This window comes from Balaenoptera physalus (genome assembly GCF_965194825.1).
Source record: "Balaenoptera physalus genome assembly, chromosome: 7".
NCBI lineage: Eukaryota > Metazoa > Chordata > Mammalia > Artiodactyla > Balaenopteridae > Balaenoptera > Balaenoptera physalus.
In genome coordinates, this window is record NC_138886.1 from 6,795,069 (window position 1) to 6,861,514 (window position 66,446).

At 53.3% G+C, this 66,446-nt stretch overlaps 4 long non-coding RNA genes across 15 annotated transcripts; 3 read left to right on the forward strand and 1 right to left on the reverse strand.

The window, feature by feature from the left end:
* Positions 1-3,122: 3,122 nt before the first annotated feature.
* On the reverse strand, positions 3,123-15,301 carry LOC309663779. Of its 3 annotated transcripts, XR_014265450.1 has the most exons (4): positions 14,160-15,301; positions 10,969-11,165; positions 5,307-5,673; positions 3,123-3,372 (listed from the first exon to the last, which is right to left on the reverse strand). It is a non-coding gene; the product is annotated as an uncharacterized lncRNA (long non-coding RNA). The 3 variants fall into 3 exon arrangements; XR_014265451.1 differs by lacking the exon at positions 14,160-15,301 and having other exon boundaries at positions 3,123-4,995; positions 5,567-5,673; positions 10,969-11,448; XR_014265452.1 differs by lacking the exon at positions 14,160-15,301 and having other exon boundaries at positions 10,969-11,448.
* Positions 15,302-21,268: 5,967 nt separating this feature from the next.
* LOC309663787 lies at positions 21,269-23,393 on the forward strand. The gene is made up of 3 exons (XR_014265467.1): positions 21,269-21,395; positions 21,842-22,234; positions 22,848-23,393. It is a non-coding gene; the product is annotated as an uncharacterized lncRNA (long non-coding RNA).
* A 9,050-nt stretch (positions 23,394-32,443) lies between these two features.
* Positions 32,444-46,031, forward strand: LOC309663781. 6 transcript variants are annotated; one of them, XR_014265456.1, is made up of 4 exons: positions 32,444-36,683; positions 37,663-37,810; positions 39,297-43,292; positions 45,420-46,031. It is a non-coding gene; the product is annotated as an uncharacterized lncRNA (long non-coding RNA). The 6 variants fall into 6 exon arrangements; XR_014265457.1 differs by having other exon boundaries at positions 39,297-39,352; positions 39,665-46,031; XR_014265459.1 differs by having other exon boundaries at positions 32,444-35,376; positions 36,428-36,683; positions 39,297-46,031.
* Positions 46,032-46,666: 635 nt separating this feature from the next.
* LOC309664611 lies at positions 46,667-58,981 on the forward strand. Of its 5 annotated transcripts, XR_014265960.1 has the most exons (6): positions 46,667-50,865; positions 52,530-52,635; positions 54,288-54,439; positions 55,318-55,586; positions 56,506-56,924; positions 57,653-58,981. It is a non-coding gene; the product is annotated as an uncharacterized lncRNA (long non-coding RNA). The 5 variants fall into 5 exon arrangements; XR_014265958.1 differs by having other exon boundaries at positions 54,288-55,586; XR_014265959.1 differs by having other exon boundaries at positions 54,288-55,586; positions 56,506-56,918.
* Positions 58,982-66,446: the final 7,465 nt, after the last annotated feature.

Consider the following 66,446-nt stretch of genomic DNA (forward strand, 5'->3'; position numbering starts at 1 on the left):
GAAAGGGGGCAAAGGCTTCTGGGATGACCATGCTTTGAAGGGCAGGAGGACGGGCTGGGGCAGAAAAGGAGAGAATATGACCTTTACTAATGAAAAATTGCAAGCCGGACACCAGTGCTTTAGATGGGTTCCCTTGCTTTTTCCTTGTTACGACCTTTTGGATAAATAGTTTTGCCCCCAGTCTTCAGATAACAGGTGGCCAAAGAGACCTGAAGCCACTTGCCCAGGATCACACAGCTACATGCGGCAAATCCAAATTCAAAGCCGGTGCGACTGGTTCCAGGGGCCATGTCCTTGCTCCACCTAGCGTGCCAGGGATAACTGTCCATCCATCGTGCCTGCGTCTGGGGACGGGTAACCTGCGTGAGCAAACGCCGGGTGGCTAGATGGAATCGTGGGGGCAGCAGTTACCTAAGAAGGCTATGAGCACCAACTCCCCCACCCCAGAGGTCCGCAGTGAAAGCCAGAGGGAAGGTGGGTCAGTCACCTGTCCCCTCTGTGCCTCAGTTTTCTTGTCTGTAAAATGGGGACATAACGGCACCTGCTTCATAATGAGGATAGATGTCTCTAAAGTGCTCAGAACAGTGCCTGGCGCAGACAAAGCATCATGTAAGTGGTTTTAGATAAATAAATAGGGAATGTGGTAGGTCTGGGCCCAGGCAGAGGGGCAGAGGGGCAGAGGAGCCCCCGGGACGTCTCTGGACCGGGAGGGTCCACGGACCCTGGGGCAGCAGGAGGCGGGGATGCTGTGCTAGGGCTGGGGTGAGCGGTCATGGCTTTACTTTCCCCAGCCAGAGGCCAAGGCAGATCCTTGGAGAGCCCTGGGAGGGCTCAGTGAGGCCACGAGATCTGAGGTCCATGGGCAGCCCCCTCCCCTGGACCTTGGAGGCTGAGCGGCAGGAAGGCTGCCCAGCACATCACCCTTCTGGATCCAGGCCAGGAGAGGGAATAAGCGTTCTTCTCTCCTTCACCCAAATGGGCACATGAGCACACAGGCTCCTGGGTCACACCCCAAGGAACTGAGAGGTGAGACAGTCCCCTGAAGATGAGTTATCTGGTCAGGGAGCAGGGCACGTCCCCCATCATCATACATCACAATTAAAATATAAAATCATAAAGACATGCCGAGGCACAGGGATGGCGACAGTTCACAGGCTTTTGCTTTTCAGTTCTGCAAAACTGTCTGTGAGGCTTCGGTAAAATACTGCACCTCTCTGAGCCTCCGTCTCCACATTTTGAAAAGGGGGTATCTTGTCATAGCCAGGGCACTACATAGCTCAGGGAAACTCGGTGATTCTACCAGATCAAAGAAAAGGAATTTATCCTTTAAGAAAGCCCTACTGGGCTTACCCTGGTGGCACAGTGGCTAAGAATCCGCCTGCCAATGCAGGGGACAGGAGTTCGAGCCCTGGTCCGAGAAGATCCCACATGCCGCAGAGCAACTAAGCCCATGCGCCACAACTACTGAAGCCTGCGTGCCTAGAGCCCGTGCTCTGCAACAAGAGAAGCCACTGCAATGAGAAGCCCCCGCACCCCAACGAAGAGTAGCCCCCGCTCACCGCAAACAGAGAAAGCCCGTGCAGCAATGAAGACCCAACGCAGCCAAAAATAAAAATTAATTAATTAATTAATTTAAAAAATAAAAAAGAAAGCCCTACTGATTTACTCTGTTAATTCCTCAGATGGGGAGGGAGCATTGCTAAGGCCAGGAGGATCAGTGACCTATACCCACTAGACCAAGGTCAGAGGCAGAATTTGAGGCTGTCAGATCCCTGAGAGGCCTGTGGCCAAGCCACCTGGCCCTCTGTGTGTCCCCGGGCCCAGAGCCCTCCCCTCCCCCTGTCTCCAGACTTTGCTCCCAGTCTGGCAGGCCTGTCACCTCTGTCCTTCTCACCTCCCTGACCCTCACGACAGGCCCTCTCATTCCTTGAAAGGAGGAATTGCAGCCAGGAAGGCTAAGTTCCGTGGTACCTGAAAGTCCCCTCTTGGACTGTGGGTGTCATTCTTGCTTGATCACCGAACCCCCTTACACACACACATACCACCAACCCCAAATATGGAGCCTTCACAAAGCCCCTTATTAAGAAATCGGTCAATTTCCTGCTAATGAAAACAAATACTATGCCACATTAAAGGCCAATTAATTTTCAGAGCTGCCAGGGAAACATCGCCTGGAAAATGTGCACCCCCGCCCCCTCAGCAAAGGGCAGCTGCGCAGTGCCAGCAGCAAGGCGAGGAGGCCCAGCATCACGGGCCTCCAGCGAGGGTGGGAAGGAAGGGATGGCCAGCTGTGGACCAGGCAGCAGGAGGGGCTGCCAGGTGGGGCTTCCCTTTCCTGGAGGGACCCCGCTCACCTAGCCCAGGAGCTTCGGACACCATCCCTCCCCAGGAAACATAAACCCTAAGACCAAGTCTCCCAAGCCCACAACCAAAGGCAAGCACTTTCTCCATAACAGGTATCCCTAGTTTGTGAAAAATATGGGATCTGGAAGGCTTGTGATCACCAAGCCCTAAGTTATCTCACTGAGCCCCACAGCAGTCCTCGGAGGGAGGTGCCATTGTCCCCATTTTGAAGATGAGCAAGTTGAGGTCCAGAGTCAGCAAGTCCCTCTCCTGAGGTCACAGCTTCTAGAGGCACAGCAGGATATCTGTCAGGTCTGCCATGACTATACCCAGACAAACCTGCAGTGGTTCCTTTTACAACATTGAGGATTTTCCCATAACATAAAAAAGGGCAGGGGAATGACCACGTCTAATAAAAACAAATTTCGTCGGCTGCATTTGTTCAAGGTGAGGCTTACCTGCTCCTGAATCATAAGAAAGCACCGGGGCTTCCCTGGTGGCGCAGTGGTTAAGAATCTGCCTGCCAATGCAGGGGACACGGGTTCGAGCCCTGGTCTGGGAAGATCCCACATGCCGCGGAGCAACTAAGCCCGTGAGCCACAACTACTGAGCCTGCGCATCTGGAGGCTGCGACAGTGAGAGGCCCGCACACCGCGATGAAGAGTGGCCCCCACTTGCCGCAACTGGAGAAAGCCCTCGCACAGAAACGAAGACCCAACACAGCCAAAAATAAATAAATAAATAAATAAAATTAAAAAAAAAAAACTTATTTAAAAAAAAAAAAAAGAAAGCACCGGTTTACTGAGAGATTAGTCCATGCCAGGAGGCCTTTTAGGCCCTGTACAGTTGTCAGCTCACTGAATCCTCACTAGCACATGAGGTTCAGAGAGGTTAGGTAACGTGCCCAAGGTCACACAGCCTGCCCATGTCTTAGCCATGGAAATCTGTCTTTAAGGTCCAAGTTTTTCCATTTCCTCAAGGTCAAAGCCAAGGTCTGTAGGTCTTCTCCTCTCCTGGCAGGGCAGTGAGCTACAGAAAAAAAAACACTGGGTTCACCCTGTCACCTCAGACACACCCCTTTCCCTCCCTGGGCCTCAGCTCTCTCATCTGCCAAATGGACTTCGTTCAGTTTGAGCATCCTGCAGAGGCCCTCGGTCTGGGGCAGGTGGCTGGGAGTAGAGCATCCAGCCAGACGGTAGAAACAGCCGTCCCTCTGCCAGGATAGGGAGACCTGGCTGCCTTGCAGTGAGTGGCAGAAAGAGGCCTAGTGACCAGACAGGGACACAGTGAGAACAGTGGGGACAAGAGCCCAGCCAGGGCTGGCCACAGAGCACCCCCCGCCCGGCTGCCCCCGCACTGCAGACAGCTCACGGGGCAGTGAGGGGGCGTCCTCTCTGACCCCAGCAGCTCCAGTAGGACCTGGGTGCGTATCTGTTGCCCATCTACCCCCTGTTCTCCATTCCCCACTCAATCCCGGAGATCAGTCGCTCTGCCCAGGCCAGGAGTAGAAGGCAGTGGAGATAAGCAGGGGAGGGGCTAGGAGAGGTGCAGGGGCTGGGGTGGGAGGGCGGGTGGGGGGGGGCCCTCTGACCCTCCCCCTCGTGCTGAGCTCTAACTTGGAGGCCCCAGCATTTCATAGAAACTTCTCCCATGGGAATCATCAGAGAGGCGCTCAGGCATCCTGCTTCTCTTTGATAAGGGAGAAGAGGCGCAGGAGCGGGGAGGGGTCTGCGTCTGCTGTAAGTGCTCACAGCTCGGGGACGGGCTGCAGCAGGAGAGTCAGGTGGGAGGGAAACACGGACGCCACATGGGCAATGGCCACGGGGCCGCGTGTGCACAAAACTCTGAATGCATAGAGGATGCCGAGCAACTCGCCGGGAGGGTGGTTCCCAGAGCAACTGACAATTGACTGGGGTCTGAGAGCAGCGTGGAGAGGAAAGGGCGCTCCTGGCAGAGGGCACAGCACGAGCAAAGGCCCAGCGGCCTGACATGAAAGAACATGGCGTGCTGGGAGGACAGAGCAGCTCGTTGCAGTCGGAGTGGAGTCCAGTGGCTGGAGCTGATGAGACAGGAGAGGCAGACCTGGCTTCATGCGGTCGAGGCCTTCTGTGTCATGCTCTGCCAAGTCTTCGAGTCAATAATGACAACAATGCCATCTGCTATCGAACAGTTATAATGTGTCCAGCACCACACTAAGCCCATCGCAAGCACTGAGGCTCACTGACTCCTCCAACAATCCCATTACGTGAATACTATTATCATCCCCATGGACAGATGAGGTAACTGAGACCCAGAGAGGTTAGGTAAGTGGCTGGTGGTCACACATCTGACAGTGGCTGGTCTGGGACTTGGATCCAGGCTCCCACTTCTCACCCAGCAGCATGTGCTACCTCTAAGGAGTTCGGACTTCACCTTAACGCAGCTGGGAACCACGAGGGATTTTAAAGGGGACTGGGTGGGTCATACAGTCTTGATGCTCCAAAACCCCGAGTCAGGCTTGTGGAGACTCGGCAGGTCTGTTTTCGAGGTCCACTGATGGCTCCAGGCCTTCCAGGGATCTGCCCCTGTCTTTCTTCTGCTCTTTGCTGAACACCGGGGTTTGGCCTGAGTCTTCTGCCCCAGCTCGCTCTCCCTGGGGCCGGGGGGCCATCACTGCCAGGGACACAGGCTCCCACCAGTCAGGGCTCTCAGCCCCTCCAACCCTTCCTGGGTCCCCGCATTGCCCACTCTCTTCCCTCTTTCCTTCCTCGCTCAGGGATGGCATCTACGGGGTACACCTGGGAAGTGACCCACAGTGGAGCTGAACAACCCTCAGAACGAACCCAGCAGAGGTGGCCTCCCCTCGGGTGCTGTAGCAGCCCCACGCCCCTCCCCCACTTCCTTCCCAGCCTCCAGCTGCCCTCGGAGGGGTAGGGTCTCGGACACTGCCAAGAGTACTGGAGAGTTCCTTTCCACCATCTTGCCTCCAGAGGTTCTCTTTCATTCTCTCCCTCACCCCCACCCCCGCCAAGGGCCTCAGCATTACAGACATCAGACGACAGCAGATTTGGGAAACTCTTCAGGATCTCCCCTGTCTGTCCTCCTTATTGTGCACGTGGAGAAGCTGAGTTCCAGACAAGGACGGTCAGCGGAGCAGCTGGGGACCGGCTTTGCTGGGCTCCTGGTCTCCCACCCCGCCACGCATTTACTGACAGCCCTGTGTTTTCACATAGGGGAATCTCACATTTGATCCTCACGTCCACCCAGAGCAGGAGGAGTTCAAACAGGAAGGCTGGGCTGTCCTGCTCTAGCTCCTTCTGTCTCTAAAACTGCAGAGTCTCCTATCAGCATCTGTAAAAAGAGGCAGGCAGTAGGTCAATGACTTGCCCAAGTTTGTGTACCAGGCTAGTCACAGTCAAAAGGGTCTCCTGTCTGAGGTTCTTCCTGTTCTTCAGTGTTAAGACTGGCAAATACACTGGTCTTGCTTCCCTTTCTGTGCTCATGGCAGACATGATTAATTGATCACAGCACTCTTTCCCTATAAGCCTCACAATCCTTCTCAACACAGGCTTCTCAACACAGGCTTTACCAAGTGTGGAGTTGGCAACCAAGGCGACACCTGTTCACCACTCTTCCTAGATTTTAGGTCTAGTCTGATCTTGTATCTGTCCCAGCACCTGGCCTGGGGCCCAGTACACGGCACAGGTCACAGTGATAAACATTTGTTGAGTGAGTGAGTGAATAAATGGTGACTGTTGAATGAATAACACCTCCCAAAGCCAGTCCCCCAAGACCAGCTCCCTTCATTGTAACAACATGACCATAACAATAATAGCAATGACCCCAACATCTGAGGTTCCCTGAGTCCTCTAAGGCTCTTCAACCGAGGTGAGGGACCACCTGGAAAGTCATCTCCCTTGGCCACACGTCACCTGGTCTCCTGCCTCCTGGTCCAGCACTCTGCCCCAGCCCCCCAGCCCCCCAGCCCCAGCTTGTCTTTCATTCTCTGGGTCAGTTAAAGTAGACCCGGGCCTCTATCTGGGGACTTGAAGGGTGTTGAGGGCAGGTCCTGGGGACTAGGGTGGGAACAAGTTAATTAGGAGTTTCCTCATCCTGCTTGGAATTTTAGAATTGCAGAATAGGGGAGAGATCACAGGGCCCTTATTTGTACAGGTTGGGAGAGAGTGGCCCTCTGCGGGGGGGGGGGGGTGACCTGCCCAAGGTCACCCAGAGAGTTTGGCTGAGGTGGGTCTGCAGAGCCCAGTGTCAGATTCCCCACGATGCCCTCTCATCTCCTGGCATCCTGTGCGTGCACAGTTAGTTGTTTATGTCTTTTTTCGAATTTGAGGCCCTCGGAGGGAGGGACCCTTAGGCACCTAATGTAAGGTTTGCCTTAAGATGGGTACTCAATAAACAATGGATGAACGTAAGGAAGGAGGAAAGGAGGGAAGGAAGGAACGAACGAAGGAAGGAACGAACGAAGAGTGGGAGGCAGAGTGGGGGGGAGGAAGGGAGTGAGTGAATGAGTAGGTGGATGGATGGGTTGGTGGAAGGATGGAGAGAAGGATGGGAGGGAGGAAGGATATGTGGATGGATGGATGGATGGATGGAAGGGCGGGTGGATGGGTGGGTGGGTGACCGGATGGATAAAAGGAAGAAAGAAAGGGTGGAATGAGTGATGGGTGACTGTCCCCTACATGGGAGGCATCCAGTGACTCAGGGTGAGAGGACTGACTTTGACACAAGAGCAGGCAGTTCGCCCACGGCCCCTCCCCCTCCCCAGCATTTTCATTAGGACCCGTCTACTGCACCTGGCTCCTTGGTCCCTGCCCCGGGAAGATTGGTCCCTGCCCCGGGAAGATACAGATGTCTCTTCTGGCTTCATTAAGGACCTATTAACCCAGTGTCTCTCATGCCTGGGTTATAGAAGCAGCTCTGAGCAGGGCTAAGGATGTTGTCACTGCAGACCTTGGTGGAGAGCCCCACAGGGGCTCCAGTGGGGAGGGCCAGGAACCTGGGGTTACATCAAGGGCTTTAGAGCCGCACAGACCTGCCTGGTTTAATCCCAGTTCCCCTGCTAATTGGCTATGTGGCCTTAGGCAACTCACTTCCCTTCTCATGCATCGCAGCTTTCTCACCTGTAAAATGGGGTAATAATGTGCTTGTTTGACAATTCATTGAGCTAATGCATGACATCACCCAGCACGGAGTAAGCGCTCGCTACAACCAGTGACATCCTGAGGACCCTCTGGGAGCTGGGCAGGGAGGAGCGCTCATTACACATCGGCCATCTGGTGGGACAGGCAGGTGCTGTGACCATCCTGAATTTATGGAAGAGGAAACTGAGGGTACCGGGATGATTAAGTGCTTGGCCAAAGCCTCGCTGCCTGGAAGGGACAGGGCCAGGATTCACATGGAGGCAGTGGACGCCACAACTGGGCCATTTCCTGCCTGGCTCCAGAGTGGGAACAAAGCCTGGGGCGGGTGGGCGGGGCTGGTGGGGTGCCTCTCCCACCAGTGCCTTGAAGTGACAGCACAGCAGAGGGGAGGAGGAGCTGGGACAATGACGGAGATTTATGGCTTCCAGCTCGATTAACTGCACTATCTGGATGCCACACGTCCACCTGGAAGTATAAGGGACCCCAACACTTCCGTATAAATATAGCAGGGAGGGACACAAACAGTGGGAGAACTGGTGTGAGCTGCCAGGCTGACCGCAGGGCCTGTGTGGGGCCCACCTGGCTCTCCTAAAGCAGATGTACCCCTGAGGGTATCTCCCACCGAAAGGGCTGGGTCCCTACCCGTCTCAGGAGAGCCAGAATGGCTGAAGCCCAGGGTGCAGATGCAGAAGGAGGGCTGTGGTCCGAGCCACAGAAAAGGTCAGAGGATGAGCAGGAAGGTGGGGAGAACGGTAGTAATACAAACAACCCAAAGCTTGATCTCGGGGTGCAGGACAATCTGACCAACTTTGCGTTCCGGACCACCTTCTAGCTGGGTAATCCCCAGCAAGTGATTTCACCTCTCTAAGGCTCTGTCCACTCACCTGTGAAACTGGGATCACCATGGTACTAACCTCTCAGGGTTGTTTGAAGGCTAAATTAGATAAAGAAATGCACAGACCTTGGGGTAGTGCCTGGCCCAGAGTAAGTTCCCCATCAGTGGTTGTTGTGATTATTATCTTCCCATTTGCCAGATGGGAAGACTGAGGCCTCAAGAAGGTAAGTGACTTGCCTCAGACTGTATACTTGGTTGGTGGCAGAGCTTGGGCCAAAGATGGACCGCAGGGCCCAAGGTGGCAATCCTGAGTCATACCAGGGAGAGTGGTAAACCTCTTCCAGCTCCAATAAGAGCTGCCATGTTCTGAGCACCTACTCTGTGCCTGGCGCCGTGCTAAGAGCTTTTATGCATAACTTAATGGAACCGTCACAACTTTCGAGGTAGGCACTGCATTGTCCTTATTGTCCAGAGCTACAAGCTTTGGGGGGGCCAAGGCAGTTCACCACCAGGACTGTTTCTGAAGCCCTGGTTCTCAGCACATGCTACTGCCCTCTGAACAGAGGCGGCAGCTTGTCTTTGTTGTACCAACTGCTCCTAGCTCCCTTCCGTGTATTTCTTTCCTCCTCCAAGAAGACGAGGGATAAATATGATGGTAAGTCGGCCATGGTGGACCTGAAGTGTTCTGATCTCAGTCAAGCCTCCCCTTCAGGGCTGGAGCCCCTCTCCCGCATATCAAAAGAGGGAGGGAAGAGGGGGCAAGGAACATCACTCCAGCCCCTCCCACTCTCCTTAGCTCTGCCCACGCTGAGTGGCCAGAAACCCATCAGCCTGCACAAGGCCACACCGGGGAAGGAGGCTGGATGGTGGTGGGGTGGGGAGGAGATTTGAAGCAGCAAGTCCCCCTCTGCGTGCACACGCGCTCCCTACATTCCCATCTGGTCAGCCTGGATGCTGAAAATCTAAGTCAGCCCCATACAAAAAACAAAAGCTTCTCATTTCCATTATAGAAAACCTCAGAGACCTGGGCTGCTCTGCTTGCCTTCTCTTTTGGCCAATGTGGCCAGGGCAGGGGCTGGAGAAATGACAGAGGTCCTGGCCAGGGGAGACAGGTTCGAGTCCTTGGCCTGGGCCCTCGCTGGGGCCATACCCTGGGGAGCAGCCCAGAGAGCCTGGCACCCACTGACACCCCCCTGCCTGCCAGGAGCTGTGCCAGATGGGGAGGCTCTGGCTTCTGGCCTCCAACCCAGCACACAGGCCCCCTGACTTGTCCTCCTGGGACCTCCTGGCCTGTCCATCCGAGATGACCCTTCCTCCTTCCCCACAGAAGCCCAGACCTCTGACCCTTATTAAAAACAAACAAAATCTGGAGAGAAAAAAATCCTGCACAAACAGCCTCAGAGATGTTCATGTCCCCTCCCTCCCCCCAACACACACACACACTGCCTCAGACGTGCAAGGCTGCAGCCAGGCTTCCACATAAACAAGTTGTTGCCGAGTCGCTTTTGTTTATGAAACATTTAGGCTTCCCTCAACTTTTTTTTTTTTTTGGTGGGGTGAGGGGCAGGGGGTGGACTGTTCATAGTTTTCTGGTGAACAGAGAGTGGAGAGGGAGCCTGGGGCTTGGCAGGATTTTATTTCTCCCTCTGTGATCTCTGCGGGTTAGAATCTGGGGAAGGTGATATGAGGGGAAAGGGAGCAGGCAACACAGAGGTGGGGGGACCTCTGGGCAACACCTGGAAGAAGTCCCCCCTCTCTCGATGGGGAGGTCAGGCTCAGAGAGGGCTTCAGGCAGCCAAGGTCAGCCCCGGGGCCTAGTTAGACCATCCCAGGCCGGGCCTCCGGGAAGGCAGGGCCGGTGTACCGCGTCCCCTCGGCGTCCCGCACGCGACCCAGCGCCTAGCGCTCAGAAAACATTTGGGACCGCTGGCTGACGTGTCCCTCCCCCTGGGCACCCCGCCTTCAACGCCTGGAAACCAGCGAATCCGCCAGGAACAAAGGCGGGGCTGCTTTACAAAGGCAAACAGCAAACACTTCTGCTTTTTTTTTTTTTTTTCCACCCAAGCCGGCGGTCAGGCAGGTTTGGGGTCCGGGCGGCGCCGGGGCTGGTTGCTCCCGCGGCCGTTGCGCGGGGTTGGCCCGGGGCGCATGCGCGGGCCGGGGCGCAGGAGGCCGCCGCCGCCCGCGCAGCCTCGCTCCGGCCGGTCTCCGTGGCAACGGGCTCGCGGGGGGAGGGGCCGGGCGCGCTGGCCGCGGCGGCTGCTATTTCTGCCGCTTCCTGTTCCTCGCGGCCACGTCGCCATGGCAACGGTGTTACCGCGGCCGCTTCCCGGCTCGGCTGGCGCGCGTGACCCCGGTCGCCCGCGCCCCCTCGTCTCTCACTTGCTGTGCTCCCGCTCTCCCCCCGGCGTTCTCCCCCTCCGGCACGGGGCCCCCTCCCGCGCGCCCCGGTTTCCCCTCCTCCCAGCCCCGCCCCGCCCTGCCGGTGCCCGCGGCCGGGGAGCTAGAGAGGGAGGGAGATTGATGGGGGACGCCTATTAAGAAACATTGTAACCGTTTCCGTTTTTATTACGTTGACAAGGGAGCGTTATTTACTGTTATTGTTTGCCGAGCTGGCCGCGCCGGAGCGCGGGCAGCCTACCGGGAGCTCACCTTTCGGGCGGTCCCGGGGAAGTCGCGGGTAGGAACGGGAGGCGGGCGCTGGGCAAAGATCTGGGGCGGCGAGGGGGCGCCCCGGGCAGCCCCGGCCTGTGGGGTTCTCTCCTCGCTCCTTCCCCCAGCCAGCCCGGCTGACCCCCTCGCGGGCCGTGTTTTCGCGGGGAGAGACTGCAGAGGCCGGGTGACTCGTGCTGAAGGAGAAAAGGCAACAAAAAATAAAAAAGGAACAGATGACTTCATTCTCGGGAAGGCTCCGTCCTACGTGGACCAATTTCCTGGGGACTGTGGTGGAACGGCCCCGCTGCCGCTGGAAGCACTCAAAACTAAACCAGATAAAGACCAGAAAATTCTCAGCCTTGTCTGAACCCAGCAAGGGCAGGCTGGCGGCGCTTGAGCCCTGGGTGTGCCCGGGAGGAGGGCCGAATTCCTCCACCGGCCTGGGGCTTGGCTTCCAACAAACCGCCCCACTTAGACTCCTGTACCCTGAGAGGGTGAGCAACTGGCCCAGGGTCACACAGCCAGTTTTCATTCTGCTCAAACACCTGCGGGGACAAAACCAGCAGAGGCAGGGGAGCAGAGCCAGTGCTTGGACTCAGGGCCTTGGAAGAGGGTGAGGCTCAGCTGGAGGCCCGGCGAGGGGAGATTAACTCGGCGGGTGTAAACCCTGGCTGGTCTGACTCCGGCTTACCCCACCGGGAGCCCTCAACTTGCGGGGGTTTGTCTGGGGTGTGTCCAAGGGGATCAGATGGGCCTGAAGGATGCCCCACCCCCGAAGTCCCTGCTGGGATGTTAATCTCACCTAATTAAAGTTTGCAATTCTGTCCCTAACTTAACTCCCCACTCTTGAATAATTATTAGCTGAAATGCACAGTTGTGCTCTGGACAGAGAAGCAGAGGAAAAAGCCAGAGGAAAAAGGCCTGAGTTCACACTATAAAAAGGACTTTTAAAAAATGTTTATACTTATAAACAAACGACCCCTAATGAACAGACCAGGTTTGGAAACTGAACTTTCAGAGACTCTCCTCAGGCTGTTTTGTGTTTTTTTTTCCCCTTCCAAGGGCAGGAGGCTTGGGGTTTGGTCACTGCAGCCTCTCCCAGTCTCTTGGCCTTAGATGATCAACAAGGGCTTTTTTGGCCCCAGGATGGTTTCTGCATACTCTGGAGTCTAGCATGAGGGCCAGTTCTCCACTAAGGCCTCTGGGCCTGGGGTGTGGCAGCAAAATCAAGTTATCTTCAGCTCTGTTCCCAGCATCCACGCAGAGCTCTCAGCTTCGGAGCCCTCCCTGAACGTATGAATCAAAAGTCTTGAGCTGCAAGAGAAGACTGTACCCGCACCCCCTAGTCCTTCCTCAGCAGCTTGCTGCCAGCCTGGTGGTGTGGAAAGGCAGAGGGAAAGGTGGGAAAACAGCACCGCCCTTCCCATCTCTATCACCAGCACTTGCCGCCAGCCAAGCAAACCCATCTCTGGCAGTAGGTAGCAGGTTTAGAGAGTTGAGCTGGTGTGAGAGTTGTACCCATGGGCAGCGTTTGACTAGAACTGAGTTGTCAGATGACACCCAGCATCACAGAACTTCAGAGCTGGGGGGATCTTGGAGATTATCCACACCAACTGCTTTCCTGTTTTACAGATGGGCAAACTGAGGCCCAGCGAGGGGAAGAGACCTGACTACTACTAACTAGTGGCAGAACCTAGACCAGAACCCAGGGGCCTTGCCTCCCATTCGGGTGCTCATTGCCCCACTCTGATTCTTCCATGGAATTATCTGTACGATCAGAAGTTCAGGAACAGGGTGGGGGTGGGGCAGGACAACTATGGTGAGGCAGGAGGCACTGAAGTCAGACTGCCTGGGTTTTAAGGGAGACCTTAGACAAGTGAATTCTTCTCTCTGAGCCTCAATTTCCTCACGTGTTAAATGGGGATAATAACAGTACCCGCCCTACCTTTGTCTTAAGGAATAAAAGAGATGGTACAGGAAAAGCACCTGGACTAAGGCCTGGTACATACTAGTACTTAACTGATGTTGGCAATGATGCTGTTGGCAGTGGTGATACTGGTGGTTGTAGTGGGTTGAACGGTGGCCCCCGCAAAAGATATGTCCCCATCCTCATCCCTGGAACCTGTGAATATGACCTTATTTGGAGAAAGGTTCTTTGTAGATGTTAAGGATATTGAGATCCGATCATCCTAGATTACCCAGGTGGGCCTCAATGTCATCACAAGTGTCCTTATAGGAGACAGAAGGCAAGGACACAGAAGAGGAGAAGGCCATGTGCAGGCTGAGGCAGAGATGGGACTGATGCAGCCACAAGCCAAGGAACACCTGGAGCCACCAGAAACTGGAATAGAAAGGAAGGATTCTTCCCAGAGTCTCGGGAGGGAACACAGCCCTGCTGGCACCTTGATTTCGGCTTTCTGGCCTGCAGAACTCACAGAGAATAATCTTGTTTTAAGCCACCAGGTTTGTGGTGATTTGTTATGCAGCCACAGGAAACTAATACAGTGGCGATGCTGGCTTCGATGCCACAGTGATGATAATGGTGGTGAAGGTGATGCTGATAGTGACTGCCTAACAAAGTATCACAAACTGGGTTCTAGGGAAGGAACCATCCCCGGCCTCTCTCCTGGCTTCTGGTAGCTCAGGCATCCCTTGGCTTGTAGACGCATCACCCGAATCCTCCAATCCTGTCTTCACATGGCAGTCTCCCTTCACATTGTCTTCCCTCTGTGTGTATCTGTCTCTGTGTCGACATTTCCCCTTTTTATAAGGACAGCAGTCTTATTGGATTAGGTCCCACCCTACTGACCTCATCCTAATTTGATTACCTCTGTAAAGACCCTATCTCCAAATAAGGTCACATTCTCAGGTACTGGGGAGTTAGGACTTCAACATATCTTTTGGGGGGACACAGTTCACCCCCTAACGGTGGTAGTGATGGAGATGAGAGTGATAGTGATGGTGAAAGTAATAGGCCTCAGCCCTGGACCCCCCAAAGTCTGCAGGAGCTCCTTAGGGAGCTGTGGTCAGTTCCCAAGGCTTTCTGGAGCTCAGGAGTGTTCTCTGCAGTGAAGAGCTGGGTTGGAGTGTCCAGCTGAAGGAGCAGAGAAATAAGATGATTCCAGGACATCACTGCCAAGTTAGCGCCATGGGAAGAGCCAGACACCCTTCCGGAAGCGCTGCCATACCTGCTGCGAGGCCTCCAGCAAACCTTTTAACCTCTTGGCCTTGGCCTCGGGTTGGGCCTGCTGTTATAGAAGACGCTGCTTCGCTCCAGGGTGCTGAGAATCTGGGATTCCAGCGCCGCGGAAGTAGGAGCCCAGCCGCCTCAGGCCAGGGGGTTGCATCCGGCGAGTGTGCAGCAGGAAGGAGGGGCAGGAGAGCGCTCCCACTGGCTCCCCGGGGGCCTGCGTCCTCCCTCCCACGGTAGAGTGCATGCTATTTTTATACACCGCTAAGCCGGTGCTGGTCTCCTGGCCCCTCCCAGCTGCCAGAAACCTCCCTGAGGGCAGGGACCGTGGGCTGCTGACGCGTGAGTTGGTCCTCAACATGTGCGGATTGAGCGGGGACAGTTTTACAGAACCCCCAGCCTCTCCCTCCTCTCTCCCACAGGCACAATGGAGCCAAGACAAGGTGGGGGCGGCCACCTGGGCCACTCAGGGAACATGTGTGACAAGCTGAGTAGAATAGCAGAGTCAGACTGGCCTTGCCTTTCTTCCGGAGCCCGTGGCGCCTGGTAACCATAGCAGCAGGCAGACTGAGCCCCGACCACAGAAAGCCCACTGGTCTCTGGCAGAAGACAGGCAGGGTCAGGCCACTGGATTTTCTCTTATGAGACACAATCACATTAACTCCCTCCTCAACTTATCTCTCTCCAGCTTTTGCAGAGCAAGAATGATCGTAATAGCACCCACTCATTCATTTGTCCCATCATGGCAATCAACAAGCACATGTTCTTGTCAGGCACTGTCCCAGGCACCGGGAGGCAGCGGACAGCAAGGACACAGTTCCTGAGTTTGGGCGGCTCACGTACTAGGGAAGAAAGAGACAAAGAAACAGGGCAATACAAGAGCCAGAGAGCAAGACAAGTCAGAAAGAAAACAGGGTGAGGGGCTACGCCAGAGAACAAAAGGGCTGGAATTTGGAAAGGGAGGTCAGGGCGGTGAGGAGGTGACAATGGACTGAGACTTGGGTGAAGGGAGGGAGTGAGCCCTGTGCAAAGCCGGGAGGAGTGGTCCTGGGCAGAGGAACAGCAAGTGCAAAGGCCCTGAGGTCGTACATCCCGGTGCCCTGAGGGCTGGGGGGCGCAGCACGTGCAGGTCTCATGGGAAGGGGGTGCTCAGGTTTTCTCTAGGTATACCTGAAGCCAATGGGGGCGCGGGGACAGCAAGCCAGGGGCTAATTTGCATTTTTAAAGAATCTCTCTGGTGTCTGAGTGGATCACAGCCTGAAGGAGCCAGGGAGAAGCTGGAGAAGTTGGGAGCTGATGGAGTCCTGGTGAGAGTCGGTGATGGCCTGGTTGGGGACAGCAACCGTGGGAGAGATAGAAATGGCTGGATTCAGGGTTTATTTCAAATAGAGCCATCAGGATTGGCCAAAGGACTGGATGTGGGCGTAGAAGAAAGAAAAACGTCAAGGATGACAGCAGTGTCACAAAAGGTGGGAGGTACCATTTCCTGAGATGGAAGAAGACTACAGGAGAAGTGCGGGGGGAGCGGGGGTGGCGGGGGGTGGAATCAAGAGTTGGCATTTGGACATGGTATGTCAGAAAAGCCTATTTGATACTCACATACTGTGCACTTAGAGCTATCAGATGTTGTCGTTTAATCCACACAACAGAAAGAGGCTCACAGACATAGAAAACAAATTTATGGTTACTAAAGGGGAAAGGGGCGGGGAGGGATAAATTAGGAGGTTAGGATTAACATATACACACTACTATATATAAAATAGATAACCAACAAGGACCTACTGCATAGCACAGGGAACTCTACTCAATATTTTGTAAAACCTATAAGGGAAAAAAGTCTGAAAAAGAATATATATATATATATATATATATATATATAATATATATAATATATATATTACATATATATATTATATATATATATATAATATATATAATATATATATATAGGGCTTCCCTGGTGGCGCAGTGGTTAAGAATCCGCCTGCCAATGCAGGGGATACGGGTTCGAGCCCTGGTCCGGGAAGATCCCACATGCCACGGAGCAACTAAGCCCGTGCGTCACAACTACTGAGCCTGCGCTCTACAGCCCGTGAGCCACAACTACTGAAGCCTGCGTGCCACAACTACTGAAGCCCATGCACCTAGAGCCCATGCTCCGCAACAAGAGAAGACACCGCAATGAGAAGCCCGCACACCGCAACAAAGAGTAGCCCCCACTCGCCGCAACTAGAGAAAGCCCGCGAGCAGCAATGAAGACCCAACGCAGCCAAAAAATAAATTAATTAATTTTAAAAAAAGAATATATATATATGTATTACTGAATCACTGTGCTGTACACCTAAAACTAACAAGATACTGCAAATCAACTACACTTCAATAAAAAAATAATAATAAATCCACACAACCATACTACAAGGTAATCACTACTGTTATCCCCATTTTACAGATGAGGAAACTAAGGCGCAGAGAGGCAATTTGCCCAAGGGTGGGAGCTGGTGAGGGTGCAAACCCAGGCCGCCTAATTCCAAAGCCCATCCTCTTATTTGTCCCATCGTAAGCTCATCTGTTTGTCCATTCATTCACTGTTGTCTGCACTGCGTGCGAAGCCTCTCTCTAAGGTCTGGTAATGCAGTGATTCTTTCATGCTACGCACTGTGCAGGCACTGGGGAGGCAACGGCAAGCAAGCCAGACCCTGGCCCAACCGGCATGGAGCTGACTTTCTAAGGAGGAGACAGGCAGGTGACGAGCAAAGACAAACACCGTGACAAGATGCTCACAGATCGTGCTAAGTGCAACGGAGCAGAGCAGCAGTGTGCTTTTTCAAGAGGGTAATCAGGCCACACACTGTAGAGTGGTTGGGGCTGACATCTCAGAAGCAGCCAAGCCAAGAGCAAGAGGAATGGCATTCCCAGCAGAGGGAAGAGCAGATGCAAAGGCTCTTGTGTTGGGAGGGTGGGGAGGGGAGAGGGCTAGACCGGCAGCACCAGGCACGGACAGGGGGCCGAGTGCCCACAGAAACCAGCCCCAAAGAGGAGGCAAGCTGGGCCAGAGGCAAGTGAAACGGGGAAATAAACCAAAGGAGGGAGTGAGGAGCCCTTGCCTCACCAGGCAAGCAGCCCTGGGGACCCAGAAGCACATCGAGGTAGCAATGACCGACAAACCTGAAATGTGAGTGGGGGCTGTGACCCCAGTGGACACCAGGAGAGGGCTGGCCCAGGCCCACAGAGGGTGAGGAACAGCCCCCCAGCGCTTCCCCCTTTCTCTACCTTAAGTGTCAGAACTTGAACCCAGGGCTGACTCCACAGCTGTGCCCGAAAGCACCAGGCAGGGCTGACTCCACAGCTGTGCCCTAAAGCACCAGGCTGTTCCATCCCCCGCGGGGCTAACTATGGCCTTCAAGGAGAACCAGGGCCCAGCAGCGTCTGCCCTCTGGCACCACTGAGTCTGATCATCTAGAAAGAGCCAGGCTGACCCCTGGCCACCCAATGAGTCATTCTTTCACTTGCTCTCTCATTCATTCGACAACTATTAGTCACTCCTCCACGCACCGGTACCAGGGACACAGCAGGGAATAAGAGCAAGTGCCTTCCATCGAGGAGCTGAAGGTTTAGAAACAAATGGAAAGTCAGGGAGAAGTACAGGTGTGATGGGGAGGAAGGAGGCACAGCCAGAGAAAGGAGGGTTTCACTGTCTGGAATGGTGACTTTGGGGACCAAGTCCTGACGGATGCTCCTTTAGTCCGGAGTCCTCCAGCCCACCCCCTCCCCTCTCACAGTGATGTGACGGCTCCCCCATCATCCAGAGGGAAGAGCGGGCAGGGCTCCTGGGCTCCGGAACCATTGTTCCCCGTCCCTCTCCTCCCCCTCTTGGCCTTCCCTCGAACCTCTGTCTCTCCTTTCCTTGGTCAGCTGCCAATCTGGGGACAAAGCCAGGCCCGCAAGCAGAACAACCTCCCAGTACCCAGGGGCCTGTGTCTGAGCTGAGGAGGGGCTCAAAGCACCAGCCCCTGCGGTGGGGGGCGCAGACTCAGCTCTTACAGGCCCCATCCCCCTGTCCCTCCACACCGCAACCTCTTCCCGGCACACAAAGGGTTGTGTGGGACAGGGCCCCTGAGCCCCAGGCCCCAGACTGAACACTTCCTGCGGGCTGGAAGGCAGGAGGCCGGGCTGAAAATTTAGAACAACATGCAGCAGATAAAACAAAACAGCCATCGGCAGCCACTCCCGTTCGAACCCTCAACACTCACTGAGCTAAGAGTATTCCCAGATGATCTCAGAGCAGCCAGGGAGGGTTGGACTATCATTAGCCCCATTTTATGGAGGAGAAAACTGAGGCTTCATGAATCTGATGACTTGCTCAGGTGCTAGAGCCAAGGAGCCAACTCAGGGCTGACGACACTCAGCTGGTGCTGGCAGGATGGCGGAGAAATCGGGGGTCATGCGAATGGCAGCTCGCGAGGGTACCCAAGCCCAGGGTGGGCCAGGTGCCTCCCACGGAGGGCCCCACCAGGTCCCCACAACAGTCCTGAGGGTGGGCAGCTGCATTAGCCCCGTGTTACAGGTGAAGAAACCGAGGCCCTGGCGGAGGGAATCAGTCACTCCCAAAGTTGCACAGCTAGTGAGAGGGGGTGAGATTCGAACCCAGGACTGTTGGACTCCAGGGCCCAGGCTCCCATGTACCTAGGAGAACAGGGGGAAGAGAAGGGGAGCAGGGGACCTGAGAACTCTGGTGTGGCAGGCCCTCGGTGCAGGCCTGCCGTGTCCACACGCGCTGGGTAGACCCAGGGCCTGGAGGACCAGGCGCCTCTGAGGCAGGCCTGGTGGCCACCTGGCTACTCTGTCCTTCGCTGTTACCATCGCTGGGGTCCCAGCCCGGACCTAACCCCTCTGCCCTCCGAGCTGCCCTCCCCTGCTGGGTCCCTGCAACGTGGTGACCACTGGCAGGGCACTCTGGGGATCCCGCCTTCCAGAAACTTCAGCCTGGTCAGGGGTAAAGTTTGCCCCAGAGCCTCAGAAAATGCCGCTGCCAAGCCGCTGGAGCCTGGAACCCCAGCCCACCCCAGGCTTAGCTTAGGCTGAGCCCGGAGGCGCTCCCGGAGTTGGGGGCATGGGGTCCCCTCTCACTGCCTCTTCCTGGGGGCCAGTCCTCACCCCATCACTGCTGCAGTGATGATGGGCAGGGCTCTGTGTGTGTGTGTATCCATGTGTCTTGTGTGTGTGTGTGTGTGTGTGTGTGTGTGTTGGGGCAGGCAGAAACAGTGGATGGGAGAGGGAGGGAGGGAGGGAGGGAGAGAGAGATCCAGCCTGAGCAGAGCGCTGGGTGACAGGGAGAGACAGCAACGCAAACACACAGAGGGAAGGAGGAGGCTTGAAAGCTGGGGAGAGGAGTTCAGAGAGAGGGGGAGGCGACAGAAGGGAAAGAGGGACACCAGCGAGGGGCCAGCCTGGCAGTGAGAATCAGAGAATCATGAAAGCAGAGCCCTGAAGGGCTGGATGGGGAGAGACCAAGATAAGGGAGAGGAGGTGGGGAACAGGGAGGGGGGGCGGGAGCCGTGCCCGGAGTACAGCTGGGGGCCCTGAGAGGGGATGGGGGCTGAGACTGGGGGTCTTAGATGGGCCAGGGCTTTCCCCACATGACATCCCTTGTCAGCCCTGGGATTAGGGGAGGCAGGGGGCCAAAGGGTGGCTCCCTCAGGCCCCACCCCCCAGCTGCCCTGGGGAGAGGACAGGCATGTGAGGGTTCCAGCTGAGAAGGCTGGCGGTAGGATCCCTCAGGGCCTCAGGCTCCCTGCCCTTGAGCCCCCAAACCCCGCTTCTCCCTGCATCAGCCTGGGCTGTGTGACCTTGGGCAGGGACTTTGCCTCTCTGGGGCTCAGAGCCCCCCTGAAAGGTGTTGAGCTTAGTGTAGAAGGCAGCGCTCGGGGGATGCAAGGCCTGGGCTGCGGGCGTCAGACCCAGACTGGCCGGGTGTCTGTGCCCCAGGCGCCTGGCCCCTCCTCTATCGCGAGGGATAATAAAATTGGGTCTGTGGTGCACAGCTGCTGAGGCAATGAACAGAGAGCTATGGAAACTGTAAAGTGCCATGCACAAAGGGTACGCTTAGGTTTTTGAGAAGAGTTCCCTGCCCCACCCCTCCACAGGAGGACTCTGCCACCTGGACGGGACACTCGGGGCAGTCCCAGGAGGAGCAGGGCTGTCTTGGGGGCTCCCAGCCGGTAGCAGCACATCCCACTGGGACCAGGCTGGACCCTAGGGAGTCCTGGAAAGGCTTGGGCACCCAGGTGGGCCCCCCTGAAGGTTAACCCTGGAGAAGGGGGCTCCAGGAACCCCCAAGCCCCAGGGTCCCTTCACAATCCCCCCATGCTGCGGTCCAGGAGGGACCTGCCAAGGGCAGAAGAGAACAGAGACAGGGAAGGAGGCTGGGGTCGGTGCTCTAACCCGGGGATCGGTTCCACTCCCTAAAGGCAGGGAGGAGGGGTGTGGGGAGAGGAGAGAAAGAGGGAGGTGGAAATGGAGGCAAGCAAGGAGAGGCACAAATGGAGAGGGACTGAATCTTGAGAGAAGCAGCCCAAGGAAAGGAGTAAATGAGGAGAGAAGGGAGGGAAGAGCTGCGGGGCCGCGGGAGCCCAGCGTGCGGCGGCGGGCAGGCTCCGCGGCGGAGTCTTCCAGAGACAAAGGCCCGGAGGCCCGCGGAGGAGGCGGGAGGAGGGGGAGCTGGGGAGGGGAGGAGGCAGGGAGGGGGAGGTAGAGGAAAGCTCTCGGCCCGGACGCGGAGCGGGGGCTCCAAACCCGGCCGAGACCCTGACCCCCCCATCCAGCGGAGGCTCTGACCCGCGGGAGAGGGAGCGCGCTCCAAACTTAAGAGGGAGAAAAGTCTGCCAGCTGCCCTTGGGGCTGTCACAACAGATAAAGCCTCAGCCAGGCTTCACCAGGAGCGCCCGGGCACGCTAATGCACAGCAGCGAGCTAAAAATACTGGCTTGAGCTCGGGAGGGGCGGGGGAGGATGGAGGAAGGAGGAAGAGGAAGGAGGGTGGGGAGGAGGGTGGGAGGTTGAAGGAGGATGAAGAGGAGGTTGGGGGGAGGAGGAGGGGGAGGAGGAGGGACGGGAGCAGGGGCTCAGGCAGGCCCGGTTTTCCAGAGCGTCCTAATGACCCAGATGTGCAGCTGCGGAGATGGCTGCTTGGGGAACTGCAAATCATCAGGCCCCTGGCGGCCCCTCCCTTGGACGGGGTGAGGTGGGGAGGAAAGAACTGGAGAGAGAAAAGGAGAGAGGCAGGGAGTGAGAGAAACCTGAGAAAGAGGGAGATCTAGGCGAGCAGGGCCCTGAAGGGCAGGGATGGGGATGAAGGGGGAGCGTGAGGGGGGAGGGGAGGACAGGGAGGTAGGAGGGAGGACCAGGGAGTGGAAGGGTAGGGGGGAGAGGGGGGAGGACCGTCCCTGGGGCTCTGAGGGAGAGACCGCCAGCTCTCCGCCCTAACCTCTGGCCCTGGATACTGGGGAGTCTGGCTGGGGTTGTCTGGGTTGAGTAGCCGGCCTGTGCCAGGTGGCACCCCAGTATTTGGTCAGGTCACAGGAAGGATGGGCCAAGGTTAGGGTCTGGCTCCTTGGAGAAGACCCGCTAGTTATGTAACCAGGGCCTGAGCCCAGCCCCAGCTAAGCTTTGACATCCCGCTTAGTTTAACACTCAGAATGTCCTGGAGAGGGAGAGACCCATGCTGTCCCCGTGGGTCAGATTGACTCATTCATTCACCAACATCTACTGAGCACCTTCTCTGGGCTGGCCTGTGGCGGGTGCTGGGGAGATCAAGGCAGGAAAGTGCCTGCCTCACATGGACAAAGACGTTCTTGGACCTGTGAGCATGCAAATAAGGAAGAGAGAAATCAGCGGGGTAGGGGTTGGGAGAGGGCAGTCATGAGGGCCTCTCCCAGGAGATGACATGAACCTAAAACCCGAGTGGTGAGGAACCACCAAAACTCCGAGGCGTGTTCCCCAAGAGGGAAACTGAGGCAGCAAGACTGGCGGCAGCACAAGATTCAAACCCAGGCCCAGCGGACACCAATCCCAGCAGGTACCCGGGGCTCTCCTGCAGCTCCCGGGCCAGGGTTAGCAAGGGCTGGGTGGATGGAGGAGGCAGGGAGGCCGAGGGACCCTGGGGCCCAGGAGCTGTGGGAGTGAGAGCCACCCCTCCTTGGTTCCTTAGCAGCATGGGGACCCGCAGTCCCAGCGCATTGCAACCTGCCGCCTGCGGGGCCATCCCTGTGGCAGTGGGCAGATGCGCCAGCATCTTGGACAGACAGTCAGGCCATGCAGGGCCCGGTGACACTGGGAAAAGCACCTCACATCTCTAAGAAGCAAGGCCTCTTTTCTCTCATTCCCCCGTCTTTTTCATTCTGAGCCAGGAAGCGGCCACGGCCTTGTAGGGGCAGGATGGCAAGGTGGGCTGGGGGCAGATTGAGGTCCTGAGAGCCCCAAGCTGTTCTCCCTGGCCTTGAGAACCTAGGCCCATCCCTCAACCTCTGTGCCTCAGTCTCGAATCTCTAAAATGGGGCTCCGGTGAGGTCTTGGTGGGATGCCTGGTGCCCAGCCCAGAGCAAACACAGTCAGTGAGCCCCAGCTCAAAAGCTCCCTCCCCAGAGAGGGCCTCCTTGACCACCCTTCCCTGCAGCCTTGTTTCTCCACAGCAGATATAATCCAATGAGAGGCCACTGCTTACACTCCAGCTGCGACGTTTACAAGCAGGGAGCCCTGGGCAGTGACTTAACTGTCTGTGCCTCTATTTCCCCAGGCTGTAACGGGGATGGCAGCTGCCTCCGGAGGCTGTTGTATGAGGGGTCAGAAGTAACGCTGCCAGCTGTTGGTACCACGCCCGGCAACAGGGACTCTCCAGCAGGCCTTGGCCCGCGGCCCCCTCTGTCTCTGCAGCTGCGTCTCCCGCCATGGACGGCAAGTCATCTGGAGCAGGGCCTGTCTGACCCGTGCACAGTGCCCCAGGTGCCTGGCCCACGCCAGCTCCCGCTAAGTGCTATGGCTGAAGAAGCTGAGTAAATGGTGACTTCTGGAGCTCCTCCCACTGCTGAGGAATGCCTCTCTTGTTTTTCTTCACATTCTCTTCGCTGACAGAGTACACGGTTCAAAACCCCACACCAGGGTCAAATAGAAGCATGCCGAGCTCCTCCCTGCCCGTCTTCCTGCCCCTTTCCCATCCGTCACCCCCTCCTCTGCCACCACATCCCTACCTGAGCACCATGATGCCCTTCCTGGGGGTGGCCTCCCTCTCTCTCGGACCACCCTGGTCCCCACGGGGGACACAGCCTGCAGCTGGGTGCCCTCATGTGCAAAACACAGAGCAGGGGTGTCACCCAAAGAGGGACACAAAGGAGGAGGAGGAGGAGGATTAGAGTGACCTGGAAATGAATCCCAGGAGAATCGGACACTGGACTTTATTTATACGTATCTGGCCTTTCCTTGTATTTCCTTATATTTTTATCCTACAGTCTTGCTAACCATGAATGCAGCCCTTGCTTCATAGGGGTTTCCCCCCTTCCCCATCCCCTTGGCTATCTGGCTACCGCCTGTAGTTCCTGGTGTGTGTGTATGCGCACGTGTGTGTTTGTGGGTGTTTGTTTATGTGTGTGTGTGTCTCTAGGGCTGGGGAGTCCAGGGAGCAGGAGTTTCCTCTGGGGCCTCAGAGGGAAATAGGCGTTTTCACTCCAGCTGAGCCGGGCAGGACGAGTGCCCGCAGCCCTCAGCATCCTGGGCCCAGCCGGATTTTGCCAAAGGTGGCGCAGGCTGGCAGGGCCGTGTGCCTGTTTGTTTGATTTCCCCCTACTTCCAAACTAGTTGAAATTACACACCAAGCATCGATTTAATTAAGTTTTCCGGTGTGCGGCATAATTAGTAAGACACGTGACTGGAACAGGGTGGGCGGTCCCATCCCTGCTCTTGCCTGTTAGAATTCTCAGCCCTCGGGCCACAAAATATGGCGAGTTGTGAGATGGGGGATGGAGGAGACAGGGTGGCGGGGGAGCCAGCCGGAGCTGCCACCTCGCTCCGTGGGCTTCTGTCTCCACGTGTTGGGAGATGGGCAGGTGGCCTCGCCTCGCAGGGAATCTACCACACACCTGGTGCCAGACACTGAACCCGGGTGAAGCTCAGGGAGCCTGTCACCCTCACGCGGACGTCGGAACCGGCAGTATGGAGTTAGAGAGGGGTCTCGCCGTCTCTGTAGAATCAGTGGTTTATCTATAAGGGCGTGTTTCCAGGACAGGGTCACCCGGGGCCTATTTGCCACAGGGTCTTACCCAGCCTCTGGGCCATGATCTAATCACAGATGGACAGTTCCACAGACACAGAGCCCTGTCGAAGCAGCAGGATGCTCTCCTCCTGTAGATCCTTCCCTAATACTTCCATCTCTCTCACACGTGCGGGCTGGACCTCGGGAGTGCAGGCCTGTGGTCTGGCTGGTGCTTCTCCATCCCTGTCGGGAGGGGCTGTTTCACGCAGTGGTGAGGCTCGTGGGCTACGGCCACATGCGCTGGGATTCAAGCCCCAGCTAGTGCATTTAGGAGGGGCCGGCCACCATGGCTGGCTCGCTCCCAAGGAGGAGCGAGAGGTCCGTGCTACCATCCACCTGGATGAGGCTCAGACTGTCCCCAAATCTGGAAGCACCTTTAGGAATCTTCCAGCCCACGTACACCTGGGGAAACTGAGGTCCAGAGGCGGGGGTGGGCCGGGTCCTGGATACTGACTGAGCGAGGCAGAGACAGCTGCAGTAGCACCTCCCGTTGAAAAGCACCTTGTCTGGCTCCACCTTGTCCAGCCTGCCTCTTCCCTGCGTGAACCACAATCGCCCTCCTCGCCCCTGCTTCTGGCTTCCCTCCCACCCTGCACTGGCACCTCCAGAGCCAGGCCCTCTTCTCCTTCACCTGAACACTGCCAACGCCCTGACCCTGTCCTGAGACCCCAGGGACACAGATCCCATAACCCTGACCCCTCTCCTCCCCCCTTCCCCTCCTTCTCTCTCCACCCCAAGGGGCCCTGCATCAGGATTGATCACCTCGCCCGATGGACTCGAGCCCCCGAGGGCAGCCCCAGCATTTCTTTACTCACCACCACGTCCCCAAGGCTGAGTTCGGGATTCGGAGATGAAATGATAGCGTGAACATTTATTAAGCACTTCCTGTGTGCTTTACATGCATGAGCCCCCAGGTTACTGCTTCTTCCACTGATGCTGCATCCACCCTCCCGTCTGGAACACGGAGGCTCAGAGAGATTATGAAAACAAGGTGACAACACTACTAAATGGACGAGCTGGGGTCTGAATCCCAGCGCGTGTGGCCGTAGCCCACAAGCCTCACCGCTGTGTGAAACAGCCTCCCACCTGCCCTTCCATCCTTCCTCCTGCCCATCATCTATCCAGCTTATCCATCTTCCCAACCATGTCCCATCCAGCTTCCTATCCAACCTCCCATCAGCCTCCCATCCATCTCCGATTCATCCCCATCTAGTCCGCTGTCCAGCCCCCCATCCATTTTCCATCCGTCCTCCCGATAGCCTGTGCCCTGAGCCTTCGCTGAGGCTTTATCGCGCGCCACCAAGCCTGTATTCGGCTTTCTTTCCTTCGTTGGCTCGGCCGTTCACACCTCTCTGGAGTTTTCCATCATCCCCTCATGCCCTCTGTCCCTTGGCACCCCACCCTGCCCCTGCAGTGCCAACTCCTCTGCCCTTGGGAGGGCACCTCAGTGCCCACCACCAAGCCAGCCCCAATTAGGAGCCCAGGGGGCGTTGCTGGTCTGCTGTTTCTTTGGGCCCTGCCCTCCAGAGCTTGATCTCCGCAGCAGAGGGAGTGGTACCACCTCAGGGGCACACACGGTGGGATGTGCCTTGGGAGACGCAACTAATTTTGACAACAGCCTTAGGAAAAAGACACATTTGTCCCTTTTTTCCCTCCTTGGGGGGGAAAATGTGTGTGTGTACACGCCTGTGTATCTGCACGTGTGATTCAGATCATCGAACGTCAGGAAGCCATGACTCGGGCGTCGCCCGGCCACATCGGCAGCAGCCCCGCATGCTGACTCCTGGTGCCCAGGGCCCCACGTTTGCTCAGAGACCCAAACTCTTGGCAATGTCCTCACCTGCCTGCCTTGGTGCCCAGTAGCATCTCAGTGACCTCTGACACCCCATCGGGAGGCAGCTGAGCAGAGAGGGGAGAGCAGAGCCTGGTCGTGACAAGCCAGGCACCCTCGGACCAGCTGATGACGCCTGTGGCCCTCAGCCGCCTCCCCTGACAAGTGCGGAGGTGGACAGGCTGCCAAAAGGAGGAGGCCAGACAAGGCCCGAAAAGCACGGGGCCCACTGCTGGTGCTCTGGGCCTGTGTGTCCCCTCCTCTCCAGAGACAGGCTGAGTCGCCCAGTCCAGACCGGCTGACGGGACAGACAAATGAGGGCGTGCGGCCCAATTCAGTCTCCGTGGACCTACCTTGGGGTTCGGGGCCCTTGCGGGAGTGTGAAGCATTTGGAGACTCTTCCCTGTCCCCCCACCATCCTTTTCCCTTCCAAGGCAGGATCCGGCCTCTTGAAATTCTGCACACTAATAAAATTGTAACTAATTTACATCCGAGATGGGGAGTGAGTGGCAGCAGTTGTCATGGAGACCATCTCCAGGGCCCGGGCTGCCTCCGCCTCTTGGTGCAGCCAAGAGATCAAGAGATTCTCGCTCCAGCTCTGCAGCTGGGGCCAGTCCTCGTGCCGCCCGGGCACGCTGTCTTCCCCCCGACACTGGGCAGGACCCTAGGAGATGGGATGGGGGCCGGCACCCTGGAACCACACCAGACTACACAGCTGTTCTCCTAAGCTGGGGCTGAGCGTCCACCCCCATCCCTGCTTCTCTCACCCCATGGGCCCTGCTGGCTTTTCTCACTTCCAATGAATGTCCCTAGAGGGACACGAGGCCCTTTCCCTAAGCACGGTCAAAGATGGCACTCAAAGTGGGGACAGTTTCCAGGGACAGGGCAGAACAGCAGAGCCCTGAGCTACCCAGCAACTTGTCCTCCTGGGGTCTACTCTGGGAGAAGTCCCATCCTGGACTCCCAAGGGTCCAAAGATGAGGAGATGCACTCCCTGGTCTCACAGAACTTGCCCGACATCAGGAAAGACATCAAAATAACGAAGCAGTAACTCTGTGCCATGCACCGTGCCAAGCCCCACACATGTGTGATCTTATTTAAACATCAAAGCAACACAATGCAGAGGGTAATATTTTAATCCCCATTTTATCAGTAATGAAAAGGTCTCAGAGAGGTGGGTAGACAACATCCAAGTTCAGAGCCCTGGTAAGTATCAGGGCCAGAGGCAAAACCAAGTCTCCCAAATCTAAAACCATTATGGCAAAGATGATAAACTGCCTCCAGGAAACGAACCGAACAAAATAGTTATAGCAAAGCAGGGTATGTGCAACCAGAGAAGGGGGCGAGGGCACAGAGGGGCCCTCAGGAATCATGGAATCTAAATTGGGATTTGAGGGATGAATAGGAGTTCTCCAAGGGGACAAGTGGGAGAAGAGCGTTCCAGACAGTGGGAACATGTACAAAGGCACAGAGGTGATAAGCTGCCTGGTGCTTTCAAAGACCATAAGCTAGATGCTGGAGGGTAATGTGGAGAAGGGAGGGGGTCAGAGCTGAGCCAAGCTGAGCCCCCTGGAGCTTATCCTGCAGATGAGGCAATAAAGAGCTGAGAGCCAAGCAGGACTACTCCTCAAATTTGTGGGACCCAAGGCCAAATGGAGGTCCATGTACCAACTGTCTAGACATTGACAAGTTAGTAACCTGGCTAGAAAACTGCTCTGTGCAAACCTGTTCTAGCCACCTTCCTTGAAGACACACCTTCACAGTGCTCCGGAAGGCCAGGTTCATATTTATATCCTTGTGGCCTCAGGGTTTTGAGCCAGAATGTGAGAGTATGAGTAGAGCCACGCCCTGGGCTCCTGTCCCCAGCCCTAGAGGGGGACTTGTGAAATGCAGGTTCCTGGGCCCTGCTCCAGACCCAGGAAGTCATACTCTTGGGGGATGGGTCCCAATACCTCTACATTTTAACAGGATCACCAGGTGATAATTGTGAATAAAAAGATGGAGAGGCCCCTGTTGAAGGGAGTGGGAGTCTGGGGGTGGGGGGAGGGGGGGGAACATGATCTGATTTGCGTTCTAGAAAGATATCCCCAGCATTGATCAAGAGTGGGCGAGACAGGAGAGGCGGCAGGAGCAGCGCCCAGGTGGGAGAGGTCGGAGGCCAGGGACAGTGGCAGGTTGCCAGCAGGAGCTGTGTTTGAGATGCAGGGCCTGGAGTGGACAAGGCCGGGTGCTGATGAGGTTTGGAGGTGAGCAAGGATCCAGGGTGCCTCCTTCAGGATCATAAAATCTAATTAGACTGCAGGAGGTCTGGCCTCTGGGCAGACTTCATTAGGCAAGAGGCTGCTCCCCTCTACCTGACCCCAGCCTCCCTGGGGCCCCTTCAGTGTCACTCCGAGGGTCAACTCCAGGCTATGAAGGGGGAAAAGAATTAAAAGCTGGTCCCTCTCCCCGCCTCCACCCTGCCCCTAGGAGCCTGCAGCCCTGGCTGGAGGGAGCTGCGTGGAGCCCGCAGGGTGTGGTGGGCCTGTTCCAGGCTGGGGTTCGGGGGTGGGGGTGGGGAGGAGGGAAGGTTTCCTGCTGCAGTAGGACTTTGCTTCCCTCCGAGAGCAGCGGACCCTCTCACCGTCCATACCTGGCTGCACCACCACTCCGGGAGGCATCCTGGGAATAAAAATAACAGCCCCCAAAGCAACAGCAGCAACTCTTCCCGTCAATGGAGCGTTTATGGCATGCCAGACACTGAGTCACACAGCAAGGAGGTGGCAGAGATGGGTCTGATGGACCCTGAGCCATGGGCTGGGAGCCAGTCTCCTCTGGGCCCAGTAGAGGGGATTAAGACTCAGGCCCCAGGGAGTTCCCCGGTGGCCTAGTGGTTAGGATTCCGGGCTTTCACTGCCGTGTGGCCTGGATTCAATCCCTGGTCGGGGAACTGAGATCCCACAAGCTGCATGGCACGGCCAAAAAAAAAAAAGACTCAGTCCCTGCCCTCACAATCTATTTGGGGCTGAGACTGTTCCCAGATGCATCTCTAGGTGCATCTAGAAGGCTCTAGAGAGGCCCATGCATCTCTAGAAGGCTATGTTGCCAAATGCCAGCTTTTCAGACCATATGGGACTAGACTGTATTTATCAGCAGCAGGAAGAGGGAGAGCTCGGAAGAGCTGCTGGGGAAGGCATCACTTGAGCTGAATGCTGAAACAGCAGTCATGTTTAAACGAGTGAGAAGAAGTGGAGCGGGCCCCCTAAGTAGGGGGTTACAGGCTGGGCAAGGGGTGGGGGTGGGGATGAGATAGGAACGAGGGAAAGGCCGATGGGCTGGAATGACCAGTCGCAGGAGGCAGGGAGCCCCAGCGCAGGGAAGAAGATCCTATCAGCCCGGACGGCATATGCCGTCATGCGCATGCGCTGCCTGGAGGCATCCGCCTGCAACGGTTCCGTCTGTTGGGGATGGGTTTGGTGAGTGCCCCCAAACAAGAGCCATCCAGGAGGAGGCATCAGCATGAAGGGGACTCAGCTAAGGCTCTCCAGAGAATGGGGGCCTCTAATCTCCCCAGAATCCTGGGAGAAAAAGCATACCTGCCCCCCGCACCCACCCCAACCAAGGTTCCATAACCACGTGATAGATCAGCAATGTAACTCTACATTAGCCTGGCCCAACTGTGCCCTGCCTGCCTCTAGCAGAGGTGGACACCTGGGTTAAAACCTCGCTCCCCCATTTACTTTGTGACTTTAGGCAAGTTTCTTAACCTCTCTGAGCTCAATTTCCTTATCCATAGAGTGGGCACAAAAACACCAACCTCTAAAAGTTTATTGATTTGTTTTAGGATTAAATGAGAGGATGCAAAGAAAGCATTCAGTGGAACACTTGGTGCGGGGTTCACGTTTGATAAATGTTGGTTCTCTCAAACCCTGGACAGGTCAGGGGTGGCCATAGAAGGTTCTCACTTGACTTACCCTATATGCTCGTATAATTCTCACCACTCCTATGTCATCCGACAGCAGAGCTGGGCTGGGAATCTCCTATGACATAGATGGCTTTGCTGGAGTCCTTTACCTTTTACATTTAAATCTATGATCCACTGAGAGTCATTTTTTTGTATAAGGTATGAGGTTTAGGTTGAGGTTCATTTTTTTTTTTAAATGCATGTCCAATGGTTTTAACATCATTTGCTGAAAAAAAATCCTTTATCCATTGACTAGTACACAATCTTGATCTCCCCCATTTTGCTAGCCTTGCTACCTGATCTTTTGTGCCTTTCATTCATTAATTTAATAAATACTGTGGGACACATGCAAAAAAAAAAAAGGAATCTTGACCCTTACCTCACCCCATATTAAAAAAGAAAAAGAAAAAATCAACTCACAATGGATCATAGACCTAAATCTCTAACATAAAGCTTTCAGAAAACATAGGAGAAAAATCTCTGGGACTTGGGATTAGGCAGAGTTCTCAGACATAATAATAAAATACAATCCACAAAAGAAAAAAATGGATAAATCATCAAAATTTAACACTTTTGTTTTGTAAAAGAAACTGTTAAGGGAATGAAAAGACAAGCCACAGATTGTGAGAAAATATTTGCAAATCACATATTTGACAAAGGACTTGTATCCAGAATATATAAAGAACCATCAAAACTCAATAGTTTCACAATAGTCCAATTGAAAAATAGGCAAAAGACTTGTATAGACACTTCATCAGAGATCTACCAGATGACAAATAAATGCATGAAAAAATACTCAATACTGTTAACCATCAGGGACACATGAAAATTAAAAGTGTAATGCGGTACTGCTTCACACCCACTGGGATGGCTAAAATAAAAAAACTGACAATATCAAGTGCTGACGAGTCCAGAGCAACTGGAACTCTCACACATTATAGATACAGATGCACAACGGTATAGACACTCTGGAAAACAGTCTGGCAGGTTCTTAAAAAGTTAATCATATTCTTGCCCTATGATGCAGCTGTACTACTCCTAGACATTTATCCCAGAGAAGTGAAAACTTAGGTCCATGCAGAGACAAGCATGTTCATAGTCACAGAGGCATGGATGTTCATAGCAGCTTTATTTGTAAAAGCCCCAAAGTGGAAACAACCCAAATTCCTTTGGTGGGTGAATGGATAAAATGGTACATCCCGACCACGGACTATTATTCAGCAATGAAAAGGAACAAACTATTGATACACGCATCACCTTGCATGCATCTCAAGGCCACTACACTGAGCGCAAAAGGCCAATCTCAAAATATCACATACTGCACGATTCCATTCTCTAAGAGACGAATGATGGAGAACAGATCTGTGGTTGCCAGGGATTAGGAGCCAGGGATTAGGAGCAAGGGGAGGACGTGACTACGAAAGGAGAGCACAAGGGAGTTTTTTGGGGTGATAGAACTGTTTTGTATCCTACTTGTGATGGTGGTTATACAAAGACATACACATAATAAAATTCATAGAACTGTACTCTAAAAAGATGTCCCTAAAAATGCAATTTAAAAAAAAGACTACATAAGGCCTCGAGTTCTCAGATAGCTTCTTTCTACAGCCCACGCAGGCCACGGCTCTCCCCTAAGGCTCCTTTGAACGGATTAGAAAAGGGCACCACCTCCTGTGTGGAATGCAGCCTGAGCCAGGTCCCACAGCCTGGGAAGCGGAGGGCTGGCTGTATTGCAGCTCCACTTGCCCCCTGAGCAGCACCTTTGTGCAGTGAACAACCTACACAAATGTCCACGTGGGCCCTAGAAGCCCCATGTTTTCTTCTCAGCCTCTGTTCTCCCCTCCAAGGATGGAGCTTTAACAGGCAACCCCCAGGGAGCGGGGGCAAGGGGTGGGCTGAGGATTCGCCCTGACTGGCCAGGCTGGGGCCTCTTGCTAATGGCTGCGAATACACTTAATGCTGAGACTGCAGGCCAGTGCTTTCGGGGCCTGGTGCTTAATGGCTCACCTGCCAGGGAGAGACACATAGCCGGTCAGCCAGACACATAACCAGGCTCTGACAGATAGAGGGAGTGGGGCAACCCCTCCCAGCCCAGAAACCCCCCTAAGACTGGTGTGGGCGGGTTGTGGGCAGGTGCAGGAAGGACCTTGCTGGAGAGACCGGCTCCCCATGAGCTTGGGCCCAGGCTGGGCCTGTCCCACCACTCACCTTCTTTGCTCATGACGGTGATGGTGTCACTCTGCTGGGCAAGGGGGCTTTGGGTGGGCCCAGCCACATCTGCTCTGCCCCAGGGAGCTGGGGATAATGATCAGGGTCCCAGCTATTATTTCCTGGGCACCTGCCGGGTACCTGGCACTGTGCTAAGGAGTCTCTATCAAAGTGGCCATAACAACAAAGGCACCAATAACAACAATATGAATAGCAAGTCATGTTTCCTGAGTGCATATGAGGGATGGGCCTTAACCCTCCTAATAACCCCGAAGGCTGGTCTGTTGCTGCCTTCATTTCACAGTGAGTAAGCAAGCTGAGGTTCAGGGAGATGAGGCCGGCTTGCCTGAGGCCTCCGGCCCAGATCTGTCTGCAAAATGGGAGCTTGACCTGTTGACCTGCTTCATGCGGTCCCTCTGGACCACTTCAGCCTCTTCAGTCCCACGACTTAACTTTTCTGAGCCTCTAGTTTCAATAGAGGTGAAAGGGCACTTTGCTTTCTCATACATAAAAGGGGCCCCAACTCTCCTGACAGGTAGTTCTTCAACATGAGTTCAGGCCCCACCTCCTCCAGGAAGTCTTCTTTAACCCCCCCTCCAGGCTGGGTCAGAACACCTTTGAGAAACAGGATTCCTCACTCTTACTTGAGAACCAAGAATGAGCTGGTCTTGCCTCCTCTGATGGTGCAGTGTGAGTATAACATCTGGGACCCCAGCAGCCACTTCTACCACCCTAACTGGACCAGCTGACACCATGAGGAGGGCAGAGGGAAAAGAACTGCAGAGAAGTCAAGCCAGAGCCTCAATAACATCATGAACCTCTGGATCAAACCATGCCTGAAACCCACAGCCACCTCTGCATTGTTCTATTACATGGACCCGTAATTCCTATTTTGATTGGATTTTCTGCCTGTTATAACTGAGAGAGTCTAAACAGATACTAGAATTCACCAAATGTGGGCAGTAGCTATTTTTGGAGGGCAAATAATGAGGGAACTTCCATTCTTCAATGTACGTGTTTTATATCGTTTGCAGTTTTACAATGAATATGCAGCAAAATCAATGCTGGTGTTTCTATCTGGAGCAAACAAGTTGGCCATGGGCATGTGGCTTGAAGAATCGGTGGCGATTCCCAGCATGTGATGATCTCAGTAATAAAGGAGGAGTGAACTGGGGGGGAAAGATGGCAGTTTTAACCCGGGGCACGGGAGGCTTCTATGGAGCCCACGTGGGGACTTCCAGGGGCTGGCACTTAGGAGGAAGAAACTGAGGCAAAGGAGAGTCAAGGTGGGGGCCAAGTGGCAGGGCTGAGGAAGGTCACGGACCCTAGCCCATGGTCAAGGCCTTACTCATCAGCAAAGTACATGATGCTTCTCCCCGCAGTATACTCCCTTCGGGGGCTGTTACAGTGCCTCAAGCACCCCCATTGTTGGAACTGATGACTAAGGCCAGCTGTGAGTGGCAGAACCCATCAATCTGTACATTTCTGGGAAGCGGCCTTCCAGCCACCTTCCATTAGCACAGGTGGCAGGGACCCCTCAGATCCAGCTGACAAGTTGATTCCTCAAGGCTGAGCTGATGCTCTGAGGATGGGTGTAAATTACAGCAGCAACATGCTTCCATCTGAGGCTTTTCGCTTCTTGGAATGACATCCCACCCACAGCCTGCTTTGTCTACCAAGGGTCCTGAGATGTAGGCCAGGCAGCCTTCTGCCTCAGTTTCACACAGAAAGAAATTTAGGCACAGAGACGCCAAGCAACTCGCTCACAATCACACAGTGAGGCAGAATTTGCTAGAATTTGAACCCAGTTCTCCTGCCTCCTGACCTGGTCCCCTTTCTATTGCCTCCTGCTGGTCCTCACAGTGGGAGTTGAGGCAGGGAATTGTTTTGGGTGAAGGTCAGCCAATGAGGCCTTGAGAAGACCTGGCAGGGACTGGGGAGATGGGTGGTAAAGAGGTTCCCTGAAGGAGTGAGGGGAGGTATCCCAGCCAAGGGACTGGGCTTCTGCCCGATCCCCACATCTGCCCTGGGCCCACCAAATGTCCTTCCCTGTGCCCTAACTGCTCAGTCCTTGGTCATCACTTTGAACCTTCAAACATCCTATTATGAGCCCATTTTACAGGCAAGGAAATGAAGGTTCAGAGAGGTTAGGTCATTTGCCTAAAGTCACACAGCTAGTGAGGAATGGAGGTCTCTGGCCCGTTGGAGCCCAGAGCCTGTGCAAAGGCCCTGAGGTGGGATCCCCCCCGCACAAGATGCACTAAAAGAACAGTAAGGAGGCCAGCAGGCTGGGCCCAGAAAGGAAGCCAAAGAGGCCCTTCTCAGCCCCATCCAAATCCTACTTTCTCAAGCAAAAGGCTCTGGCCTCCACAGGATGCGGCTTCCTGCTCAGTGAAGCAAGGCTCCATCCATCCTGGCCTTGGTTTCCTGTTTGGAGTGGAGAGGCCCGGAGAGATGCCTCTGGAGTCGGGAGAAGTAGCAGCAGCTTCAGGGGCGAACTGTTAGTTTTTTTTAAAGACCCAGAAAGTGAGAGAAGTCAGTGAGGGCGGAGGGGGGACGCAGCGATGAGGCCAGGCCTTTTCTCCGGCCTGCTTCACCTGGGACCCCCATCTTCCAGGGCAGCGCAGGGTGGTTAGGCCTTTGGGGGCTGTCGGAACCGGTTCTCACGCTCCCGTAGGGGGCTAGGCGGCTGGGCCACGTCGCGCCTGACGCCAGGCGGCGGGGACCCGGCGATCCCCGAGCGCCCTGCCCGCGGGCGGGGTGAGCGTCCGCTGGGAGCGCGCGGACAGGCGCGCGCGCGCCCCCCCCACACGCACACGCGCTCACGGAGCTGGCGGAGGAGCGGAAAGGAAGCAAGAAGTGAAAGTGAGCAACCTCTAGTGAAAGAAAAAGACATGCACAGACATCTCGGGAATCGATGCCGGTGGCGGCGAGGTGGGCGCACGCACGCGGCGCGTTCCCGGCAGCTGGGCGCGTGCTTGGCGGCCCCGCGGAGGAATCGCCACTCTGGGTCAGGCGGTCGCTGGGATCGCTCGCGTCCCCGAGGCCCAGCGGCGGCCAGGCCCCCTCCCCTTTCCCTGCTTCGGGCCGCCTCCGCCTCTTCTCGCCCCGGCCGGCACAGTGCTGGGCAGGCACCCAGCGGTGCTCGGATGCGTGCCGGCCGAACCCCGCGGCCCCGGGCGCTGGCCAAGTCCTGCTGCTAGGCCCGGGCTTTAGCCCAGAGCCCGTAGGACCCTTAGCGTTTGAGCCCTTTCGCCCCCTCCCCTTCCCCACCATCTGCACGGACTGCCCTTCCCGGCGGCTCCCTGGAACGCCAAAGACCCTGCAGTGGTCGTTGCTCAGGTGGCCTTGGCCAGAGCCCGTCTCCCAGAGAGAGAACCTCCAAGTGACCGTCCTGGGAGGCCAAGGGCCACTTGACTGGTGAGAACAGCTCCCAGACAGCGGCCCTGGGGCCTCGGAAGCCCCCTTCCCCCATTCTTCCCTTCCAGAACCAGCTTTTCCAGCTCGGCAGCGGAGTCGGGTTTCCGGCGAGTGTGGATTGTTTTCTACCCCTGGGGCTTGGGTGGGAAGAGTGAAGACAGGGAAGCGGGTTGCCCACGTAGTGTTCTGCCATTCCCGCACCGCCTCCTGCAGAGGCGCCCCAGGGACCCTCGCAGCTGAAACAAACTCAGAAACCAGGCCCCGTCTCAACAAAAAAAGGCACAGATGCTGGGGTGCTAATCGAGTCGGGCCTTTTGGACAGACATCAGGTAGAAGCTGTGAATGGTATTGCAAGGGCTGCGAAGTCTGGAGCTCTTGGTGGGCAGTAAATAGCACCAACGTTTCTAAAGACACAGAGAAGGGCGTGGCTTCTTCCCAGGGGTGAGCAAATTGGTGGCAGGGTTGGATGACCCATCCCAGACCTTGTCTCAGCTGGGTAAGGTTCCGGGGTCCTGCAGGGCGTCCCCTTCTGAGCTAGGATGCTGAAAGAAAACACCTGTCCCAGGCCTCCCAGAACTCATAGCCTAATGGGAGCCAGAGAAGTAAACAATCAAAATACGGTGTGCTGAGAGCTCCGGAGAGGCCTGAGGCAGGGCGGCATCCCAGAGGAGATGAAGTCGGACTGAAAAGGTGCTCCCTGCAAAGACAGAGTTGCGGGAGAGCAGGGCAGGCTCAGGAGGCAGCGGACCCCAGAGGCCTCACATTCCCAGGCTCTGCAGACTGCCAGGTTGCAGAGAGCTGGAGACACCATCAAAATGGAGGTGAGGGTCCCTCAGGAGACGTGGGGCTGCCTTTCACTCTAAAGATGGAGAAACTGAGGCCTGAGAAGTAGGGCAGGCTGCCCCGGGTCACCCAGCTGGCTAGACTTTGGGCTGCACCCTGGCGCATAGTAAGTGCTAAATAAATGGAACCACGAGGATTGGATCCCGGGAGCCAGGCCCCTCCCTCTCTCCCTTCCTACAAATCTTTGTTGAGTACTTTCCAGGTGGTGATTAAGACAAACAATAGCCTGATAAATGAACGTTTTAAGAGAATGTTAGCTGTTGATAAGTGGTGTGATGGTGCGTGACTGGGGGTACTGAGGAGGGGGCCTCCGAGCTGAAGGATGAGCGGGGGCCAGCCCTAAGACCATGTGGAGACCCGGTACACCAGATAGAGGGAACGGCAAATGCAAAGGCCCTGAGGCAGGAACATGTGTAAGAAGAGCAGAAAGACAGTTGTGTGGCTGGAGCACAGGGAAGGAGAGGCATGCAGGCCACGAAGAGGAGCTGGGGTTTGATTTCAAGTACATACCTCACGTGTGATTGGCGTGGAGCCAGCCGGAAGAGCCGCTGTGGGAGAACCCACGCGCCCTGACCGCAGCGGGCCAGGGAAGCAGCTCCGGGATGAGCACTTGGGCTGCACATCTGCTCTTCATTCCCCTGATTCCTTCCACCGCAGCATTTTCTGGGAGCCCATGGCCAGGAGGGCGGGATGTAGTCATCCGCCCCGGGCAGGGCGCTGCTTTGGCTTACCTTCCCCGCGTCCTCTGGATCACCCTGGTTTACAGCCACCAGAGGAAGGTCACCACCACCATCACGTCAGAAGCAACGTGGTGGGAAACGTGTCGAACGCTCACTATATACCAGGTCCTGGGCCATGCCTTTTACGCGTGTCTGTGAGCTTGGTGTCCACTTTACAGATGAGAAGATGAAAGAGGCAAAGGCATCCAGCCGAGATTACATGCTTCTTGTGTTCCAGGGAATGTCTGGGACTTGAGTGCTGGAATGGGCTGGAATGTTAGAGCTGAAGCCCCGCTGGAGCCGGAGTCTTTGCTGGGGCTGGGATTGGAGGCTGCAAAAAGCAAAAAGCAGCAAGGTCGGCTGCAGGTCATGGAGAGAGAACAAACGTGAGAGAAGGATGACGACGTTCCTCCAACCTTGAGCAGGAAGTAGCATAAACAGACACAGGTGTAAACACGCACCTGCACACGCTGGCATATAGAAACGCGTGGACCCCAGTACATGCACACACATGCATGACACACACACGCAAGCACTGGGTGCCTTGTGCACACGTGCACGCCCCCGTGCCCGCACACATACTTGTGCACGTGTACGCGAATGCACCGTACCCACACGTGAGCACACCTCAGCGCACGTGCACGCGGACGCAAACCCAATCCATGCTCACAGAACTTCATAATAGACCATCTGCATGCTTCTTTTCTTAGCAATTATCATGGTTCATTCATTCATGCAACAAACATATGTTGAGCCATTTTCGGTGCCTGGTCAGGGGGTGGGCACAGCACACCCAGCCAAGAGGACCCACAGTTTCAGCCTGACTTTCTCGGAGCTCACAGTCTAGGCTGGGAGAAGACAGACGGGAAACAGTGGACTAAAATCTTCAAGGATGTTTGTCACCGGGGCCCTGGAGGAGGAATACAGGGAGCTGCGGGGCTGGGGGTGGTCCATGGGGACTTCCGAGAGGAGGTGTGTTTGCATGAGTGAGGGGACCGGGCTCTGGTCAAGTGACAAGTCAGGAGAGGGTTTGACCAGAAGGAAGAGGCTAGCGTGATGGGTGGGAGAAGCTCGGACAGGCCTGAAGAGCATGGCGGCGGGGTGGCGGAGGCGGGGAAGGTCTGCTGTCTCAGACTGGCCAGCTCTGGCCCAAGAGTGCCCACATACCGACTCACTCCCCTCACTGGGAACCCCCAAGGGCGGGGCCAAGGCGGGTGTCTCCTGTCTGTGCCCCCACTCCCAGCACCCAACATAGGTGAGTGCTGGTGCCTTAAACAGGAGTCTGGTCCGCAGTCTGGGAGCTGCCACAAGTGATACCCTCTCTCTCCCCTCCCCCTCCCCCTTTCCCTGTCTCTCCCTCCCCTCCCTGTCTCTCCTTTTCTCACCACACACAGCCCTCCGTTTCTCTACCTGGGCAGTGGGTGGCTACCAGCACCTTCCTCACTGAGCCGTGAGGGTGAGTTGATGGGAGCCTGCCAGAGGGGGCTTGGGCCGCTCCCCATTTCTCTAGGCAAAGATCAGCCCTGGCAGCTGGCAGGGGGCAAAACCACGCCCCACCCTACCCTGGACCCTACTGTACCCCAATCTCATACACACACACACACAACTCCCCCGCATACAGCCCCACACCCCATTACACATCTCACACATCCCCCCGCCACCATGCCTATCCTACACGTGCGCACACAAACAGCGCGCTCACGGGGCCACTGGGGAAACCCAGCCAGGCTCACTCTCCCCCACCAGCCAACCTCCCCCTTGAGTCCTGGGCAGGGCAGTGACAGACAGCCCGCAGACCACCCCGACACACCACCCGACCCTGGCTGCAGGGCTCTGCTCATTGATCCAGAGATGCTCTTTCCTTTTCCTCAGGCGCTTCTCTGAAGGATGGAAAAATCGATGCCCACGGAAGAGCAGATGCAGGGAAGGTGTGGACAGCAGCGGAGGGGAGAAGACCAAGGGCGGGGGGAGTCAGGCACCTGGGGTCCCTCCGCTGCAGCACTGGCTGTTCCCCATCTCCCAGAGCAAAGTCAGAGGCCAGTGTGGTCAGCACAGGCCTGGTGGTGTGGTTTTGGTTTTTCATTATTTTGTTCTGATTACCAAAGCTGTGCATGTTTGTGTAGAAAATCAAAATCACCAAATCCATCCCCAGAGGTAACCTCCCCGTTAACGTGCATAGTAAATCCTTCCAGCCTTTTTTCTCTGCACATTGAATGCACTTTTTATTTTTGCAAAAATAGGACGTGCTCAACTGCTGTTTTTCATCCGACATTCTGCCACCAAGATCCTTCTGTGCCGTTATCTGGTGATCTGATGGCTGCACCATGAGTCATCTTGTTGCGCAGTGGACATGTGCACAGTACAGGGCTTGGGGTCAGGAACTTGGCCACTTGGCTACGTCACGTCGGGCAGGTGGCCTCCACCCTCTGACCTTGCCATCCTCCTCTGTGTGGTGGGGCTACTGCTGACTGCCTTACAGCCTTGTGGTGAGAATTACATGAGGCAAGAGGCAGAAAGTACTCATTCCTTGCGGAGCACATCAAAAATATTCCATCCACTGCGGGTATTATTATTTTTTATCCTTATGGTTATACGGCTAAACCATCATTTACTTAGCCAACCTTCTGTCATTGAACATTTAGGCTGTTTATTCAAATTCCCTTAACGAAGAAGGCTTTAGTGAATATCCTTGCCGAGAAATCTTTAACAAATGCTCAATTATTAATTTTGAGTGATTTCTAGGAGAAAAGTTTTCCATGTTAGGAAAAGTATGCACGTTTTAGGACCAGTCTGTCTGCATACTGCCACATTGCCCTCCTGAAAATGTTCTGATGACACTGTGTGAGTGTCCTAGGACTGCCATGACAAATTATCACAAATTTGGTGGCTTAAAATAACAGAAATTTATTCCCTCACAGTTCTGGAGGCTAGAAGTCCAAAATCAAGGTGTCAGGTTTGGTTTTGTTTTGTCTTTTTGTTTTTTTTTGTGGGGGGGGCCCACACCGCGTGGCTTGTGGGATCTTAGTTTAGTTCTAGGGATCGAACCCACATCCTTGGCAGTGAAAGTGTGGAGTCCTAACCACTGGACCGCCAGGGAATTCCCTCTCTTAGCTTCTGTCAGTTGACTCGTAGCCCCCTCACCCCAGTCTCTGCCTCTGTGGTCACATCACCTCTTCCTCTGTCTATTTTTTCCCCATATGCCTCTTACAAGGACATTGTCCTATAATCCAGGATGATCTCTTCATCTCAAGATCCTTAATTTAATTATATCGGCAAAGACCCTTTTTTTCAAATGAGGTAACATTCATGGGTTGTGGGGTTAGGACATGCTCATGGCTTCAGGGGGCTACCATTCAACCCACACACACTCCTACCAAGGAAAGAGCGTCATGTAAAATTCCTTTTTCCCCTATCCACACAGGATATTCTAATCTTTTTGGAATGTTTGGCCAATTTGATAAGGTAAAAAGGATCTCTTGCTTCAAAGTGCATTCTGTTCTGTTCTTTTCTTTTCTTTTACTATCAGTGAAGAGAAACGTATTTTCATCTGCTCGCTGGTCATTTGTTTTTCTTATTTTGCAATTCTTATTTCACATTCTTGTTGGTCATTTTTCTTATTGTTTTACTGATTCATGTCCTTTGCTCAATTCCTTATTACATATTAATTGTCTTCTTCTGCATGTGTGAGAGCTCTTTGTACATTAAGGATATTGAACCTTTATTGTATCTTGTAAATCTCTTCCTAATTGGTCACTTGCTTTGGAGGTTTTTTCATGGTTCTTCAACGTACATAACTTTTAAATTTTTTTGTAGTCAAAGCTTCGAGAGCATTTTACCATCAGGCTTTTCCCACTGACATTATTTTCATCTAGCGCTTTTACAGTTTCACTTTTATATTTAATTTTTTGTTATCTCTGCAATTTATTTTAGCGATGGTGTATGTTAAGGTGAATTGCTTTCCCTCCACATTATTGAACAGTTGTCTTAATACCACTTAATAAATAGTTCATATTTTCCCTATTGATTTTAAATGATACCTTTGTAATATATTCAATTTGACTTCTGGTTCCAGTGACCTAGCAGACTGAGCTAATGGTGACACTCCCCTCACTCCTTATGCTAAGGAACATCAACGAAATTTAGCACAGCAACAGAAATAATTAATCTTGAAAAAAAGAATGGGAAACTCCCAGGTCCTGGAAGTTGGGAGGGGAAAACCAGAGCCAGGAACTATTCCGTAACATACAACCCCAAAAAGGGGCAAGATCCTCACTGAAGAGGTGCTGACAGCTAAAAATAGAAACAACAGGATGAAATGATCTACCACAAGGGAGAATTAGCACAGTGTGAAACTGAGATCATAGCACAGTCTGAAGAGACTATAAACCAAGTGTGCATTAAATTATTAAAAGAAAAAAAGGCAAGAAAATAAAAAGATACCTTGAAAAAGAGGCAGATTTGAAGGAAAACAAATATCTAAGAATGAAAAACAGCCACTGAAACTAAAATTTCAATGGCTGTGTTAAATAGCAGATTAGACACAGCTGAACAAATGTTCATGAACTTAAAGATAGAACTGAGAAAATTACGCAGAATGCAGCCTACAAAGATAAAAAGATAGAAAGACCAAAAATAGAAGCAAATAGGATAGAGTGAGGAGGTCTGACATATGTCTTAGAGAAGACCTAGAAGAAGGGAGATTATGAGGAGAATGGAGGAGAGATCGTATTCAACATGATAATGTCTGAGAATATTCCAATAGTGATGAAAGACACAACTCCTCAGATTTAAGAGGTGTATTAATTCCAAGAAGGATAAATAACAGTTAATCTACACCTAAATATAGATACTAAATATGTAATACTAAAGACAAAGAAAATTACTTAAAGCAACCAGAAGGAAAAACAGTGCTCTTAGCACTTTGCACATTAGCTCTTTAAGTCTTCAAAATAACACTCTTAAACCTTTTAAGGATGGAAAATTGAGGCACAGAAAGTTTAGCTAATCTTTATTACTTCATGTTACTTTAGTAATTTTTGTTACAGTAATGGCCCCTGAAGAATCACACTTCCCCTTGACAGTACCCTTTTGTGATGTGACTTTGCTGCTCCTGCCTTCAAGAGGACACACTTGTCACGAGGGAGAATGTTAGTCTATTTCCCCACCCTTGAGCCTGGTCTGGCCTTGAGACTTGCTTTGACCAATAGAATGCAGCCAAGATGATGTTGTGTGATTTCCAAAACCAGACCTTAAGGAGCCTTGTAGCTTTTACTTTTGCTGTCTTAGATCGCTTCTGCCATCTTGTCAAGAAACCCAGTGTAGAATACTGGTGGAAGAGAAAGGACGTGACCTACCTGACAGCCAGCACCAACTGCCAGGCTTTTGAGTGAGGCCATCTGAACCCTTTACCCCATTCAAGCCCCAGATGAGAACAGCCACATGAGTGACTCTAGGGAAGATTAGCAGAAGAACTTCCCAACTGATCCCAGCCCAAATAGCAGAATTGTGAGCAGTAGATACCTAGGCACAAAATTACACAATTATTAATGGCAGGGCCAGGATGTGGACCTAGGCAGCCCAGAACTCCAGGTCATACGCTTTGACCACAATCCCACACAGCCTGTAAAGAAACAACAAAAAACATCAACAACAATAAAGGCCAAAAGAAAATGCAGTAATAATATATCCAAGATGATGAAAGAAAATATTTGTCAACTGAAAATGTCTTTCAGCTAAACTATCTTTAAAGAGTGAAAGTAAAATGAAGACATTTTGGACAAAGACTGAGAAACTTTACCACTCACAGAGCTTTGCTGAAAGAACTAATAACGATTATCTAAGGAGGAAGGAGATCAAACCCTGTATCAGGTATGTGATGAGCAATGAGCAAAGATATTAAAATGTAGGTAAAATCTAAAGGAGAGTTGGCTGTAAAAATTAATAATAATAATAATAATAACAAATGTAGGCTCAAAACAAGATGGAACCTAAATACTAAGAAATCATACATGGTGATTGGAAGCTATAATTGGAGTTAAATCACTATAAGACTTTGTACTATCTAGGAGGAGGGTGGAGAATTTTGATTTAGATTATATTAAGTCAATTATGCCTGATAAAAATTTAAAGATAACATCTAAAATGCAGAAATGGAATGTATAACTTTTATACTGACAGAGTGAAAAGGGAAGTAAAGAAAACGCAATCAGTCCAATAGAGAGCAAAAAAGAGGAGGGAGGGAAGAAAGCTAATGATTTTTTGTATGCTTATTTTATAACTGACTACTTTCATAGAACTCTCCTAATATCTACTACTTTTTCACTTGCTTCCTTTGGGCTTTCAAGTAGACAATTATCCACAAAAAAGAATAATTTTGTCTTCTTTTTAGTGGTTGTCCTTTCGTATATGTTTCTCGTCTTATTGCATTGTCTAGAACTTTCAGAGCCATGTAAAATTATAGAGGCATTATTAAGCATCCTTGCCTTATTCTGGACATGGCTCAGAATGCTTCCAGTATTTTACCATTAAATATGATATTGGCTTTTGGCTTGAGATAGATATTCTTTGTCATTGAATTAGTCAGGATAAGTAGATTATGCTGCAGTAACAAATAATGTCAAAATATCATGGCTTGAGAGAAGTTTATTTCTTGTTCATATTAAGTTGGCTGTGGGTTCAGACAGTTCTCTAGGACAGCTGTGACTGGCTCAGCTTTGCGCCCCCACATCACCAAATGCTCCTGTGCTTACTGAAGCAAGGGATATGGAATAGGAGAGTCTTGTACCAGCAATTAAGTGCTTCTACCCAGAAGTGGCATACAGTAGCTCACATGGCCCTGCTTAACCCCAGTGGAAAGTGCAGTCCCAGCCTGGAAGGAGGACTGGAAAGATTGGCAAACATTGCAGATGTCACCAGAACCATGTTAAGGAAACATCCTTTCATTGCTAAGTTTAGACTTGGGACCCTGAAAGACCCTAATAGTCAACTTGAAAAGTCATTTGGCATTGGCTGTCTGATCAGTAGCAGAGGATACTAGTGTAAAGAAAAAGGTGAAATCATGCATTCATAGGCCCTGATGGCTTCTGTCTCCATTGGAGGTCAGCTATACATGTCACCCTCTTTAATTCCATGAGGGCTCTGAATCTTTATAAGGAATCTTCCCCTTTTCTGAGCTCATTTGAGCAGATTTCTGTTTCTTCTGCCACAAAGAGTCCCAGCCAGGATAATTTGCTGGTGCTTTATTTAGGATTTTTGTCATGTTCGTAAGCAGGACTTGTCTATAGTTTTGTGCTATCTGCCAACTCTTCGTTTTAAGGTTATGCTACATTTTTAAGATAGCTGGGGAAGTTCTCTATCTTTCCTGTATCCTGAAACAGAATGTTTGAAATATTTGAATATTTGCCAGTAAAAGTGTCAGCACCAACACTTCTCTAGGAAGTACCTCTTTACCTACCTTTTCAATTTACTCTGTAGTAATAGGTTTTTTTGGTTTTCTTCTACTTGTTGAATTGGTTTTAGTAATATGTATTTTCCTACAAAAATATCTGCTTATTCGTATTTGCAAATTTATTATCATAAGGTTTTACTTAATATAATTTAATTTAAAAAATTTTTGTTCCTATTGTGCATTCATTTCTCTCTGCTTACTATCATTGGATCTGCTAGAAGTTTTCCTAATTTATTAGACTGTCCAAAAAAACAAGTCATCGATTTATCTTTTATTTCTATTTTTCTCTTCTCTATTTCTTAAATTCTGCTTTTTATCTTTTTTGCCTTCCGCCCTTTCTTATTTAAAAAATTCACATCAGTGAGCTATGAATTTTCCTCCCTGTTACATTTTAACCACCTTCCTATGTGTTCAGATATGTGGTATTTGCAGTATTATTATTTTAAAATAGCTTGTTGTGTAGGTTTTATTTAGAGTTATTTACAAAAATGGTTATTAGCTTTCAAATGGTTGGCTTTTTAATTTAAATTTTTGTTAATAATTCCTAGCTTAATTGCATTGTGGTCAAAGAATGAGGCTTTCGGGGACTTCCCTGGTGGCGCATTGGTTAAGAATCTGCCTGCCAGTGCAGGGGACACGGGTTCAAGCCCTGGTCCGGGAAGATCCCACATACCGTGGAGCAACTAAGTCTATGCACCACAGCTACTGAGCCTGCGCTCTAGAGCCTGCGAGCCACAACTACTGAGCCCATGTGCCGCAACTACTGCAGCCCGCGCACCTAGACCCCGTGCTCCGCAACAAGAGAAGCCACCACGATGAGAAGTCCGCGCACCACAATGAAGAGTAGCCCCTGCTCACCGCAACCGGAGAAAGCCCATGCGCAGCAACGAAGACCCAATGCAGCCAAAAATAAATAAACAAAATAAATTAATCGATTAAAAAAAAAAGAATGGGGCTTTCACTATATGTGCTTTGGGGATTATATTGAATTTTTCTTTATGGCCTAATATATGATCAATTTTCATAAATGTTTGATGGGTTCTGGCAAAGAAATGAGTATCTTTTATTTATCAGGTACAAAGTTCAATTATTAAATCAACCTTAATAATTATATTTTTCCAGTCCTATACAAACATGGGAGGGGGAGAACATTATGTAAATATGTCAAAGGCAGAAGTCTGTTAAGTCTCCTCCAGTGGTTTTTTTTGTTGTTCTTGTTACCTTTCTATGTATCTAAGTTATCACTTCCTCTGGTCAGGTCTAATGCAATGTAGGACATAAAAGACTGTGACAATCAGATCTTTATTGTGACTTGTACTCTTTATCAATTCAGAGGACCTCTGTCCTATCTCATGCTTTTTGCCTGTGATTCTTGGTCTGATATGAATACTACTACCTTTGCTTTCCTTTGACTTGAACTTGTCTCATGTAACTTTGCTCAATCTTTTATTTTTAACTGTTTCATGTCCTTTGGTTTTAAGTGTATTTCTTACAAGCACTATATAGTTAGATTTCCGTCTTAGTTTTTGTTTTATCCAATCTGAGAGTCTTTGGTATTTTACTAGGAAAACATCATGCATTTACATTCATTGTTAACATTGACCCTGCACATCTCACTTCTATGGAAAAGCTGGTGTCCACCTTTTTCTCTTCCTTTTGTTCCGGCATTTTGTTTTATGGACTTTGAATTTTTGCTTTAGTCTCTTGCAGACTTTGGTTAGTAGCTATTTCATTTCTAATTGTACTCGAAGTTATCATACATTGAAAAAATTCTTTCATTTGTAGCTGCCTGATCATTCAAGGAGAAACAGTGCATCCTGAATCCCTCTTATTTAAGAGGTCTCTCAGGTCCCTTTTGATCTACATTGATGTGACTTAAAGCTCTAGATTCAGATGGTCAGATTATTATTTTTCCATTCTATGATTTGTCATTTAAGAACAATTTTTGACATTTGTATTTAGGCTGGAAGTGATACTGACAATAAATCTGTAGACTTGCTGCTTTTTAGCTGGTTTCAGTGCTAATGCCCAGACTTCTTAAGACACAGGGGTTATCATTCTTAGACTCCCTGCTGATGGGAGCATATCTTTCAGTAACAAGTGCTCAGTATTTCCCCCAAACCTCATAAACATGGCTCCCTCATCACTTAGCATGTCACAATCTAAACCAGCCTGGGTTTGTTCTTTTATAAGTAACTCACTTTCCTTCCTGGAGACATATACAAGTTGTCATTATTTGTATAAATCACATTGTTTTCCAGAATGTCTCGGTAGAGGCCTCTATTTATTTCCCCCAGAATGCAGTGAACCTTTGCAATCTGCATATTCAGATCTTTCTGTTTGGTTTTAAGGCACAGGTGAGTTTTCCTCATTATATTCTAAGTTATCTCTTATTCTAGCCTTTTTTTCAAGAATCCCAGTTATGTGTTTGCTGTCTGCTAATCCTCATCACTTTCTCATGCTTTGTTTTCATCTCTCGATTTCCGCCACACTTTTTAGAAAATGTCTCAAGGTTGGCCTCTCCCCATCACTGATTGCATTTTCTGCATTACAATTTCCGCTTTTCACTGTCTCTAGTATGGACTTGAACCCTGCTACTATGTTTTTTCTTTCCTTGCAGTCTTTCCTAACCCCATCTGTCTTAGTTTCCTAGGGCAGCTATATGAAATGACAACTGGGTGGCTTAACACAACAGAAATGTGTTCTCTCACAGTTCTGGAGGCCAGAAGTCTGAAATCCAGGTGTTGGCAGGGTTGGTTCCTTCTGGAGGCTCTGAGGGTGAATCTGCTCCATGCCCCTCTCCTGGCTTATGGCATTTCTTGGCTTGTAGCTGTATCACTCCAATCTCTGCCGCTACCTTCACACGGCCTCCTCCTGTTTCTCTCCTGTCTGTGTTTCTCTTCTAATATGGACACTTATCATTGGATCTAGGGCCCACCCAGTTCATCCAGGATGATCCCATCTTGAGATTCTTAATTATATGTGCAAAGACCCTTTTCCCAAGTAAGTTTACATTCGCAATTACCAAGGGGTAGGACTTGGACGTATCTTTTTGGAGACCACAATTCAAGGCACTACACAATCCACGTCCGCGTCCCTTTTTTTATATCCTCATACTGCCTTTTCCCATCTGTCGGGGCTGCCCTGTGCTTTCCTGCTCCTGTTTTGCAGAGCACGTCTTTCCGTGAAGGTTGCCACACCGTTTCCTGACGTCTTCTGTTTCCTTTAGGAAACTGCTGTCAACCGCCTGCTCTCAAGTGTTGCGGAATGCTGATTCCCTTTCCATGTTCAGGAGTGTTCTTTCACAGTCCTTTGTGGTTGATGCTTTTGCCTCTGTATTGTCCCTCAAACACAGAAACATTAACCCACACTCCACGATCATAAGTAGACAGGATGTGTAGATTGCCTCTGGTCCTGTCCTCTTATTACTTGTTTGGTGGCTCCATCCCATTCTCAGGGTTTGGTCTGGGCAACAGAATCAAGTGGGCTTTGCGCAATCCATGTCCCAGTTTCCAGCAGGTTCTGCCAACTGCAGCCCTGCTGAACGAGGGTGGCATCCGCTCTGGCCCAGCTAAATGGTTCTTGGATTTTCTGAACAGATGAAATAAGCAAAAGTCCCAGCATGCACTGCTACTGGGGAGTTTCCTAGTGTTCTCCCCCCCCTCACTCCCCCTACAATGATCATCTTTGCTTCCCAGAATCCCATGCACCATGAAAGCCCCCTGCTTGCCCACTTTCTCTGAATGACTAGGGGACATTACTCCAATAGCATCTGTGGGAGAGGGACAGCTATCCAGTTTTCAGACTGGCACAGATTCCGGGTCTCTGACTGGGGGCAAATGATGGAGGAGGTTCTGAGCCCCATCCTACTTTTTTTTTTTTTTTTTTTTTTTTTAATTTTTGCACACTTAATCTTATCTTGGTGTCTGTTTCTTTTTTTTTTAATTTTTATTTATTTATTTATTTATTATTTTTGGCTGTGTTGGGTCTTCGTTTCTGTGCGAGGGCTTTCTCTAGTTGCGGCAAGCGGGGGCCACTCTTCATCGCGGTGCGCAGGCCTCTCACTATCGCGGCCTCTCTTGTTGCGGAGCACAGGCTCCAGACGCGCAGGCTCAGTAGTTGTGGCTCACGGGCCCAGTTGCTCCGCGGCATGTGGGATCTTCCCAGACCAGGGCTCGAATCCGTGTCCCCCGCATTGGCAGGCAGACTCTCAGCCACTGAGCCACCAGGGAAGCCCCCCCTTCCTACCTTTTTCCCGGTCTCTCTGAGCTTTCTCTCCAACACCGGCTCCCATCCCCACTATTATCAGCATGGGCTCCTCCCAGATTCTGGCATGGGGTTGGCAGCTGTTTCCCACAATGAGTAAGGTTTCATATTTCTCACTACCTTCATGGGTATTTAGTGGAAAACTAAGAATGGCTCTATCAGGGTTTCTAGTTACATGTCATCTTATATAGAAGTCCACAGGTTTTTAGTGCTTTCTTTTTTAAAGCTCAGACTCATTCATGCACATTTATTTATTCAAAAAAAGTAGTGTGTTCACGGCTTGGCTTCATAGTGGATGTTAGGATAAATCAGCTAATAATACAGGAGAGTTCTGCAAAGATGGAGGAATAGGGAAAAGGCCCAGGCCCCCACCTCTTCTTCCCTCTGCTCTGCAAACCTGACTTCTCCAGAGATCTCTCCATCTTGAAGACCTTGTTCTTATGCTCCCAAATTAGCAGTCTGTGAAATCAGACACATTTATTGAGAACTTTCTTTTGCTCCAGGCAAAAGTAAGGGGAAAGGAAGTAGTCTAGGGGAGAGGAAGATAAAATCATTAGGATTCCTGCCCTCATGGTGCACAGTTTCCACTTCCCTGCTGTAGAGCATGGTGCCTGTTTGTCATCATGGTTTGTGATGATTATCTGAATAATCACCTCACTAGACTCCTGTCAGACTGGCAGCCCCATGAGTGCAGGAACGGTGTCTGTATCCTTGTTTGTTAGCACAGCTGGGACTGGGTAGGGCCGCCTGAAGGACAGGCCATCTGAGCTGGGCTCTGAAGGGTGGATAGGAGTTTTGTGTAGATAAGGAGGGTGGGAGCAAGAGAGAGGGGTGAAGTCTCTCTCTCTCTCTGGGGTCTCCTCAGCCCAAACTTGACCCTCCTTCCTGGCCTAGTTCTCACTGTGGTTTCTGCTGCGACATGGAGAAAGTTCCTCTCTGGATCTCTTTAGAGGCTCTACAGCCCCATGTCTGGGCCGTGCTCAGAGGAGAATGAGGTCTGCAGGAATTGATGGCCAGGTTGTCTAGGCCTAAGAGCTCAGCTGGAGAGAATGGGCAGAGGTCCATGTTTGCCTCCTCTGGGCTCCCTTTCTTTATCTTTTCAAAGCAGATATAAGTGGTGCCCGTCCCACTGTGGCAGCCGCGGGTTGTCATTACTTTCCAACAGGCACGTTCATGGCTGGGTCTCCTGGATGGGACCCAAAAGCCATTTGCCCGGGAGGCAAAATTTGAGTCAGGCCCAGCTGGGTCTTCCCATCCTTTATTTGCCCAATCCTATTAATAATTAACGGTACAGTAATGAGAATTGCTTTTAATAGAATCTGCTGCCATCACGGCATTCTGTTCCCCGCCAAGGGTTTCCCCCAAAAGGATTCACGGTCACATGGCTGTGCCTCCTGCCACCTCACTGGAAGGTCCCCTGCCGTTGTCCTTCCCTCGTCTCTTCTGGGCCTGAGCCCCCTCCCTGCTGACCTGGAAGCCCCTCTTTCTCCTCTACCATTTCCTGTCCCCTCCCTGAAGCACCGGCCACCAGCCCCTCCAGGTTCCCGCTGTGGAGTGAGGCCACCCCATCCACCCAGCCAAGCCTTGTCTGTCACCAGGGCAAACTGGTCCCACTGGGCAGGGACACGGACGTCCGGAAGCAGCTGTGTGCCCAGCCTGGGTCGCGCGTGAGACCCACACCATGCATACAGAGGCTGACACTGGACCAAAAACTCACTTCCAGCAAAGGTCAGTAGGATGGGTGTGGAGGAAAGGAAACCTGGCCAGGACGGCTTAAGTCCTGGCTTGGCCACTGTTTATGGGACCGTGGCGAGTGTTGTCACCCCTGCCTCCAGCCTCAGTTTATTCACCTGCAGAATGGGGATGAAGATGGTCCCTACCCCACCAGAATGTTCTGGGGAGAAGGGGAATGAAGCAGATTTCAGGGGAGCTCCTTAATACTCACTCCCGGAAAATACCCATGGCGTGCCCAGGGTTTAGCTATCGTTATGCTATTCTCTGTGGCCTTATTTATGATATCACAACTTGGAAACCACCTCCGTGTTCAATAATAGGGGATTGGCTCAAATAAGTGTGAGTGTATCCACACTGTGGGCACTCAGCTGCTGTTGGAAAGGGGGCTTTGGGCCTGCTTCTGTGCCTAAGAATCTCCTGGGACCCCTGGGGAAATGCAGGTTCTGGGGTCCCGGGGCTGAGATCCTGCACTTCTTTTTTGTTTGTTTGTTTGTTTGTTTGCCCTGCAGAACAGCTTGCAGGATCTCAGTTACCTGACCAGGGATTGGACCTGGGCAGTGAAAACCTGGAATCCTAACCACAAGGCCACCAAGGAACTACCCCCACCCCTGCCCCCAAGATCCTGCACTTCTAACAGCTGCTGCTTGGGGAGCATTCTCTGGGTACCAGCGGGTAGAGGCCTTGGGTGGCGGAGAAGTTTGAGTTCTGCTGGTGAAAGGAAGAACCAGGTTGCAAACCAGAATGTTCTGTGATCCCCTTGCTGGGCTCAAAGCAGAGTTCATGCTGCATACCCAGTACAAAGTCTGGAGGCTAGAGGCTCAGGCACTCAAAGTGCTATGGATGGGTGATGAATTAATAGATGATTTAAATTTTTCTCTTTGGTTTATCTTAATTTCAAAATTATCCACAGTTAACATGTATTACTTTCATAAGTGGAGAAAAATGTTATTTTCTTTAAAAAAAGAACAAATGTTCTCTTCCTTTCCCTACAACACGGTCAGGGTAATATTCCGCGTGGAAAGGTGGGAACTCTGCGGAGACGAGGATCAGTGTGGGTTCTGGCCTCGCTGCAGAGCCTGTGTGCCGGGCTGTGGGCTGGCCTGAGCCAGCCACGAGGCCCTGGTGCTCAGCACGTCCCTACGCCAGGCTAAGCCCTCTGCCCGCAGCGTCCCCGTCCCCCATACCCCCGGGAGGGGACCAGCACAAGGCACTGGTACTAGCTCCACTTCGCAGCTGAGGGAGCCAGCTGGGAAGTGAAGGACCCATCCAGGGTCCCCCAGCTCCCTGTGGGTGGGGGTGGGGAGGGGCCTGCCAGGAGGAAGCCCCTTCCTCCTTGAAGGTCTTCTTTTGGCCACTAGTCAGGGCAGCCTCACCGGAAAAACAGGTGATGAAGAGCTTTGAAAATTAGCTGGAGTTTTTATGTCCTGGGGGAGGCAATGGGGAGCCATTGAGTGTTCTAAGTGAAGACGAAATGATTCAAGTTGTGAGCAGCTTGGAGCAGAGAGCTGTGGCGACAGGAGACCCAGACCCAGGCCAGGAGGTGATTACAACAGGCTGGGCTGGATAATACAGAACAAGGACGATATTAGTTAACATTTACTGAACTCCTATGATGTCCAAGGACATGATAAACACGCTTCACTCAATCTTTCCAACAGCCTTAGGACGGTGCTGTGGTTCTCCCCATTCTGCAGATGAAGAACTGAGGCTCAGCGCCTCGAGGAGGTGCAGGTGGGATGAGGACGCAGGTCGTGTGACTTCAAAGTGGGTACCCTTAGCACAGTGCTACCCCACAGAGAGAACAGAGGGGAAGGGAGATGGGTCCCAGGGAAGGAGTGGGGTGTGAGGATGGAGCTGGAGTGGGATGGGGTGGGATGGAGCCATCCTTTGACCAGCACTACTGACCCCATCTCCCAGGCAGGCCTTGAGCCAAGCTAGAGGATTAAAGATAAACAAGACGCAGCCCCTCCTGGACAGTCTAGTGGAGGTGAGAGACAAGTAGACAGACCATGGCACAGGAGGGTCAGGGGCACCTCCCCGGAGGAGACAAAGCCCCGGCTGAGTCCTAAAGAATGAACAGCTGATCCGATGACACAGGAGAGAATTCCAGTCCCCCGAACAGCATGTGCAAGGGCACAGAGGCCGGAAAGTAGCTGGTCTGGCTGGAGCACAGATGCAGTGGGGAGCGGGGAGGCTGCAGGGGTGGGCGGGAACCAGGTCCCCAGAGCCTTCAAAGCCAAGGGAAGGAGCCGATTTCGGGCATTTGAGCTACTGGGTCATCGTGGGCTGGGGTGACGCTTCACCAGAACTGCAGGGCCCTTTGTGGAGTGTGGGGCATTGGGGGCCGTCCCGGAAGGGGTCCTGGAAGAGGCTGGTGTGGCGTTCCAGGCGGGAGATGGAGGAGCAGTAGAGGGGGGCACGGTGGCTGGGAGGCGGGGGCAGATGTGCAATTCCCTAGGGAGGCAGAATGACTGCACACTGTGGGAGGCGTGAGGAGGAGAGGAAGCAGGATGGCTGGGTGCCACCCGTGGGCGGTGGTTCCCAGAGAGGGGGAGATGAAGTCTGGGGGACTCACTCGCTCTGCGGGCAGCAGAGTAGGGCAGGTGTAGGGGACTGCTCTCCAGGGTGCCCTGGATATCCCACACCCTAGCTGTGGTCCTCCCATGGGGCTGCTGGGAAATTCTGGCCCCTGTTGCTGTGGCTGCAGGGCTCTGGCTGGAATCCCTGATGGGGTAGAAGGCGCCAGCCCAAATGATGCTGGAGCTGCCTTGAGCTGAGGTAGGGGCGGCATCTCATCAAATCCTCCCTCCAGCCTCTCTCAGCAGGAACATACTTGCGGTAATTTGCAGAGGGGGGAAACCGAGGGCTGGTGTCCTGTGCCCAAGGACACACATCTGGAGGGTGATGGGATCCATCAGAGAGGCTCCGAGACTGTCCCTGGGCACTTTGCTTGTCCAGGCCAGAGGAGGGGGGGAGAGTGCATTGTAACCCCTGCTCTCTGGGAGCTAGCCCTCCCCTGCCCGCCCCTGCCCAGGGGCATCAAGTAGTGGGGCATGGTGTCCTGGAGCCGTGGCGGGAGCTGGCCCTGGATCAGGAACGGGAGAGCGAGGGGGAAGCAGCCTGCAGAGGGGAGAGGGGAGACAACCCGAGCTGCAGCCTTCCTTAACAGCACTCCCCTGCTTCCTGGGAAGCAGACAGCCCACTCTGCACAGTGTCACACAGGCACTGCACCCAGCAGACGCAGCCAGAAACTGGCACTGCCCACTGGCCCGGCTCAGCCAGCAGCCAGGACCACAGAGGTTGAGACCTTTGGGCTGGGAGCGCTTGGGTCTCCATCTCTTAATTCCATGGCTGTTACCCAGTTAATTCTCACTGAACCTTATGGGGTGGGTACTATTACCATCCCCATTTTACAGACGAGGACATTGAGGCCCAGAGAGAATGACATGAGCTGGAACCTGAAACTTGCAAGGTGGAGGGCCTGCCTTCCCAGTAGACATCCAGTGAAGCCCAGCTCCTTGGGTGGTGTCCTCACGCACAGCTGGTGAGGGGGCCTTCATCACCCCACGTGAGTAGCTGGAAACTGAGGCTCGGCCTGGGTGGAGACTGGGGCAAGGTCACAGAGTCAGGCTGCAAGGCCCCTTCCCCTGCCCCATGCCACCCATCGGCCTCCCTGCTGACCCCCACAGAGGGGAGTGCCAGGAGGTCCACGGGAGGAAGCCCCTTTCTCAGGGCCAGAAGGGAAGAAGAAGAGACAGGGGCAGGTGATCCAAGGTTCTGGTCACCTGAGCTGGTGAGACCTGGCTCAGCTTGCCCAAGGAGGTGGCCCTGGCCAGCAGACCCGGGCAGCTCGCCGCACACCCAGATGCCCCAGGAGTGTAGGATCAGTCAGACACAGAGCCAGCTTCATCTCATCACATCCATGCATCGTACTGTGGAAGCCAGATCTGGAGGGTCTAGAGCAATGTTCTGGGAGCTCAAAAGGAGCCTCAGTCCCCCAGCCTCCCAGGCCAGGTACCCCCGCCCCAAGATGGGACCCCCTTGGCAGGCAAACCAAAATCATTTGGGAAATTCTACAAGCTCTGTCCTTGGGTTGGAAACAAACCATCCACATCAGCACATGAAGGCACTGAGAAGTCCCGCAAGAAAGAACCCTACTCAATTTTGCTTAATCCAGCCTTGCCCACAATTTACTGAACCATGAACTCCACTTTTTCCATGAAGTATGTATTAGCATCTGTGGCAGATTAAACATGGTCACAGATTCTTTGGCACTCCCGTCATCGAGAGGTAGGGTCTATTCTCCCTTCCCTTCAATCTGGGTGGGCCACGTGACTGCTGTGACCAGTGAGGATGACAGAAGTGACACTGGAACAGTTCCAGAACTGGCCTGGCAGCTTGATCTCTTGCCTCTTGGAGCGTTGAGTTTTGACACAAGAAATCCAGTCTAGGTTGCTGGAAAGGGCATAGGATGCGGCAGCAAGATGAGGCCATCCTGGGCACCCAGCCCAGTGGAGCCTTCAGATGACCCCGGCCTCAGCTGCTATCTGCCTGCAACTGCATGAGAGACTCCAAGCAAGAACCTGCCCAGCTAAGCCCCATCAACCCCAGCATCACCAGGAAGACTAATAAACTAATGCTTGAAGCCACTGCACTGGGGGTGGTTTATCACACAGCAGCGGATAACTGGAACAGCGTCCTACAGACCCCCTCAGGTGATGACAGGCCTCCACCCCATCCTCCTTATCCACCATACCATGCCAGACGCCTCAGTCCTTGCACCATGCCTTTGTTCAGGGCACGCCCTCTGCCTCCTTTTCTATTTGGGAAGACCTTTCTAGACTGAGCTCTTAGGAAGCCTCCACTTTGAAGACTTTTCTAACAACCATCAAGGCAACTGCAGCAACCCAAGGCTGGGATCTGCCTGGGCTCGCACTTCCACCTGTATGAACTGGGACAGGTTTGGGCCTCAGTTTCCTCAACTGTAAAATGGGGATAATAATGGTAATTACTGCATGAGGCTGTTGTGTAGATTTAACAAGGCAACAGGGGTAAAGCCTATGGTAGGTGCTGTATAAATGCGGCCATTACTAGCTGCTCAGTTCCTCCATTGGCATATGGCCTAACACTGGGAGAGGGGCATTTGCACTCTGACTCCCCGGGACCAGGCATTCACTCTCCGCAGGTTGGGTCTCCTGTAGCTCAGCCAAGCATGGCCTCGTGAAGTTGCTGGTGCTCAAGGGAGGTTTGGTGGAGGATGAAAGGCTCAGAGACCCCTCGACCTGTCCTCCTGGTTGGATCCTTGGAGATTAGGGAGCACAGCTCCCTTGTTTTTACTGAGGCCCAGAGAGGTAGCGGGCCTGACCCAAGGTCACACAGCTGGTTCTGGAACTGGACCCCAGGCCTCAGCATCCCATCCCATGCCTTGTCTGACACGGGGGTCCCCAAGTCTCAGGGACCGGTCCCCTTTGACTCCCCTAGTCCCTCTCGTGTCCTCCCTGCCCCTGGAGCCTCCTGAGGTGCAAGTTACCCCACAGCCTGATCGCTGGCTCCATGGTGAGACCCACTGGCTGCGGAGGGCACAGCCTGACCGAGGGTCCTCCTCGCTCTCCCTTTTCTCTGTTCTCTCCATAGATGCGATCAGCCAGGGAATGTGAACTGGGCACCCATAACGTGCCAGGCGGAGATGCAAGCTGTCCTGCCAACCACAGACGGCCGTGGGGAAACCCCAAACCTGCATTCGGGGAAACATGTGGGGATGCTATCAACTGCCCCGGCCTGCAAGTGCAGAAGTGTGTGAGAGCCTGACACGTGGCCCAACTCCCAGCCGCTCCTCTCACTAGCTGGGGGATCCTGGGTGTGTTACTGCTCCCAGCCTCACCTTCCCCATCTGTAAAGTGGGGGAATAAGAACCCTTCCACCAGGGATGAGCTCCACTTTGGAGAGCCAGGGGCCATGTTGGGCATCTGGACCAACGCCCCTCCTTCAAGATCTGACAGCCCCTGCCACCGCCTCTCCGCCCTTTCTTCCTGTCAGTTCCTAGCTGGGTTCCGGTTCTAAACCCACATGGGGTGTCCTGGGGCTCAAGGAGGGTAGAGTCTAGAACCTTTGGGGAGGATCATAGGGTCCTAGAGAAATCCTTCCTGCAGAGGAAAGGGGGCTGGCATGGGCAGGGCAGGCCTCGGGCTAGGGGCCCACAGGCCTCAGACACCAATGCCCGTCCGTGTGGGAGCCATGGGATTCTCTCCCCCAGGGTTTGTGAGGATGAGTTTGTGTGTTTGTTTCATAGAGAGGGGTGTGTGTGTGTGTGTGTGTGTGTGGCGTTTGCCCGGTGGGGGGAGCTGGGTACGGGGAGGGGCTGGTCCTGCAGCTGCCTTCAGTCGCAGGAGAGCTCCACAAGCCAGGCCTGTCCCTGCCTCTGGGGCAACCCCAGGACCCTGCTTTGGGAGCATTGCTACTGCCGATTGCTGCTGCAGCCGGATTAGAGCTGAGAGCTTCAAACAGAGCCCGCCTGGCAACAGGCCTGGAGCCCGGGCTTAAAGGGGCCGCTGAAATTATAAATAGCCACCTTCCCAGTGACTCCCCAGTCCTTCCCGGGGCGGGGGGGGGGGGCGGGAAATGTTCCACCAGTCCCTTCACCATCTTCCAGCGCAGCCACCAGCCAGCTTCAGGGGGGAGGGGTGGGGCAAGGAGGAGCTGGCGCCTGTCAGAAGGGTTGTGCTCAAACAAACAAACAAGAGTTCATATAGTAAATGACACACTGGTTTTAAGTTGCAGGGAGCAGGGAGTGTCTGCCAAGAGACTCAGCTGGTGACCCTGAGGATGCTGCCCGAGGATTCCTCCATTATTAACGAATATGCTCCGTCTCCCCAGCTCTTTTGCGCTTCTGTGTCAGGCTCAGAAATGGCTTAAGGGGAGGGGCTGGCATTCAACTCCGGGGTCTAGGCAACCATGCCAGCCATCTGGCCTCGCTGGAACTCAGTTTCCCCACTCCTGGAGGAGAGGAGACAGGCAGGAAGGAGAGACAGAGGGAGCAGGCAGTGCAAACCGAGGACCCGTTCTGGGTCAGGCACCGAGGCAAGTGCTGTGAAGGGTAGGATCACCTCTGAGCCTAGGTCCCAGCTCACAAAAAGCGAGTCCGCGGAAGTCAGTTTTGTTGAGCTTGTTAAATGGCTGGTAACCCCGCCCCCAGGTCCCTTCCATGCCCACCAGGCACTTCCCCTCTCAGGGCCTCCCTTTTCCATCTGTGAATTAAAGGATAGACAAGGGCAACGATGACCCACATTGGAGCGTCTGCCCTGCTGGCAGGGGCTGCTGTGGCCCCGTTGCACAGGTGGGAGACCGAGGCCGGCCAGGTGTGCAGGGACTTACAGCTCTCGGAACCACACTGCCAGGACAAAGCCCAGGAGGGATTAGAACTCAGCTCCGTCTCATTCCACACCCGAGCTCTTAAACTCTCCCTTTGTGCGTGCCTGTAACTGATTGCCCCACCAATTGATTAACTGATTGATTAACTGATTGACGGATTACCTGCCACGGCCCCTCCTCCCGACGGGCCTTCCAGGGAGCCCCCTCCGGCCCCCACTGCCCAGCTCACTTTCCTCCGACCACCCACCCCAGGTGCGTCCCCAACAAGCAGCGTGGAAGGGGGCGGGGCCGGGGCGGGGCTCCCGCGGCTTCCCGCCCCGGCCCGCCAGCAGCCGGCTTCTTAATCTGCAGCCCTTGTGGCTCTGCCTGTCGCCCGCCGGTTGTCAGGGAAACGACCTCTCCCCTCTGAACCTTCAAAGGGCTCCTCCCACTCCTGCGGGCGGGAGCTGGGGTCCTTGGATAAGAGACTGGGGAGACAGAGACGGGGGAGGGACACCCAGAGATGGAGAGACAGCGCAGCGAGAGGCAGAGACAGGGAGACAGAGACAGAGAAGCACCCTGGCAGGGAGAGACACAGGCCGCAGAGAGAATGGAGGTGGAGACAAAAGAGACAGAGAAAAGAAAACGCACCCCCGCCCCTACCACAGCAACAGAGGCAGAGAGATGGAGAGAGACAGTCACAGCCGTGTACAGAGACAGGGAGAGAGATCGTGGGAGAGGCAGGGTCAGCATAGAGATGGGGGGTGGGGGGAGGTGGACGGGGCCCCCCAAAGAGAAAAGACTAGGGCCAGCCAGGGGGAGAGAGTCGGGAGGGGGCGACTTGTGAAAATAAATATTTATAAAATGAGAGTTTCTAAATTCTTTCTGCATTTCCGTAGTAAAGTATTCATCTGTGTATCTCCCTCTCTCCTAACTGCTTAGGGAGCTGTCAAGGGGGGTGTGGCTTTCTGTGCCCCCCCCCCCGTCTTCCTCCCCCACCCTCTTCCTCACCCCTCCCCCACCTCTCTCCGTCTATCCCCTTCCCCCCTCCCTAATCCTCTCCTTCCTGCCCCTTCCTTCCCTCCTCCTCCCTCTTCTCCCCACTCCGTTTCCTATCCCCTCTAAACCCCTCTCCCGCCTCCCCCTCCTCCCCACTTCCCTCCTCACGCTTCCCATCTCCCCCTCCCCTTCCTGCTCCGGTTGGAGCTGAGCACCGGAGGCTGGCGGGGAGGGGCCGCCGCCCGGAGGTGACCGGCTGCCACGCTCTCGCGTTTCCTCCCCGCTTTAAATAAGAATAATCGTCCAAGTCAGCGGGGCTGGGATTAAAAAAACACTCGTCGCTGGCAGTCTGGCACCCCCAACCGGGACCACGGAAATCTTCCTCCAGAGGACTGGGGACGCTGGAGTTGGGGGGAAGGTGGGAGCTGGGCCAGGAGGGGGCTGCCGTCCCAGGAGGGCCCCGGCTGGAGCCAGAGGCCACACTGCTTCCAGGGGACCTTGCTGAGCCTCAGTTTTCTGCTCTGTGGGATGGGGCCAAAGACTAACTTCCTGTTCTCTAGGGCCAAACCAGCTCTCAAATCTGTTTGTGAGTCTAGAAGTTTTCAAGGTCCTTCTGATCAATCCCCACAGCTGATCAGGCAAAAAGGAGGAACAGGGGAAAGAGTCTTCAAGGTATGATGTGAGTTCCTAAAATCAGGCAAGGAGTGGGGAATAGCACGCCCAGCCCGCAGTCACAGTGGGCCACACCACTCTCAGTCTGTGGCCTTGAGCACAGCCTCCGTTTCCTCACCTGCAAACTGAGCCAGTGACGCTTCCCTCCCCTTGACCGAGGACAAGGGCCCTCCCCCTGCAAACTGCTACACGCTGCACACATGTCAGCGGCTAAGTGGCAGTTGTTCCCTGCTCCATGTCACCTGTGCCCAGCCATACCCCTCCCCGTCAGCCTCCAGGTCACCTACACTAAACAGCAACAGGAAAGAGGGCAGGAACCCCTTCTCTCCCAGCAAGGAGCAGTCAGCACCAGAGAAACCAAGGTAGGTGGCAGATCAGAGCCTTCCCTGCTACCGACACGAGCCCAGAAGTCAGGAGCGAACCTTTGGGGATTCTTCAGAGATCTGCATCCTTTTTCTCCATGTGATGCTGCAGGTGGAAGGCAGCCTTCCCTTTCTGGGCCAGGAGGCCCGGGGGTCAGGTCCTGAGTTTGATTCGTGACCCTGCTGTTTGACCTTAGTCTTTGACCTTTCCCTCTGGGGCAAAGAGTTCCAAGGTTCCTTCCAGCCCCTGCCTGTTTAGGATTCTTATTACTGCTGTTGACAGAGATGAGCGCTACTGGTCCATGACTCACTAGGTGCCAGGAGCAGTGCTCAGAGTCTCTTTCAGCCTCCCCCCACCCTTCTCATCTAGGGCCCAGTGACTACTGCCCCATTTTACAGATGAGGACGCTGAAGCTCAGAGTGCGGACTTGCCTCAGATCAAGAGGCTGGACAGCGGCTGACGGGTGTTCTCGCTTTGGCAACACAGAAGGGTGTCCTCACCCAGCTCCCTGTGCTGCCCACAGGGACATCTTAGGTCAGGTCAGTGCTGCCCGGAGGGAAGGTGGCCCTTGGGATCAGAATTGTCCAGCCTGCCCCAGCCTAGTGACCTCAGGCCCGACAGGACCCTCAGAAACACTGGTGTGTGATCTGAAGACTTCTCTTCATCTTTTCCGTAAGCACAGTGAGAAATGCATTGGGAAAATGACCCCCCTCTGTATAATTATCTCACATCCTGTGACCGGTAACACCTTTGCTGGCCTAAAACAGTGGCTTTCAAGCCTTTGATAGACCCTAAGGGGCACTGGGAAAAGGGGGGGCAAAGAGGGCCAGGGTGGGCTCCTGCTTCGTTCAGTATGGAGCACTTGGGCAAGATCTATCTTGAGAAGGAATAAGGAACAAGGTTGAGGTGGGAAGGTGCATGTGAAGAACCAGTTTGAAACCCACTGTTGTAAATAATTAGGATCCGTTTGGGATGGAGAATTGTGGCTTCCTGAAGTCCCCACTTACGTAACTTGGCTCTCCCCCCGGCTGCCACCCCAAGGGTGAGCAGACAAACAAAACTGCAACTAAAGAGGCTTCTCCCAGGACTCTCTGGCCCAGAATCCTTTACGAGGTCATTGCATTCAGTCACTCAAACAGGCCCACCAAGTGGGTGCTGTCATACCCACAGTGTGAACGAGCAAACTGGGGCTCAGAGACCTTCAGTAATCTGTCCAAGGTCACACAGCCAGCACGAGGCTCAACTGGGACACTCGGGCTTCTGACACTGACCGCCCTCCCCTGAAGAAGCAGCACGGTCACCCAGCGCGTGTCATCGGCTCTTGCCCCCGTCCTGCTCCAGTCAGTGTCAAGCCATCCCCAAGGGTTTCTTTGGGCACCAGGAGGACTCACAGCTTCTCACGAACAGATCTGAGGAGCCGTTCAAATATATTCAGGAAAAAAACCAGCCCCGGCCCCGGACAGAGCTGGTCCTGCTGTGGGCACTGCCATGCCCTCCACGTACCCACCCCTCAGCCAGGGCCCCTCTATCCCCGCTGCAGGTGACAGCCATGTTTGCCACTCCCCGATGGAGCTGTCCCTAAAGTTCCAGAGCCCTTGTGCCTCCAAGAGGCCCCAAAGCAGGGCTGCCAGTCTTCCAGGAGCCTGTTTTCCATACCACCCTCTCTCTCCCTCACGTCTGTGTTGGACCAGGTTCTGGGGCTGCCACCACGCTGCCCCCAATCAGGCCAGGCCCTGGTTAGTCCTGAGGGGTATCCCCTTCTTCCCTAGAGATGGAGGTCCCCTCAGGAGGGAGGGGAGACAGAAACAGCCTGGGGTTGGCCTACTTTCCACCTTGCCCGAGAGACCCCGACAGGTAGAACCCCCCGGGCCCAAGGTGGGGCCTGCTCTGAGCTTAGGAAGAGTCAGTGTTGCCGATGGTGGGTGGGGGATGGGAGACAGAACAACAGAGCAGAGGGGCAAACTCACTTTTCCACCAGCTGAAGGCACAACAGGGCAAATTGGGCCGGCTCTCAGCCTCCGGGTGTCTGGGAAGCGAAGGAATGAAATCCCGGCTCCCGTGTGTGGAGTGAATGGAACTCTCTTTGGAGGTGGGGAAGTCATCAGCCCCTGCTCAGTTGGTACCAAACCCTGTGGGATCTGCTCCCTGGAGCTGGACCGGCAGCTTCCAAGCTGGAAGCAGAGTGGGGAGGGGAGGCCCAGGCATGGCTCTGGGTGAAGGATGGGGGAACTGGGAGGGGAAACTAATACCGACTTTCAGTCCCACTCCAGTGACTCATAACACCCCACCTTTAGCGAGAAAGGCAGAGATTTTCATCATCATTATCATTAAGGGGGGTGGTTAGAAACGCTTAGCATCTATAGAAGAGGGAGATCGTTCATGCACACACGTTAACCATAGTTAGTCATCTCTGGGTGAGGAGTATTGATGATTTTTATCTTCTTGCTTGTCGCTTTCGGTGTTGCTTGAATTTATTTATTTATTTTACAAGAAGGGTGTTTTGTTTTTTCCCAGAAACAACAGTGAGGTTACCCCAAAAAAGAAAAAAATTTTTCAAGTCACCAAGGCTAAACTCTGTAAATACCAAGACACTCTTCCAAAGAGATGCAGCAGATAGGAAAACAACGAAGGGAAAAAGTAAGAGGCTGATTGTTCTGCAACCCGAGGAACCAAAGAACCAGACCCGGTGAGTCCCGAAGATGAGTTTCAGAAACTCGCTGAAAGAAAGCTCTTGGGGGAACACGAGTGCCTTTGAGAGGAACCAGTAAGGAGAAGTTCTGTGAGGTCTCCAGCGAAGAGCTGGAACCCAAGAGAACTCAGCTCAGGCTGGGACCGGGACTCAAAGGCTGCTCTCTGGGCACCACGGGCAGGGTTTGCTTTCTGTAAGATGGGCATGGCAAGAGCACCGGCATTAGGGCTGGCATCGCAGAGTCGAGATGGGAAGGGCACCCCCTCTTCCTGCTTCCCCTCCTAAGGGTCCTCTTTGGAAAACCCCCTGGGATGGAAAACTCGGCTCCATTGGCAACTGTTCTTACAAGCCCCTCCTGACCCTGGAGGCAGCACCTGCTGCCAAAGAGCTGTCAGATGGTTCCATGCACCTGCCCTTTGACCAACAGATTCCATTTTTAGGAATTTAGACCACAGAAAGCCTCACACGGGAGACAAGGGAAAATGCACAGGAAATTCATTGCATCACTGTTTATAACAGGAGAACTTTGGAAAACGCCTAGACACCCATCCAGGGGGACTGATTACATAATGGGAAGGCACTGCCCAGCGGAAGAGCAAAAAGCTGTGACAAACACCTGCCTACTCCTTCAAGGAGTGAAAAAGAGCAATAAGCCTTCGTTGGTATTTCAAGAAGGACACCTGGTACACACCTTGCTTGTCAACGTGCAGAATAGCCCTGGTAGCTGTGGTTGCCCTGGGACGGGAGCTGCAGGCTTGGGTAGGAAGGGGAGTAATCTACCCTTAAACTCTTTTCTCTTTGATTCACTTCACCGTGAGCATGTATTCCCTAGGAAAGCCATCCGCTGGCCTTCCTCCCACTAGGATGCTGAGTAGAAACTTTTGGTGCTCACCCACCCTCAGTTCTCCTCTCCTTCTCAGGACCCATCACCCTTGCCGCGGGGTGACGCGACCAGTGCTGGCCAGGGGATTGTGGGAAGAAGTGATGTTCTTTTCCCTGTCTCAGTGACCCAGAGATGGAGGTGACACAGGACGGAGGCAGCGTGGACCCCTGAGCTTTCACACGGAGGGCAGTTGCCCTGGAGAATCACCTGGACTCACAGCAGACTTTTGCTGTGTTGAGACAGTTCAATGTGGGGCTTATTTGTTACTGCAGAACAACCTAGCCTTGCTAAATGATACACATTTGGAAAACCACATTCTGGTTCAAGGGATACGAGAGAGCTTGGACAGGTCCCTTGACTCCTCCAGGCCTCAGTTTCCCCATGTGTGTGGTGAGGCAAAGGGGCTTTTCTCCTCTGACTAGGGCCTGTGCTGCTCACGTTCCCAAACCCTAAAGGCCTGAGGAATATCTGCCAATACTAAGGGCTGCTGGTGTGGAGTGCTCGCTGGACCCTGGCTGCTGGGTGGGCCACCTTGGGGATATCATGGAATCCTCACAGTGGCCCCAGGAGGGAGGCACTATCATTATCCCCATTTCCCCAGCAGGAAACTGAGGCTCAAGGAGGTAAGGTCACTGGCCTGGAAACCCCAGCATCTGGGATTCTTAACTGCTCTAGTGATAACTGCCCCCTGGTATTTTAATTTATCTCTTACAAACACAACTTAAAAGAAAGCCCACTGTTGACAACTTGGGAGAGCTTACAATAAGGATTTTTTTTTTTTTAATTTACCAACTTAACCATTTTTAAGTGTACAGTTCAGTGGCATTAAGTCCATTCACATTCTTGTGCAACCACCACCACCATCCATCTCCAGAACTCTTTCTTTTTGGCCGCACCTTGCGGCATGCAGGATCTCACTTCCCCCACCAGGTATCGAACCCTATCCCCTGAAGCGGAAGCATGGAGTCTTAACCACTGGACCACCAGGGAAGACCCAGAACCCTTTTTATCCTGCGAAACTTTGTACCTATTAAACACTAACTCCTTATTTACCCCTCCCCCCAGGCCTTGGCACCCACCATTCTCTATGAATTTACCCATTCTAGATACCTAATACAAGTGTAATCATACAATATTTGTCCTTTTGTGTCTGGCTTATTTCAGTTAGCACAATGTCCTCCAGGTTCATCCAAATTGAAGCATGTGTCAGAATTTCCTTCCTTTTTAAGGCTGAATGATACTCCATTATATGTATGTACCACATTTTGTTTATCCATTCATCTGTTGATGGACACTTGGGTTGTTCCCGCCTTTTGGCTACTGTGAATAACGCTGCAATGAGCGTGGGTGTACATATATCTGTTGGAGACCCTGCTTCCAATTCTTTGAGGTATATATCCCAAAGTGGAATTGCTAGATCATACGGTAATTCTATTTTTAATTTTTTGAGGACCCGCCATACTGTTTTCCACGGCGGCTGGACCATTTTACATTCCCACCAATAGTGCACAAGCTTCCAATTTCTCCACATCCTCACCAACACTTGTTATTTTCTGAGTTTTGGTAGTAGCCATCCTAACAGGTCTTAGGTGATATCTTATTGCGGTTTTGATTTGCACTTCCCTGATGGTCACTGAGGGAATGGGATTTTTTTTAATGCCACTGGTGCGATCCCCTGGACCTGCTTCCAGAGGAGGAAGCAGGGGGCCGGGGTGCTGCTCCAGTCCTGGGGACGTTGTAGCCACAACTCAAAATCCTCGAATCCCAAACAGGTGAGTGGGGCTGTGCTCCTGGGGCACAGTGTGACTGTGTGCCCCAATGACCTGTGCCCACCCCAGCTGGGGTCCCAACTTCTCCAGAACCTCAGCCTCTGATGTTGCAACCCCCTACTTCCCCTACTGGGCCTGAGCAGGGACTGAGCTCGGCCTTTCCAGCCCCACCTGATCTTGTGACCCACTCGAGTCCCACCCAGGCCTGGGACACAGAGCACACAGGAGGCAGCGTCACAGGGAGGTGGGGGTGGGGGGAGAGGGGGCGGTCATCTGAATGTCCCTTGTCCTTCCACGTCTAGTCTAGTGCAGCTTTGTGTGTGGGACAAGGGCAGGGACTTTGGAGCCAGACAGCCTCAGTCTGAGTTCCATCTCTGCCATTTGCCAGCCGTGTGACCTTGGATAAGCCACTTCCCTTCCCAGCCCTCACTTTTCTCATCTGTAAAATAGCTGAAATGGTGCTTGGCATATAGTTAAGCACTCACTAACCACCTCCCTTAATTACCAGCATTATCATCATCCTCATTGTCATCCACATCCAGAAGTACGATCGGGTCCCCCCTGTGTCAAACAGTCCATGGCTCCCTATTGCCGGCAGGAGAAAATCCAGCACACTCTCACGGACTGGTGGGCACTGCCCGGACTGGTCCCTGCTGACGTCTCCAAACTCCTCTTCCCCTCACGCATCACACTGCAGTCACCTGGGCTGCCTCCTGTCCCTCAAACACCCAGCACTCCTTTCTGCCACTGGCCCTTTGCATATGCTTTTCCTCCTGCCTGAAATGTGCTTTCTTCACTCCACTCCACTCCCATCCCTCCCACAATTAACTCCTAAAAGGCTCTGTCTCACTTC